This window comes from Ochotona curzoniae, unplaced genomic scaffold, assembly GCF_017591425.1.
Source record: "Ochotona curzoniae isolate NIBS_2020 unplaced genomic scaffold, NIBS_Ocur_1.0 contig_4612, whole genome shotgun sequence".
In the NCBI taxonomy this organism is placed as follows: Eukaryota; Metazoa; Chordata; class Mammalia; order Lagomorpha; family Ochotonidae; genus Ochotona; species Ochotona curzoniae.
This window is the reverse complement of record NW_024466343.1, coordinates 8,557,426-8,629,514: the sequence shown is the minus strand read 5'-3', so window position 1 is coordinate 8,629,514 and position 72,089 is coordinate 8,557,426. Positions and strand designations below refer to the sequence as shown.

The 72,089-nt window shown below is 37.5% G+C and overlaps 1 protein-coding gene across 1 annotated transcript; it reads right to left on the bottom strand.

Moving 5' to 3' along the window:
• Positions 1 to 29,881: 29,881 nt before the first annotated feature.
• PTGFR (prostaglandin F receptor) lies at positions 29,882 to 61,792 on the bottom strand. The gene is made up of 2 exons (XM_040987221.1): positions 60,920 to 61,792; positions 29,882 to 30,233 (listed from the first exon to the last, which is right to left on the bottom strand). The coding sequence occupies exons 1-2, from the start codon at positions 61,715 to 61,717 to the stop codon at positions 29,931 to 29,933; spliced, it is 1,101 nt and encodes a 366-aa protein (XP_040843155.1). The 5' UTR covers positions 61,718 to 61,792; the 3' UTR covers positions 29,882 to 29,930.
• Positions 61,793 to 72,089: the final 10,297 nt, after the last annotated feature.

Below are 72,089 nucleotides of genomic sequence, written 5' to 3'. Positions count from 1 at the left end.
TAAACCCAAGCATATTGAGTCAACTGAATTTTGAAGAAGAAATCATGAGGGTAAAATGTGGAAAGGATAGCCTTTTCAATACGTGAGGCTAGGGAAGATGTGTACCAACATGTAAAAGAATGAAATTAGACTTTTGCATATTAAAAAATCAGCTCATAACATATTTAAGTATGCAAATGTAAGACCTGACACTATAAAACTCTAAGGAAAAAAAAGAAGAAATGCATTGGCAGTAATTTTGACCTGCTTTGCTTTTTGGATATCACACCAAAAACTTGGGACAACAAAAGCCCAAATAAGCAAGTGGAAGTACATCAAGCTAAAAAGCTCAGGCACATCAAAAAAAAAAAAAAAGAATAAAAAGAAACCTATGAATTGAGAAAAAAATACTTTGAACTAGGTGTCTGAATGCCCAATATTGAAAATAATGTTTATACAGCTCAATAGTAGATGAGCATATAGCTGATTTAAAATGAGCAAAGAATCTGAATAGATATCTTACTGGAGATTTCACAAATGACCAGGAGGTATGAGCAAGTTATCTCATTGTAAGTAATCATCAGGTCTATGTGAATCAAAAGCACAGTGAGGTTTCTCCTCATACTCTGCTAGGATGGCACGAACAGAGCTGGAGAGAACATGGGAGCAAGGGAGTCCTGGTACACGGTCAGTGAAAATGGAAACTGTTGTGAACACTATGGAAAACAGTTCCTCAAAAAGTCTATAAAAAATGCCGTATGATCTTGCAATTCTTCCTCTAAGAGCCCAAATAGGAACAAGTATATGCACATGATACATAAAAATATACACATTTTTTTATCCACAGATGGCTAGCTTGTCTGCATATGTTTGCTATGGTGAATAACGCTAAAGTGAGCAAGGAACACAGATATGTCAACAAGGAGTCAATTCCTTTCCTTTGGATAAAGAAAGATGCTTCAAAAAGCTTGTGGAATAAATAGAATTCAAAACGGATTCATTTTGGCCCAAAGAGAAAATCCATTCAATGTCTTTGTAATGCACATCTCTAGGAATTATGAAACATTTTGTAAACATTATGAAATACTAGTCATTCCTTTAAAAAGAGAATTTGAATTCATAATACCATGAATAAGCCAGGAAGACATTAGCTAGATATGTAAATTAGAGATAAAAGAAAAACACTGCATAATCTCATTTGTATGTGGAATCTAAAAACCTGAATATACAAAAACAGATTATAATAAGGAGATGCTCCAAGGAGAAGGGGGAATAAGGAGATGCTTTCCAAAGAGTACAAGGTGCAGTTATGTAGGATGAGTAAAATTAAAAGTACATATAAGTCAGTTTTTCTTTAATTAAGATGCCAGAGAGGAGCTACCTAAAAAGAAATGCTTATTCTGGCTAGCAGTTTTAGAGGTTTACAGTCCATGAATGTGTGAATTCATTGATCTGAAAGTGAGGAGGCAGTAGATGGCAGAAGGCATTCAGAAGAAGGATGGCATGAAATCATGGTGTATGGAGACTCGACAAACATGAAGTCTCTTTATTAAGCCACTATGGTTCATGTACAAAGACTCCAACACAGCACTGTAATAGAATCAAATAGTTTCAGAAAACTTGCATATGGAGGCAGACACTATGGCAGCGCAGGTTAAACTGCTCTTCGGAATCCCTGGTCCAAGTTTCAACTGTTCCATTTCCAGGCCACCTTCCAGCTTGTGCATCTAGGAGACATTTAATGAGGGCACAAGGACCTGTTCCAAGTGGGACCAACAGTCCTGGCTGCTGGCTTCCGCCTGGCTTAGCCCCAGCTATTTGGACATTTGAAGAGTAAACCAGTAGGTGGAGGAGATGGAAGATATCTCTCATCTCTCTGTCTCACTGTCTCTCTCCCTCTCTGTCTTCTCTCTCTCTCTTTCCCCCATTTCTTCTGCCACTGTTATAAAATAAATGGATCTTTATGAGTACATCTTTTTTACAAAATTAACTTCAGATGAAACAATTGGGTGAAATCGTTCATCATCAACATTAATGTTATATTATTTCACTAAAATGAGACAGCAGGGTCTAGACATCTGTATGATTTGGGAAATCAAATCTTATTTAAACCCTAACAAGACACACTGCTCAACTAGGACCACAGTCAGTAATATCATCATACTCTGGGAATTTGCAAACAGCTTACTTTAGGTACTATCATCACACATACAAAAACAAACTGTGACACACTTAACTTTGCTCAACTGTGATAATCATTTTTATATAAATCTATCTATTTGTCTGTGCATCTATGTATATATATATATCTCACACTATACACTTATGTGTATTGAAACATTAAAGCTTAATAACTATGTGACTAAATTAAATCAAATAAATAGGATTATTTTTAATGAAAAATATAGATTTTTCTGATTTATTGAAATTTTTCTTTACAAGGAAAAATTAAAGTAGATAGCTATGATTTTTCACATTCATTGTTTCCCTAAAAACAGAAAATCTTTCAATTATACATGACTGGTGAATATTTTAAGTTGAAACTTAGTACAGCTGAACCATCATTGCTGTAGACTTTTTATTCATTTCAGTTTTATAGTAATGTAGAAACTAAAATTATATAAAATCCTATATGTCTTGATTGTTTCAAAATATTTTGAAATAAATAAATGTTAACTGAATCTATCCATTACAATGTGAGGTGAGATGAAAATTCAGTCACACAGAATTAATCAAGAGCTCTTGTCTTAGACAAGATTGCGTAATGAATCAAGAAACATTAGTCACCATGCAGCAATATTCCTAAAATTACACTTTTCTTGTTTTTATGTAGTTGTTCAAACAACATTCCCATCCATTTCTGCAAAATTATTTTGACATGCAAATTTTTGCTTAATTAATGCTTATATTCATTTTTTGGTATTTCTCTTTAAAAGTTTAAGATTTTAGAGAAATAACACTTCACAAGATATTTGCATTACATGCAAAATTCTTTTTTAAAACATAACTTAATCAAATTGTCAACACAGATTTGTTTGGGGCCCAATGCTATGACTCAGTGGTTAAATCCTCGCCTTAAACACACCACAATCCCACTGGGCACTGATTTGTGTCCCAGCTGCTCCCCTTCCCATACAGCTTCCTGCTTGTGGCCTGGGAAAGCAGTAGAGGACAGCCCAAATACTTGGAACCCTGCACACATGTGGGAGACTTGGAAGACTCTTCTGACTCCTGGCTCTAGTTTGGCTCAGCTCTGACCATTGTGACAACTTGGGGAGTGAACCAATGAACTGAAGATCTTTCTCCCCATCTCTCCTTCTCTCTGTAAATATGACTTTCCAATAAAAATTAAAATCTTTAAAAATATACATTTGTTTCCACTCGTTATTTGTGCCTGCAAGCTCCAAAGAAATTGCAAATTATATTTTGAGTGTTTTAATTAGATTTTTTCATTCTCAGTGGATAAAATAAAATTTCCTTGAAAGAAGATCTACAGAAAACTGTCTATAGAGAAAAGTAGAATTCCTTATTCTAGTTTTTGTTATGTAGGTAGCATATGCAGTATGCCTATTTTTACTATAACAACCATGTTAGGATTTGTTATGCATGTCACTAAAAGAATGCTTTATTTCGTTTCAGTACACTCTTGTGTTGGTAAAGGTAATAGTACAATAAAGCATTGAAGTCTATTAACTCCTCTCATCTTCAGACATAGAATGTCCTAGAAAAAGTCTTTGAAGAAAAGAAACTATTTCATTAGGTACCAATGTAGAGCAGACCTCCTCTTAAGACTTACTAGGCTGCAAACTGGAATGGTGGGTATAGAATCTAATACCATTTACAAGCTGCTCCATGTCGTCTGAAACAAAAACAGTGCACAAGAAAATTACTGTATCATTAATCAATAAAACATACTAGCATTTTTATTTATTCATTCCTTTCTTTTAATCTTTCCTGGATTTTAAGGTTAACAGATATAAAATCTCTCTAATGATCAAATAAGTAGCATAATAAGAAAAACTATGATAATGATATGATAGCCAAATACTAAACAAAGACTCTCCCAATTCATGGAAGCCATGTGTTCTAAGGCCAGGCTTCATTAAAAAAAAAAAAAATCCCTACCAATAGCTAACAATCTGGTCTTAAAAATCTTCTCAGGGATAAATTAAATCACTACACTCAAACTGCCACATTCCATTCACAAATGTTTCACTCCCAAAATATTGTTTCTTCAGCTTCTGAGTTGTGTTCTATGTTTTCTGTCTTATTTCTAAAAATGTTGCCTTAATTTCAGTCTTAGAAGAATGACAAATAACAACAGAAACATTTTAGAAAAAACGTAAAACTAAAATCTATACCACCTGCTGAAAACCTGATGACTTGAAAATGTGTTGTTGCAGATAACTTGTTAATAATATAAAAATGACTAGTATAAGCACTGAAATAATACTTGCGAAATAACTGTCACAAAAGCTTCACAAAATATAATACGACCTTCTGTTAGCACTGTTCTTTTTCTAATATGTTTATTATTTTCCAAAATACAGTTTGTAGGTATCAATGGTCTTCCCTTGCCCTTCCCCTTACTCTCTCCTTGTTTTCCTTTGACTAGTATCACCTGAAATATCACAGTAGTATAGTCCCTAAGTAACAGTTTTAAGATTAATTTTCTGCCATTTATATGATTCATGAGGTGGTAAGTATAGGAAAAGGTACAAATTCTAGTATCACACAGGTATATTTACATGTTTCAAAATGGGCAGTCCTACTTTTATTCAGGAGTAGAGATGCACACTGCAACCTAACTTTACTTTCTAGTATGGTAATCGCCATTATACTATTTATCTCTGAGAATGTATGTGTAAATATCCATTTATTTTATAATTTGCCTAGAGGCTGTCTTATATTAGAGACCATATGATATTTGTCCTTTGGAGATTGGCTTATTTCATTGAGCATAATGGTCTCTGGTTGGGAATATTTTGTGGCAAATGGTAAACTATCACTCCTTTACTGGCTATATAGTATTCCATTGAGTAGATGTATTGCCACATGTATTTATCTGTCCCTCTTTTGTTGGACATCTGAGTTGTTTCCACCTTTTTGTTCAGTGGTCTTCTATCCAGCAAACCCCCCAAACCACTGAGGGATGAGGCAGCAGTATTCCTCTGCAATAAAAACACCAGAGACAAGCTGGTGGTGAGGGTTGTCCATTTATTTGAGGGAAATCACAAGCTTATATAGGGCAGGAAAAGGGGGCAGGCAGAAGGGCAGTCCTGCCAGTACTCCCGTCCATCAACGACATTGTAACTGGCTAGTAGGTATGTCTATCTCTTTGAATCCTCCAATGAAGTTATAAGTAATGAAGTACAGGAGGCTATGTCTCAGAGCAAACTCACTGCCTGATGAAAAGTAGAATGAACGTTACATTTGACTTCCTGGAGTTGTTTACCAAGGAAATCCTAGTTCAGTTTTTTTAAGAGGCAGAGAAAAGAGACTGGGGTGCAGCCCATCGCTCTCGCTGCTTGACCAATGAGCCGGCTATGCTGGGGTCTTGGTTAGCTGAGACTCCTGTCAGAGGTTCTCCTGAAGACATGGTGTGCTGTGTACCGTGTACCTACAGCCTTCCCACTGGACTAAGCAGGCAGAGATCCAGGGGCAATCTCCCACAATTTCCACTACTATGGATTATGCTACTATAAATATAGGGTTGCAGGTCACTTTCTCATATGCAGTTTTCATTCCCTTTGGATATATTTGCAGAAGTGGGAGAGCTGAGTCATATGATAGATCAATTTTCAGTTGTCTTAGCATTCTCCATACTGATTTCCACAGTGACTACACTAGCCTACACTTCTGCCAATAGTGAAATAGAGTACTTTTCCCCCATAAACATAGCATATCCTTGCCTACAGGTATTGTTAATATGATGATAGACTATATTACTAAGAGAAAAGGAATACCTAAATAACGACCGTGTTTATAGGAGTCGGAATTTTCAAGATGTCCAGTTTTCACGTCACCTTGGTTTAACAAAATTACTATTAAATTTCCAGCAGAATTTTAAAAATGAAAAAATTAATGATCTGGGGCCAGAATTTGTGTATATCCTGTACAGCCACCACTGTGAAGATACCATTGTCTCAGATGGTTGCTGATTAGAAGCCTAGCTGCTTCACTTGTGGTTCAGCTCCCATTTAAGTGCCTTGAGAAGCACCTGAAGGTGGACTGAGTCCTTGGGACGTCACAACCTATGGGAGACCCCAGAGAAGCTCCTGGCTTCTGCAGCCATTTGAGGAGTAAGCCAACAACTACAATGGCCCCTTCTCTGTCTTTACAAACCAAAAGCAATCTCAGTTTTACAGTAACTCACAGCTTACCAAGGAATTGGAAAGCAGCTCCCATGTAATCAAATATAAGGCAATATATTTCTATCGCAGTTCAATGTTTTTCCCCAGATCTTACATGGACAGCCTTTCCCAAAAGCAAAATGAAGCAATCATGAAAAAAAAATTAGAGCAAAATACAATTTATGAGGAGGACATTGCTCTTACACAAAGATAAACAGAATAAATTCATTAATTTAAAGCTCAAAGTCGTAAGGCTTTTAGGCAACAAGAAAAACCTTGATATATCTAAAATTATTTTTTATTTATTTATGTTTATTTGAAAGGCAGAGTTAGAGAGAGAAAGAGTTAGAGAAAGCGATCTTCCACTTCCCAAATGGTCTCAATGGGCAGAGTTGGGCCAGTACAAAGCCAGATTCCTCCAGCTCTCCCAAATGAGTGCAGGGGCCCATGGACTTGGGTCCTTCTGTGCTGCTTTCACAGGCCATCAGTGGGAGATTCTGGAGCCATAGGCAGAGGCTTAGCCTGAAATGCCATGGTACAGACCCAATATATCTAAAATTAAAAGAATAAAAAAAGAATTTTTCTTTTATTTCAAAAGCCAAAAAATACCCACCGCATTTTGATAAAACTTAAAGACTGAATTTGACTCAATTTGTTTCTCTATCAAGATGATTACTGGGAGGAAAAAAAAGAGCTATAAAATTACTGTTTGTAGATTAGTATAGACAGTTATTTTTGAAAGGATGTTCATCATCTACAATGCTCAGAATCATGCCTTAGTAGGAAATTAGCCCAACATTTGGCATATTTGGTGTTTTTGGTTTTTTGTAACCATTAAGACTTATAGAAGCAGGTGAGCAGGGAAATCTGCTGGGTCAGTGTTGGGCAAATATGACTTGGCATTCTCCAAATAGTTGTTTGGTACAGTGGTTAGTTAAGCTGCTCCATGGAATGCCCGCATCTTTTAAACAAATGCCTGGTTTTTAGTCCCAGATAGATTTCTGATTCTAACCTCCTATTAATGTGTACGAGCCTTGGAAACAGCAGCAGATGGCTCCAGCAGTTGGATCCTTTTTTTCTTGTGGGAGATCTTCACGATCCAAGCAGGAGGCCCTACTGAACCAAGCTTGCACCATCATTTTTAACCTCTTTTACTGAACCCTCCACTCAAACTTTCTTCATCTATTTCTCCACTTCTCAGTATGTATCTAGTGGCATGCATTTGTTTTTCCTCAAAACTTAAGTTACATACATGTTATCTACTAGTTTTAAGTATGAAGATCTATTGCATCTCTTACAATGGGCAATGGCTCAATGGTTATATTCTTCACCTTGCATTCTCCAGAATTTCATATGGGCACCAGTTATTATCCTTGCTGATCCATTTTCTATCCAGCTTCCTCTTTGTGGATTGGGTGAGCAGCAGAGGATGGTTCAAAGCCTTGGGACCCTGCACCAATGCAGAAGACCTGGCTCTGGCTCTGGCTCCTGGCTTTCAGATCAGATCAGCTCCAGCTGTTTACTATTTAAGGAGGGAACCAGCAAATGGAAGATCTTTCCCTCTGCCTCTCCTTCTCTCCATAAACCTGATCTGCCTTTCCAATATTTTTTTTTATTTCTTTAAAGAAATTTTTGATACATAAAATTGTATGCCTTTATGGGGTACCATGTCATGCTTCCATATGCGTAAGCAATGTTTAATGTTCAAGTCAGGGTAAACGTGCCTTTCTCTTCAAACATTTTTTTAATGGTGAAAACATTCAAAATCTTTCCCTCTAGCTTTCTTTTTTTTGTTTGTTTGTTTTTTGTTTTGTTTTGTTTTGTTTTTTTCTCCCTGGCTTGTTGATTTTTTTTCTAGTTTACTTTAAACTTTATTATTGCCAGTGAAAAGCATATATATTTTTTTTTACAGGAAAGTGGGTAAGACTATTATTTCCATATTGTTTCCTTCATATATCTGAGGTAGAGGGGGATATTGAGGGAGAAGCCCCACCCGGTTTCCCACCCACCCCATGCTCCGAGATACTCGTTGAAGTGGTTTCAATAGGTCACCAGTTTTGAAATTGCTGCCAATCTTGCCTCTCCAAAAACGATGAGGTTGTTGACATTGTCCATCATAGCGTCTCTATTTGCCTGGTATTTTGTTGCCAACCTATAGCTGAGGTGGTTGATTAACTTGTTCCATCTTCTGTCCCTTGAAGCATTTAACACAATCTAACTCTATGCTTGCAATGAAAAAATCTTGACTGAATTTGAACTGTAATGCTGCAAGAAGGTGGAGGAATCCACCATAGGGGATGGGTATGGGAAGGGGTTGGGGGAATCCCAGAGCCTATGAGACAGTGTCACATAATGCAATGTAATCAATAAAAAATCTAACAATATAACGGCTTGTTTTGTTGGCAGTACAAATGACCTCTCTTTCAGATGTTATTAGCAACAGGTCTGATGTGATATGGATATAATACAGATACAGGACATCCCACTATCTAAAACAGAACCGTAATTCCCAGCCCAGTTACGTATTCTGTCTCTGGAGTGCCAAGCAGGCTAGTAAGTTTGACATTCATTAGCTGCAAATTAGAAAGAAGTTTCTCAGATATGTTTCTTAACTCATATCATAAACACCAGCTTGGGGCTGTGTTTACTTGTGCCTGTGATTGCTACAGAAAGAGGGCATTACCTGAGGGCATCCCAACAAGATGCCAGTCACTACTTAAGTATCCTGAAACTAATTTTCCTAAGTGTTTAAAAGCCAACATACTAATTATACTAATTTTCACTGCAATGTGCCTGTTTCAAAATGTGATCAAATTTTCAAGTTCTGAAGGCCAAGATATCCACATATCACCTTCCTGATTCTTATGATTTCCCCTCCATTGCATTGCAGGCCAAAGCATCACACAATTTGGCAGAAACTATTCTTTAGCATTTTCACCTGCAATGAATAGAAATGAAGCACTCTCCTCTGCTTCATGTTCCACTGTTCTTGCCTTCATTAACCAGCCTTGATGTGAGCATTCTGACCGTTGCTGCCAGAGGTCATGTTGGCCTCCCAGAAATAGAAATATCAAAGTGCTTAATCTGGTTAATGTATGGAATTTTCAAGGTTGCTTAATTTGATAGAATTCCATTCAAGTAGCTTCACTTCTAGTTTTATCAATTCAAGATTTTAAATCATAACTTCAGTTAATAAACCTTTCCTTAATCAAAAACCACAAGGTTTTCACATAATCTTGATCTGACTTACAGATAAAAAGGCATGTTTCAGATAGACGTTTTCTCTGGGTACATTTATTGATGCCTTCATTCCCTCTCTAAGGTTTCTTCATTGATTTTCAAGTCACCCGGTCAATGTTCTTCACCTAGTAATTTCTGTAATGCACTTTGTTGATTAATTGATATTGAAGAGGATCACAACCATAGATCGAGTTCATTTTATTTGTGACTATTGTTCTTGAATACCCTGAAAGATAGACCTTTTGGGACTCTGATATTTTTAAACGTGTTTACAACACAGGAATAGTCATCTCCAAAATATTTTTTTAAAAAGTAAATGCAAAGATATACTGCTGAAGCATTCAGGAGCAGAGTAGTTAGTGATAAAAAAATCCTTAGCAAGAGCTCTTGCATAATGGATTTAATTTGTACAGTTATTGAATGCAGAAAAAAAATCTTAAATTTGCCAGAAATGTTTAATGTAAAAAGTTGACTTATAAAGTAGTGAAAAAGCTGAAAGAACAAAGATGGATGTTCATTTGCAAAGAGAGTGTTATGGAGTAGAAAAGTAACATACCTACTTTTAGCCTCATTTTTTTAACAATACAAATTATCTGAAAACTGAACATAGAGCAAATAAAAAGATTTTAGAGTGTTGGCTGTGTGGTGGCATCACCTAAATTGCCACCCGGGGTTTCCAAATCCCACATCAGAATGCAAATGTGTGGAATTCACTATGACATTTAAATTCCCATTTAAGATGACCATTCACATCAAAATATGATAGTTTAAGTTGGAGTCCCAGGTCCTCAATTTCCTATCTAGTTTCTCACTAATGTGCATCTGGAGAGGTGGAAGATGGTGATTCAATTACTTGAAACACTGCAACCATTGTGGCAGATGCAAAAGAAGTTTCAGGTTCCTGGAGGCTGTAGCCTTGTAGCTTTTGTAGGCTTTGGAGGGAGTAAACCCAACAGATGGAAGGTCTCCAAATGTTTCTCTCTGCTATCTTCTTTTAAAAGCACAAATTACTAAACAAATGTATTTTTAAAAACTGATTGGAGATATTTTAGGAAAAATAATGGCAAGGGGAAATAAAAGGAAAACAAAAGAAGAAAGTAGCATTTCTGGTTTGTTAAAAGACTGGATAGAAAAGCTGGAGGAGGATATCCAGAATTGGCAATAAACCAACCAAGGTCACCAAGAAAGGCACAAGATTGGAGCACAAGGCTCAGTCAACCTCACTGTGGCTCTGCGTCATCCCAGTAATCTCCCACTCATACAGTCTTTCTCACATGTCTTTTATGGTTAATTTACTATTTCTTCTTTTCCCCTTATGTCACTGTGGTTTTTCCTAGCATTTTTTCACAAGTATAGGAGTTTTTATTAAATGTATGAATATCTTTGTTATTGTTGAATACATTGTGGAAAATGATACATTTGAATTCTGTAAAAGCATTCCTTTGGTAGATGAGTTTACCAATATCACTTCTTTCTTCTAAATCTATGTTACTGCTTTTGCCTGGAAACCTATCACCTTCAAATATCTCCAGAATTTGTGTTTATTTATCCTTTATAGAATGTCAATATCAGTCATAGGAACAATATGCTAAACCACAACTCTGGTGAGTCATTCTTTCATTTAATGGAGATATATATGATTTTATCAAACACATTTTGTCTCTGCTAATTCTCCTTGTGAATTTCTAAGTCAATACCAGAATTAAAATAACCATTATAGATGTCCTAAACTCTGCTAACCAGATATGCATCTAGTTTGAACTGATATATAAAACTTGTGTTAAATTATGTTTTAAAATTTCTGTACTAAGTTTGAAAGTTTGCTATTCCCACAAAATTCAGCATGACCTTTGTCTCGTAAATCAATATTAGGTAAAATATACAGTAATAAAGAGAAGTGACATTGCCAAGAAACACTGTAATACTTTGGGCTTTCAAACTCCTTAAATCATGTAATAGGCGGAGATTGGCCAATCTACTTGTACAACTAACAGAATAAAATGAGGCATCATAGCTGTAATACTATACTTGTGGTGAAGATCTACATGATTGTAACACTGAAACATCCCCAATGTCTTGTATCCTGAAAGAATTTAACATTCAAACATCCCCAACGTGTTGTATTCTGAAAGAACTCAAAATAAATGAAAACAAAACAAGTATCTTAGAGAAACAGCCAGTCATCCTAAGGGAAATGCATCGTGCACCTACTTTATTCATCACGTTATTTATTTTTTTTTTTCTTCTTTATTGGTAAAACACACCTTTAATACACAGACGCTCTTTCTACTGGCTACCCTTGGTAATTATTAATCCTGAAAACCTAATTTCTTGGTTTTGTAAGCCAATTCTACATATTTTTCTAACAGTCAGTGTTTGAGTCTACTCAATTTTCTACAGAAAAAGAAAAGGCAAATGGAAGAATTATTGTGTAAGATAAAGCCATGATCAGGCCAAATATAGTATTGATGAAAGTTTTCCTACAAAACAGAAGAAAACTTCAATCCGTGGCAGGAAGCAATAGCATGTCCCTTCTCAGTTTTCACTTAAAACCTTCTCATCTAATCATACTTACTCCAGACATTCAAGGATGAAACATATCAAACACATCTTTGGAGTATGAGAGGAAAACATGATAAGAATTTATACTAAAGGACAACAATATTTTTTATTATTATTATTATTATTTTTTATTGGAAAGGCAGATATACAGAGAGGAGATACAGAGAGGAAGATCTTCCGTCCGATGATTCACTCCCCAAGTGAGCGCAACGGGCCGATGCTATGCCGATCCAAAGCCAGGAGCCTCTTCTGGGTCTCCCACGCGTGTGCAGGGTCCCAAAGCTTTGGGCCATCCTCGACTGCTTTCCCAGGCCACAGGCAGGGAGCTGGAAGGGAAGCGGGGCTGCCAGGATTAGAACCGGCGCCCATATGGGATCCCGGGCATGCAAGGCGAGGACTTAACCACTTGCGCCACCGCGCCGGGCCCTAAAGGACAACAATATAAACACTAAGAAATAACCAGCATTTCTGCATCCAGCCCTTTATTTGATCCTTTTTCAAGATGAACCTGGATATGTAGCAATCAATAAATTTTCTTATTCTTTAAGACACGCACAGTAGCACTGTTGGCACTTTGAATTTTTACTACTGAGTTGGTTCCTTCATTAGAAGTTTTCTTACATAATTATCTAAGGTAGTACATGTCAGAAAAGGATCACAAAGTACAATCAGGAATATCAAAACTATGTTCTCCTTAGATGATATTAAAAATGGGCATCAGTCCTGATTATTCAATAATTAAATATATTTAAAGTACAAAATAAAATTGATTTGGCATGTTTATAGATAAACAACAAAAATTAATGAATAGTATTTAGCATATATATACTAAACATGTAATCCTTTAATCACATTGAAATAACTCTATGCTAATGGTACTCAACAATAATTCTAATCCTGCACTGTAAATTAGGGTAGGAAAATGACTTTCTGTCATACTATGTAAATATATGTATGTATGCATAGGCTTACATATATACACCTATATGTATATTAAAATCTATGAACAAACGCATATACAAGCTAAAAAGAGAGAGAGAGAGAAAGAGACAATAGGAGTGTAGCCTGGATGTTAACGGCCTAAAATACAAAAGTCGATAAATGTAATACACCACAGAAACAAATTGAAAAATAAAAACCATATGATAATCTCAATAGATGCAGTGAAGGCATCTGATAAAATTCAATACCACTTCATGCTAAAAATCCTAATCAAGATAGCCATAGAAGGAACATTCTATAATGCAATCAAAGAAATTTATGGAAAGCCCAGTGCCAACATCATACAGGAAGAATGAAAGCATTTCCACTAAGATCTGGAGCTAGACAAGGATGTGTACTTTAACCATTGTTATTCAATATAGTATTTGAAGTCCTTGCTAGAGCTATTAGACAAGAGAAATAAATTAAAGGAATTCAAATTGGAAATGAGAAATTAAAATTATCTGTTTGTAGATGACATGATTCCTACATAGGAGAACCAAAAGATTTAATAAAAGAGACTATAAAAGTCATAAGAGGGTGTCACAACATAGTAGGAGACAAAATTAATGAACATAAATCCATCGTGTTAGTATACACAAATAATTCCATAGTTGAGAAAGAAATTGTAAGTAGTCCCCTGTAAAATAGCAGAGAAGAATCTTAAACACCTTGGAATTAACCTAACCAACGATGTGGAAGACCTCTATTATGAAAACCTCAAAACATTGCAAAAAGAAATAGAAAAAGAGATTTAAAAAAAAAGAAACTTACCATGTTCCTAGATTAGCAGGTTCAACATCATCAAATCGCCCATATTACCGAAAGCAATATACAAATTTAATACAATCCCAATCAAAATCCCAACAGCATTTTTCTCAGAAGAAAAAAAAAATGATACTGAAGTTCAACTGGAAACACAAGAAGCCATGAGTAGCCATTGCTATCTTGAAGAATAAAAATCAAGCTGGAGGAATCACAAGCTCATATCTCAATATATACTATAGGGAAGTGGCCATCAAAACAGTTTACTCCTGGTACAGAAACAGAGCAGATAATTAGAACAGAACAGAAACCCGAGAATGAAGCCCATGCATGTACGGCAGATTAATCTTCAACAAGAGAACTGAAAATAATCCAAGGAGGAAGTCTGGTCTCTTCAACATATGTTGTTGGGACAACTGGATAGCAGCCTACAGAAGCAAGAAGCAAGACAACCACCTTTCGCTTTCTATAAAGATTAGCTCTACATAGATGAAGGACCTAAATCTGCACACAGAAGCTATCAAACTATTAGAGGAAAACATAGCAAATAGTCTGCAATATAAGAAAGACTTCTTGGAAAAGTCATCAAAAGTACAGGCAATCAAACCAAAATAAACAAATGGAACTACATCAAACTAAAAAGCTTCTGTGCAGCAAAGGAAATGATTAACAAAGTGAGGAAGCAACTAACAGAATGCAAGAAAATCTTTATATACTACAAAACCAATAGGTGACTAATATCCAGGATTTACAGAGTTTCAGAAATTCAACAATAGCAAAACAAACAATTCTGTGAAGAAATGGACAAAGGAAATGAACAATCATTTTTCAAAATAACAACTTCAAACAGTTAATAGAAACATGAAAAAATGTTCAGGCTTCCAAGCTATCAGGAAAATATAAATAAAAACCACATTGAGGTTATATGTAACTAAAATGAGATTGGTCTACATTCAGAGCTCTATTGACAACACCTGCTGGCCTGGATGTGGGGCGAAAGGCACTCAAACCCACGGTTAGTGCAAGTGTAGTATGTATAATCACTGTGGAGGTCAGAATGTGAAGTGATAAGAAAATTGAAAATTGATCTGCCATATGACCCGGCTATCCCACTTCTGGGAATACATCCAAAGGAAATGGAATCTGTATATGAGAAAGTGACCTGTAATTCTTTCTTATGTAAGTAACAAAATAGCTTTTCCAAGCTATAATTTTTATCTATTTTAAATAACACAATAATTCAATGATATAACCACAATAAAGGCCAAATTAGATAAAATGGTAAGTTTTTGAATCTAAAATCCCGGGCAATTGAATCTCATTTTCACAAACTTGATGAAACCTAATCATGGTAAAATCCCATTATTATTAGCACAAGCATAGTATTCAAAATGACACGAGATGAAAAATGAGAAATCTGAGAAGATTGAAGGATGTATTGTAGGCTGATCAGATTCTCTAGGAAGAATCCACTGAAGAAAAATAATAAAGCAATTTATTTGTTAGTGTGAGATACTTTGAATCTGATTGTATTAGCAATGAAGAATTAAAGTAATCTGAAAGCAAATAAGTAAAAATATCCATAGCTACTTTTCAGGGGAAAACTCAAAATTCTATGTGAGGAGTCAAACAAATGACACTTTGGGGAATGAAGTGGTAGGCTTCTAAATATCAAGTAAAATGTAATAGCACTTGATCTGCATCAGGCAGTGCAATGAAAAGTGATGATAAAAAGCTTACATTGTTAGGACTCCACAAACATCTAGCATGTTTAACCGTGCTGGCAAAAAATGGTTTGGATCTGTATTTTATTAAATGTCTTTAGCCCAAGAGAGGTCTAATCAAAAGGCTATTTCCCAAATGGTATCAATTTTTAAAAATTAGATGACATTCCTACCTACTTACAAAATTTTCTCATAACAATAACTGAAATGTTTAATTTCAGCATATACTCATGATCTTGAGAATTGTTGGTAATTGTTATGAGAGATTAATGATTTCCAACAATTATGTTGTAATGATAGATATTTCTTCTGATCCTTCAGACAGAAATCCTTCTCCTTTCTTTTTTATAGTCACCCTTTTGGCAAAGTCAGGAATCAGGAAACTTTCTAAACGAATACAAAGATGAATGTTAGCAACACCCGCCTACAGGCTAAGTGGATAAGCTTGGTTAGTTAGTTTAGAATGTATTAAACTATGATAGATTTCTCTCTCTCTCTCTCTCTCTCTCTCTCTCTCTCTCTCTCTTTCTTTCCTTCCTTCCTTCCTTTCTTTCTTTTCTTTCTCTTTCTCTCCCTTACTTCATTCTTTTCTCCTTCCCCTTCCCCTTATTACTCTTACTCTTCTTTTTCAAAGGCAAATTGATACATACTATGCCAACACTTCAGTTGCATATCGGCCACCATAGCCTTATATCAATAAGAATCAACGAATAGAAAAACAGCAATTGCTTTGATAAGTGTCTCACCTTTTGCACACCCAGAAGGCAATGACTACTTGGTTATACTTTTTGTGTATTTTATGGAATTTTAAAAAGTCACAATCCGTTGAAAACTATATCCTATTGCTATTTTTAACTCTTGGTAATTACAGCTTTGAAAATTCATGCGTTTGGCATTGAAGTTTCAGAATGAAATAGTTGAAAAAGTTACTATTCAAAATATGCTTATTTGTGTTTATGTTTCATACATGTTTCATATTCTGTCTCAGAGGAGCAATGATATAATCTTATGAGGAGTGAAAAGGACTTTTCTGGGTTCGGTTGTGTCTGGAAAATGCACAGCCTAGGATTTTGCTTCCATAGCTTGCTTTCTTTCTTCATATTATCCTTCCCGTTTCTTTTCTTCCCTTAGCAACACCAATCTTCTGGAGTGCATATGAAATTCTGAATTTCTGTTTTTATTTCTTAAAAATCCACATTTGCAGAAAGAAGGATAAGCATAGAGAAAGATCTTCCATCCTGTTTCACTCTTTGAATGGCCATAATAACTGGAGCTCAACCATCTGAAACCAGGAGCCACCTCAGGGTCTCCTATGTAGATGCAGGGTTCAAGGCTTTGGGTCATTCTCCTCTGTTTCCCCAAGATACAAACAGGGAGCTGGATGGGAACTGGAGCAACCAGGTCACAAACCAGTCCCCATATATAATCTTGGTGTTTGCAGGTGAGGAATTAGCCTATTGAGCCACTGTGCTGGGCCCAAGATCCTGAATTTCTAATGTCATTATGACAGTATTCTGTGGTCAAGTATTTGTATTTGGTTTTGGTTTATTTATTCCCAACTGTCTATTTTGAGTACAGCCACTTGTAATAATTTTTAGTCCCAGAAAAAAAGTGTTAGTATTGTATTTTATTTGGAAAAATGTACCAATGTTCCCTCTGGAAAGCTAATTGACTAAAGATTCATTTTACTGCAGTAAAAAAAATTATTTTAAAGCTTATTGAACTCAAACAAAAGTGGAAAACAACACAAGAAAGAGTATAAACACTGAGCATGGAAGAAGGAAAACATAACATCATTCCAAATGGCCTAGAGCTTTTTTCTTAAGAAAAAATCAAAAGGTTTGGTCAAATGACAAACTTTAAAAATATTCCCAGCCCTAGTACTGGGAAATTTTGTCTGTCCATTGGGTGACAAGAAAATACTTTGGAAACTGGGTAAGAAATCTGAAACCAACTAAAGAGTGGCTCGCCTGTGGCTACTTTGGTTTTGTGATAAAATTGTCAGTGTCTGTGCTATCCCATGTTCTTATACCCATTTCTGCCTAACTTTTACATTTTTCAGTTCAAATTAACTTGTGGTTGAAGGAAAAGATAGAAAAACAATAAAACTATCTATATTTGAACTGTGATGCAATTTTTGTATTGTCAAAAGTTATATGATTTTTTCTGGGCAGGGTGGGTGTGGAGTAGTTACATCTCATACCATATAGCCAGTTAGGCTAGTTAATTCAGCCAATGGTTCTCAAAGTGTCTGTCTGGGACCTTACTATAAAGGTATATTCTCTACTCTCAGGCTTAGATTTATTGAATCCATCTTTTTTTTTAAATTTATTTTTAACTTGGTGGTTACATTGTCTTATGGGGTAGAGTTCCATAGGTACTGGGATTCCCTCCCACCCCTCCCCCCATGGTGGATTCCTCCACCTTGTTGTGAGACCTCAGTTCAAAATCAGTTGATACCCCTTCACCGCAAGCATATACCAGACTCAGAGTCCAGCATCTGATTATCCAGATAAGTTCATCTGCTTCTTGGGGTGACTTTCCCTGGTCTGAAGGTATGGCCCAAAGAGCAAGATCCCGCTCAATTAAGAGCCCCAGCAGCAACAGTATATTTCGTTATGGAGTTAATTGACATAGTATTGAGTAAACACTATGTTAAAATTACATGTAAGTTCTTGACAACCTCCTGCAACTATTTCAATGACACCTCATCAATTGAGGTGCACAATGAGTTTGGGGGGTGTTGCAGAGAAATCTCTCATATCTTGCTGATGGGTACTTGTTCTTTGTGTTTTATCTAACAGGACATGTGTGAGTCCTTATCTATTCCTATTAGTGTGTGTATATGAGAGTGTGTGTGTGTGTGTGTGTGTGTGTGTGTGTGTGTGTGTGTGTAGTGGGGGAGGAGGTTTAGGAGGAACCTTGTTGGTCATTATAGAGGGTGGAGGCCCAGGGCTGGAACTAGGTAAGGACTGGAGAAGGTTCCTCTCCCATTGTCCCGCAGGAAGTTTATTGATCTTCTGGTTCTGATGACCGATCGTGGTTCCTGGCTGTTGTTCTGATGTCGTTAGATCCTATGTGAATCCATCTTACAAAACTGATAATGTTTTGAGAATTAAATGAACAGACTCAATCCCTCCATTTTAGAGCTATTTTAGAGCTATTTCAAAATCTCCAACTGTACTACTCTCATTACAGCTTCATCTCTCCAAAGTTCTTATATTCAAGTCCTACTCCTCAGTTCCTCAGAATGTGACTGGTTTTAAAGGTGGAACTAAATTAAGGGTAATTAAAGTAAATAAGGTCATCAGAAAGCTCCATAGCCCAACATGAGTGGCATCTCTTTTATGAAGAGGAGGTACAGACTGGCATGGTAACCTCGCAGGTAATGCCCTCACCTTGCACGCACTGGTATCCCATATGGGCATTGACTCTTATCCCAGTTGCTCCACTTGGCATTCCACAGATGCTGGTAGCGTTTGTTTTAAAATGGGACTTTTCAGGGTACCTGAACTTTCTGAGTCAGATATGGGTTGGAGAATTGTCTGAGCATATTCTGCTTCATAAAGTGCAGCACTTGACGGAATAAAGCCACAGAGAGGGTTTCTGTGACAGGGCATGGAAGATTGCCCTGTTATAGGAGGGACAGAGGTAGTAATCAATTGTCAGCAGCATTCTTGGTGAAACACAAGTGGGAGCTCATGAGGGCAGAATGGTAAACTCTAAGGTGGTTTGGCAGATTGAATTTAGTATATCACCCCTGCCTAGCCCCAGTCACAAGTACAAAGCTGTCTTTGCTGCTTGCAAGAGAGTCAGTCATGTTTATCAATCAGTTCCCTGAGAAAGCGATGTCCACAACTGGCCTTTACGAGCATTACTGTTCTACTCATGAAAAGCAATAGAAGTCGTAAGCTGGGAGCTTGTGAAGGTGTCATCTTATCTCATCTTCTAGAATGTTTTAATTTTCAGGAGGGTAACAGACCAGCTACCCTGCCAGGGAAAGCCTTTGTGATACTATATATGGAAATCGTTAAACTATAAAATATCTCAAATTATTATAAAATCCATTTTGTTTAACAGTGCTGTAAAAATCCTTCCCTTCTTAACTCCTGAGGGACGCCCAATGACAAGTCCACTGTACTTACAGCTAAGCAAGGGAACTTACCTAGTGTTTTGGAGGGGAGAGATAGGAAGACGTTCATGGGTCAGAATGATGCTTCAGCCACATGGGAGATCTGAGCTGGACTTGTTAGCATGGATCATTGCTGATCACCACACACCAGCCCATATGAAATCTAAGGCTGGGAACCTGTCTGTGAAGGCTAGATCCCAGCACCTGACAGAGAGTGTCAGAATAGGGGTCAGACAAACAAAATGACTTTATGCAATCAATACTTCACACCATGGAGAGACAATCAGATGATGACAGTATGGATCCTTTCTGGCCAACACTACACTGCTTCATGGTAATTCTGGATCACCTTGGATCCAAGGCCTAGGCTCAACTTATTGATCCTACTGAGGCATTTCAGACCATTAACAACAATGTGAACTACAACAGAGAGATCCAAAACATATGGAACAGTTCTGTAAGGACCAAGTTAGAATCGGAAAAACAAACAAACAAACAAAAAAAAAAACAAACAAAAACACTGGGTACAGGTCACATTAGGCTGGGCCATGACACTAACCAACACTCAAGAGAACCAGGTCCATGGGTAGATTCTGTGGGGGATATGTGGGCTTAACCCTGTGGAATTACAAGTCCTGCTGGTTAACTTAAGAGTTTGGATGATGATGGGCTGAGCTAGGCATGACCATGGAACCCGCTGACACAATACTGGGGTTGGGAACAGGCTCGAAACAGAGTGTAGCACCACATGAACACCCTCCAACAGGGTGTGGGGTGGGCCAGACTACATCATCCATCAGCCCATACAAAGGCTGGGACAGAGGGGACAGGCTATGCTGGGTAAGGGCCTAGCACCTGCTGGCATGCATGAGATTTGGATCTGGGAGTGGACCTATCAGGGGAACTTGAAATCTGTGGCTAGAATCAGGCCTGGTTGGGGAGCAAAGGGGATGCCTTGTTTGGGTTGTGATTTCCACTGGTGAATGCAGAGGCTGGAGTCAGGTCTGAGATCTGGTCTGGACATTATTGCATGTCCCTCAGCATGGGTGCAAGCTGGATCCAGGGTATGCCAGACTGGGCTAGACTAAAGCACCCACCAGGATGGGTGCAGGATGGGCTACGCTAGGTCTCTAGCCCTGCTGAGCCATGTGTGAGCTGTGTCTGGGTGTGGACTAGGCTTGGTTGGGCTATAGCACCCAACAGTAAAAACCAGATTGTGTAAGGGCCACTCAGGAAAAGGCTACTGTTTCTGCTAGGACAGGAGGTGGACTAAGTAAGGTTGGCCCATGGACCCACCGATGGGTGCGCAAGATCTGGCATTGGGAAGGATTCTGATGCAGGAGTTTGGGGAACTCCTCCGTCAGGACACAGCTCCTGCACATGAGTATTAGAACCAAATTTTGGAGCAGCCTAGACCAGGCCAAGTTACCGTACTCACCAGCACACTTTTGACTCAGTTCTGGGGCGAACCAGTATGGGCCAGTTCATATCACCTGCTGGTAAATCCAAGAACCAGAATGGTGTATGGCTAATGCCAGCTCAGCCCGCAATACCAGCCAGTTTGCATTTGGGCCAAAATTGGGGGCTGGCCAAGAACCTCTTCTGCATCTTCTGTGCAGGTGCAGGGTTCAAAGGCTTTGAGTCGTCCTCAACTGCTTACCCAGGTCACAAGCAGGGAGCTAGATTGGAAGCTGGGTTGCCAGGGAAGGTCAAATATTTTAAGTGCCACATTGTTCTAGAAGCCTTCCAACCAGTGAGTGATTTCCAATCCCAGAAGCACTGACTCATTCTCTATCTTCAGGCTTAGGAACAATAGGCTGAGGCATTGCCATTTCTTTGTCAAAGGTCAGAGGCCTGGGATTGGAGTAGAATCAAACACAAAACAGCTGGTCGCTGTAAACAAGATGATAACCTCTGTCTTACAAAAAGAAGCATCCAAAATGGCACAGAGTGGCTACCCTTGGTTGGCACCAAAACCCAGGTTAACTTTATCCCTAAAGGACTCAGTGCTTCCTGGTGCTCACCAATGAAAATCATAACTCAGCCAGGGTATCCCCTTAGCACCCCAGCCAGGCCTATACTCCGCCACAGATCTTGCCCATGCCAGTGTTTGCTCTGACCCAACTTGGCATAGCCCCTCACCTGTCTTGGCCCTTGCATTTGGATGCTATAACCTGGCTTGACCCAGCGGGCCCCCAGTCCCAGCTCTCACTGGCGGTGCTGCAAACTGACCCTGCTCAATCTGCTCTCATCCCTGGCTCATGCAATCCAGTCCTTGTGATTACCTGGCCCAGCATGATGTGCACTCAGTCATGGTTTCTGCACTTGCTGGTGGGACAAGGTTTGCTGCCCTGTATGGTCTGGCCCCTTCCAAAACCAACTCACATACATGCCAAGAGATGGAGTTACCCTACACAGCCTGCCAACACCCAGGCCTGAACCATGTGCTCACCAGAGGGAGCTGTGGCCCACTGGGGGAGTCGGTGTGTCTAAGTGGCAGGACCTTTGGGACCTTGTGCCCATGTGGGAGATCTAGGAGAGGTTCAGAGCTCCTGGCTTCAGAATGGCACAGCTCCGGCCATTACAGCCACTTAGAGAGTGAATCATTGGGTGGAAGATCTTCCTCTCTGTCTCTCCTTCTTTCTGTATATCTACCTATCTTACAAAAATAAATAAAATCTTTAAAAAGAAGAAGAAAAAGAAGAGGAGTTTCAGTCACAGACATCCAAAGAGAAAAGACTATTTAGAGACAAAATCAAGATGGCTATGTATAAATCAAGGAGACAGGTAACAGGAGAAAATAACCCTACCCACACCTTTATCTCAGATACCTGGCCTCCATTTTTGCTTTTCTAAATCATGGTATTCCATGGTATTCCATTTTTACATCAGTAGCAAGCTAATAAACCTCTCACAGATCCACTAAACCCATCTGGAAAAACCTGTGTTATTAGTCACACCTGACATCTGGTAAAAAACAAAAATGAGGTTAAGTAAAACAGTGTTCTTTAAATGGAAAGCTAGTGACAGTTCTTACTGTCATTGCTGAATATCAAGATTAGCACCATTTTTATCATTATTATTATAGTCTAGATGGATGTTTCCTGATGTTAATCAGTGATATCAACCATGGAAGAGAAGTGGTCAATCTCACTCAAGATTCCTGAATTCATTATTGAAGTGCCTGGCCTTGAATCCCGCCTCCATCTCCAATTTCAGTTTCTTACTAACAGGTACACTCTGGACATAACAGCGAGGTCTCAGGTAGTTGGGTTCCTGTCACTCATATTGTAGGCCTGGATTGTTTCACAATCCTGGTTTTGGTCAGACCCCACTCCAGCTGTTTCAGAAGACCCAAATATAAAAAATACTATCTAATCATAGTAAATAACAAGGGGGGATACATGTATCATCTTTGAAGAGGGAAAATCACTCTAAACAAGAAATAAGTCCAAGAATCCACAAGATTAGTCTTCTCATGACAACTTAAAAGTGTCAGACTCTTCCATAGTGAACAACCCCTTCAACTCAGAAGAAAAATTAGGCTTTCAGGAAAGAAAGCAAGTGTGTAAAGCAAGTAGAAACTAAAGGGTCAATATCCTTAACATATACACAGTCCTGCTGCAAGTCAATAAGGATAAAATAAGATTATAATGATTGTAACTCAGGAACAAGACATTCATCTAAAGCCCGAAGGCCAGATCTGTCAGGATCTCCCATGTGCGTGGCACATCTGCTGCCTCCCAGGATGCATGAACAGGAAACTGGACCGGAAGTGGAATTGCTAGGATTAAAGATGCGCATGTCCTAAGCCATTGTGCCACCTTGCCAGCCTCATAACTCCAACCTTTCTGTCAGTCTCATCTGGGACTTGACAGTCTCCTACGGTTGCCTTCATACCCTCTAGAACCTTGTGTTTGGGGAAAGCTTACAGGTCCCAAGCAAAGCCCTGGGCTCTCCCTTTGCCTTTTGTGACAGCCTCATTCTACCCTGTCCTCCATGGTCCCTCCTGAACCACCCTCAGGTTTGTTGTCTGGAAGGTCGTGACTATCCAGAGAAAAGGTAATATTTTTATATCAAGTTACGTTACAATAAATACTGCCAAATAGTTTCCTTTAAACTTTTTTATAAATGTGTGAAAACATGCATTAGCATTGGAAAGTATGCATAGCAGAAACCAGGTTTAAGACTATTTGTTTTTCCAATCAGATCACCAAAACAGAAACCAAACAAATCGTAAATGAAACTCAGAATGGAGTACTTTCTCTCAGGAGAGGGTGGGAGTACACGCTGTGCACTTCAGCAGTATATAATGACATTAAAATGTGACTCTACATACAAAGACAAAAAGATAGGGACATCTATACCAAAGCAGCATTATTTGAAATAGGGAAACAGCCTTTGTAGACAAATCAGGGCATATTTATGTAATATCATCTTGGTGTCCGAATATTCTGTATGTTATGGATGTAGAGTAGCGAAACTGAAAAGTTGTAGAGCAAAGCTCCATGTTTAGTACAATCTCAGTTTTTAACAGTTTATGGGTATTTACAAGGCTTGGTTTGTCTCATTTAACCTGAGAAAGTTGGCACTGCAACAATAGATTGTGCTGTGGGGAGACACGCAGTTGGGTCAGATGGCATGGGTGTGTGATGAGCACCACTCCTCAGTTGCAAGGCTGCAAGGAGTTTCTAGCTGCGAGGCAAGGCCCGGCAGAATGTTTCCAGTCACCTCATTGCTGCCTCACCCCATTGTATGGAACTAACTCAATCACCTCTCTGATGTTCATAGAATTCTTCTGAGGGTGGTGGTGTTGTTTTTCTGCTAATGTGAAGTGATTCCTGTAACTAGTATGACACCTCAAATTGATCAATCATGTTATGATAAAAACACCTTTAGTAACGTAAGGCTATGACACACAGCTAAAAGTATACAATAGTACAATTGGGCCTAGAATGTCTCCAAACATCCTGTTATGTGCCCACTTTTGTTCTGAAATTTGCCCTAGTATAAGTAATGTTTTCCTTAAGAAATGGCTTGATAATATCTTGGAACAGATGCCAATCATGGAGGTACAAAGAGTTTGTTTACCATACACCTCGAACTGTTACAACACATGATATGACGCACTTTAGTTTCTTACCACAAGAAAGCAAAAATATATGGGGCATCTTCTAAAAGGAAACAAAACAAAACCCCCTCAAAATGGCTTAAAATCTCAATCTTATACTGGCACTTATACTTAGGGAAAGAAAACAGTTTATATAGATGAAAGAAAGTTTCTTGTAAAGGCCCTCTGTTTGTAGATTGGCTGAGCTGCCTTGATCCCTTTCACTGCCCTTTAACAAAAGAACAAAAAACAATTGAATCAGCACTAGGTGAAGGTGACCGTAATTAATGCATGATTTGATTATAAGATTTAGCAAATAATCTGTCATATGCTTTTATAAAATCCTTTCATTTGTGATCTTTTAATTCTATACTCTTAATATTTTAATCAATATTAGTTTGTGTCTAGTAAAAATTGATTTTGAGTATAACTAAACCACTTGTCACTGTATAATTGCATGTGCTGTTAACTGTGGAGTTCCTGGCTTCAGCCAGGTGATTGCAGGTTTCAATGAGTAATGGTTTGCTAGAAATGTTTTCTTTGAAATAGAAAAATCTTTTTTAGGATTGTTTCTTGCATTTTCATAACCATGATGTAATGAAAAATGAAACAATTGGATGTCGTGCAAAAGCTTGTGATGATGTGTGTATAAATAAAGAAGGCAACTTTTCTGAGTTGTCCATATGAGCATCATGTCATAGTGGTCCGTGTCTTATCTCTTCCTATCATCTCACCGATCCACGCATCCTTTGCAAGCTCTCAGTCAGCTGGAGCTGGTCTCTGGCATTGTGCTTTGTTAACTTTGTGTTTTGTAAATAAGACACTAAACAAATGATTGACAAATGAAACTCTAGAACTTCTTAAGATTTTTAAAGTGGAGGTTTTAAAAGTACACTGCAGTTGTAAGATACAGTTCCTTTAGATTTCAATAACTCTCTGCTTAACTATAAAGATATAAAATGAAATTTTTATTACTTTTCATAGTGTTAAACTTACCTGTGCTTTTTCCATACCCTCTTACACAGTTAGTAAGGTTATGTGTTTATTTGGTTAGATTTGTTGGCCAATGTGTATTCTTTCCAGGTGGAAGTTCTAACACACTGTGCATGACTTGCCATGCTGGCTTTTCCCCACTAACTTTAGAATAGTAATATATAATGGTAGCTACTTTTTAATGGTAGCTATTTTGTCACCAGAGCAACAAAGAGTAAGCAGAACTCCCCTTCTGAGTTGGTAGGAGTGACAGCTGAGATATAAATCTTTATGTGGCTTATTGTCCAAGAATTTGGGAGTTTGTTGCCATCAGAAGATATACTGAAGCTGTCCTGAATGATACACTCAAACTGCAGGATTTGGGGGACTATTAAATTTCTGTTTAAATTATGATGTGCCTACATAAAGGCAGGCATAGGCAAAAGGAGAATACCTACATCACAGAAGAGTGGCCATGCAGGATGGTGAAGGGTAACACCAGAAAGTGAATAAAAATTCTTCCCACCTAATAGCAGATAAAGATAGGGGTTCAGGTTCAAGACTTCCAAGTTTTAGATGACAATACTACAAATAACCACTCAACGTATTTTGGTCCAAGTTTATTATAAAATTATTTCTTGACACTGCAAGCTAGTCAGAATACTAAAGTTTCATGAGTTGCATATTCATGCAAGCAGCAAAATATACAAATCACTGTTTAACCTATTTACAATCCAAGCACAAAGAGCACAAAATACATTTATTCACATAACAAAAGCAAGTATATTTTGTCTACTATTGACATGTAGGAGAAACAAGGTACCTACGGTTAATATCATATTGGTGTCAGAAAGAATATTCTGCAACTAACACACAGATGAAGAAGTAAGAAAATGAACATTTTCTTGCTTTATATTCTGACCCTGGATAGCTAATGATGGTGCACAGATGAAGCAAATGACAATTTTCACAGAAAGTCCCTCCATTCTACTTGAAAAATACTCCAATAGGTTCTAAACTCAACTTAGGCACAAATTAAATCTAAAAGTGTACAAATAAGACCATTTGCTACATAACGTGACATAACACAAATAAATCTTCACATGCTCATTTATTAACTCAGGTATTTTCCATGTTAGCTATACACAGAAAATTAGAATTAACTTTTCAATCTCTAGAAAATAATTGAAAATGTCCTAAAGACTCATAGGATGTGGGGAGGGTAGTCAGTTATTATTCAACAAACTGTAAGAAACATGTTTGGAATTTGTTCAGAATATGTAATTTTCCAGAAATATATGCCCTGATAGAACATGAAATTGCATGGATACTCACTTGCCAATACAAAAAAAAAAAAACCCTACAATCCTTTAGACTGATTGTAAATTTTAAAAATAACTTTAAAGTACAAATTGCTAAACTTGTTGAGGCCATTTGTACTCTTTCAAGGAATATGAATACATGTACTTTCACTTTAAAAAATTATTTGACAGGCACTCCACTTTATTGTTCATCATACAGTAAGGTGCTAAATTAAGTGCAAAATTTTTCAAAAGTCATATATGCACATCATTGCATTTACTTTCTTTCATTTTCCTTTGAAAGAAAAATCTAAATCTATGCAAATGCATATGACTTTGCTTATTTTTGTCTTCTCTGATGCCTACTCTGATGTCTTCATCTGAAGACCAATTTAGTTGCTTAGACTTTTACTCAAGTAATAAAGACAACCCTCACAGGAAATTCACAGCTGATGCACTCTCCCATCCTTCCCCAATGCCTGCCATGTTCATGCACTCCCAGATTATCACATTGCAGGATCTCCTTGGTGCAGATGCTCATGGCAAGGGTGGCACTATGGCAAAAGAGCAAAAATTGTGCAATTGGAGTAGAGGCCTCAGGGGTGGAGGCCTAGAGCCTCTGAATGATTTTTTTTCCTCTGTGCTTGTCCCCAGTCAAAATTCATGAAAATGTTTAGAGCAGCTTTGTATACAATTTCACAAGGACAGCTGGAGATTGGTCCCTTGTGCCTCACAGGACACAAGCTCTCTTAAGTAGCTGTAGAAAATCAGTTCTCTTCTGAATATAGATGAAGTATCTAAAACTCTTCAGGATTTTAAATGCTCTTTGAACACTTGAGAAAATCTATGCAACGTAACAGCAATCACAAACTGTAATTTTTCCTAGAAAACATACATACATATAAGTATATACATGCATAGCCACATATGCACACATACAAACATATACATAAACCACAATAAGTAATATATGCCAATTTAAATTAAAAGCAAAAAGTTAGCTATTCAATGTTCATTTTGCATTAGGAAATTTGTTTGTAACTTAATTTGATAAGTATCCCACAGTTGCTATTTGATCCATATATAAGAATAACATAAACTTATATCATTAACCACTTACTACACTTAAATGAAGATAATCACGTATCAAAATGTGTTTTCTTATTTGAGCTACCTGAAAATGACTTTTCAATACTTGATGAAGCCACTTAATTCTTAAAATTCACTCATAATGATTTACCAAAATCTACAAATGTTGATAGCTTCCAATGTAAACTATCAATCTAAAGCAGAAATTTATAAACATAGAAATTTTACTAGAGAGAATCTGAAGTCAGTATCCAGGGAAAATTAATTTTAAATGGAACAAGGCAATGAAAGCAAAAAAAGTTTTCATTAATATAAACTTCTCCACAATCAATACACTACCTATCTCATTCTACAGTGGACCTAAAGCATTTTGAAGTAGCTCTGAAATTTTTGAACGGATTATACAAAGAAGTAAAGAAAATATGAACTGTTAATGGAAATTTGTGGAGAAGTTGTCACTTGATTTCCTGGTCATTCTTTATAATGGGTCCCAAATAACTTTCTGATTTCTAATCTTTCTCGCACCATGCTAGGAGGGAGCTAATGATGTTGTCTTACAGATTAAATAAACTCATCAACAGAATTGTCCGATGTTCACAAGCATGAATGTACAAGGATTGTGGGGTATACATGTAGCAGAAATACACTAGCAGAAGACAATCTTGAGTATTGTATTATTGATAGTGTTTCTTTGTTCTCTGACACACTAATAATGGCTCAGGTAAACCAATATGCCAATGTCCTTTTCACCTATCACTAGGGCTGTGTGCTGTTTTAATTATCCACAGTTGAGCCTAGGAACTGCCATAATGTAGGTGGTATGGATGTATGCAGAGATACAGCCCTTGCTTCTCCAAAAATTAGTGTACATCACTGATTTTCAGAAGAAAGGGGGATTAATTGAAAACTGCAGGTCCATTTTTCACCAAAAACATCCCATTCAGTCATTGTTCTTCACCACATTAAATGCAAATGGCCATATTTGTACATGTGGCAAGCATGAGCTCATTCTAAAGTCTTGCAAGATCAGGTTCAGCCAGACCTGGCATATGTGGTCGACATTACATAAACTGCAGTAAATCCCAGATTTGATGATCACAGCTACACAGTAAATGATAAAACAGACCACATCAAATAATGAAAGCATCCCGTTTCCATAAGCCTAGTCTATAAGTAATAGCCACAGGACAGTGAACACAAAATGGCCATTTCATTTCACTGCACAAGTAGCATTAAGAGGTTCTTTGGCCAACAGGCAAGGTATATGCATTAGACTTTAGCATAACAGATCTACTCACTTCAAAAATACAGATAAGCTTAAAACTATTATCTGTTTAACTCCCACAGCCTTAATTTACTCTATCTTCCTCCAGTTGACAAGAACAAGTGAAAATGTTCAATTGTTCAATTAACTGAACAAAATCAGAAAACTGAATCTGACAAAAGTACTTCCACTCTGTGTGCTGAGGCTGGAATTTTCCAATTAGGATATATATAAAAGATTATATATATAAATTTTATATATATATTACTAAGTATATATAAATTATATATATTACTACATATATATAATATATATTACTAAGTATATATAATATATAACTAAGTATATATTATATATACTATATATAATATATATTACTAAATATATATATGTTATATACTTACATATTTAACAGAAATATTGCCAAATCCTTTCTTTTGTTCTAGCCCTACACTGTATTACTGACCTATTAAACTAGGAGTCGGCTGATTCATTTTCTCTACAACTGGCGACTCCGAAATAGCAGCAACCTTTAAGGAATTTTTAATGGAACTAAGCTCCCACATGTGCAAGCTGATGACATGCACTCCACAACAATGCCTGGCAAGCTTATAAAGATTCTTAAGGACAGCCTTCCGTAGGAGAATATACACCCAAGGATCAAAGATTTGATTCCATGTCGCCATTCGAAGAGCAAAGAGTATCGTCTCACAGGTCTCTTGAGAATTATCTCCATTTATTCCTATGTTGGCCATTGTTACCTGGAAAATAGACAGAACAAGGAAATCAATTGAGGTAGACATTTTTCAATCCTTTAGTTTTTTTGTTTGTCTTGTTTTTTTTAACTCAACTACCTATATACATGATATCTATGCCCTTTAAACAAAGTACTGTTATTTTACTGACAGAAACAAATGAATAATAGTGGGAGCATTACTATGATATCAAGTTCACATCAGAACTTCACAAATAATAACATCCATAGTAAGTAAAAGGCGCATGAACAGAACAACCCAAAGCAGAACAAGCATTGAAATGAATCACTGACATTCTCATACTTTGGGAATATTAATTTCAAAGCACATATTTGTGTATTTCAGTAGAAAATAAAGTAGGATGAAGTAAGAAACCATCAGTAAGTTAATTTATAAGTAAATTTAATGCATCTGGTGTTAATTTGCACACAGTATATATCATTGTTCTGGAACATTAGTTTTAGAATTTTCTGCTCAACTACAGTGATATCTATGTCTTCAATTTCATACACCTTCTTTTATCTCTCTCAGAATAGCCTTAACTTGTCAAAAATGTCCCCAATGGCGTGCAATGAAATTCTATAAATGTTTTGAGGATACTTTGTGACTTAATAATACGAACCCATATTTTGATAGCATGTGTTCATTTCCTGACCACTCATGAGTCTAAAGATCATTTTGTATGATTAGTTCCACAAATAGGCCCAGTTAAATGCTAAAAATCACTGAGCCTAGTTCTGACTTGCACAGAAAGTGGTAGTACAGACAAATAAGCGGACTTTTAAGGTATTTTAAATGTAAAAATAAGAAGAATTAACCTTTAGTCTACAGGTTAAGAAAGACACTGTATTCTATATCAGAGTGCCTGAGTTCAATACACATCCCTGGCTTTTAATTCCAGCTTCTTACTAACATAGACACTGGGAGGAAGCACTAATGACTTCCAACCACTTGCAAGACCTGGATTGGGTTTCTGGCTCCTGGCTTCGACCCGACACAGACACAGCTGTTGCAGGAATGAACCAATAGAAACAAGCCACAAGTCCTCCTTTGTGTCCCGGTTCTTTCAGTCTCTCTCTCTCTCTCTGTTATCCTGCCATGAATTTTTAAAAACAAAAGCAAATAACAAATTAACAAAACATGAAACTAAGTACCTAGACCACAGTGTCACCAGAATTTTATTCCTTAAGGCTATTTATAGAGGTACAACATCTAATTATCAGAGAAATATCACGCTGTACACCACCAAAGTCTGTATTTTGAGTCTCAATTCTAAAAGTTTTAATGGAACAATATGTACTAATGAAGGATTCTTTTATTTGTTGAAACTTTAACTAGAAAAAGACTTTTGAAATCCATGCAGATCCCTTGGGAATGAGGTTTTCAAAGGTTCCCTTAAATTTCAATCCCTGGGGAAATAATGCATCAAATACACACCTAAATGTTGTTGACTAAATAAAAACGAAATTAAAAAAAAAACAAACTTTTTTGCACAATAGTACCTCAATCAGATACAGATTCTTGTATTATTGCCTTCTAAATTATACAACATGACTGAAATGAAATGCATCTATGGATTCAGTTCCTTATTGAAGAAAGCTTTTTTTTTTTTTTACTTACCAAATATTTACTGATTAACTGTTTTGTGTCAGACAATGTGCTAACAGTGAATAAAGCAGACAATGTGTATGCCTTGTGGGACTTGGCTGTTTTTTCTCTTTCAAGGACTAATGAATAAGTAGCTCTTTTGCATCACAATTACTAAATATATGTATTTCCTATTATTGGTCATGTTATTTTGAGAAATCCCATGCCAGACAAGACACTAAAAATGCAAATGGCAATGTAGCATGACACAGAACAGCTAGCCCTTGGAGACACACAAATTCAGTGCCTGACTTGGAATAGATATGTGGCACAGCAATTAGGTCCTTATTTGGGATACCCGCCCTCCCTCCCATATGAGTGTCTGCTCTGAGTTCAGCTCCTTTGCTTCACATCCAGCTTCCTACCAATGCACACACTGGGAAGTCAGAAGACAGGACTGAGTGTTTGGTTTCCTGTCACTCATGATGCCAGAGCACCAACTGGCATTCTGGCTCCCCGCTTCAGCCTAGCTCACATTCAATTGCGGGCATTTGAGGAGTGAATCAGCAGATAGAGGAGCTCACTCCCTTTCAAACAAGGAAAATACATACATAAATTTCAAAATGTACAAGTAATGGATTTAATGTTAATGCCATGCACATCTGATTCTCCTCTTGCCCTTGGAAATAGTAGTTTGGTCACCTGCTGTGAAAAGATACTGAGTCCTGAGTTTAGAAGCTTGGAACCAGGTTCTTCTCCAGAACAACAGGCAAGTGCCTTGACAATCATAATTACTCCCTCCATCTTTTAACCAGCACCAGTAGCCTTGAAGAAAAACTGCAGCATGGCCTGGTTTAGAAAAAGCACTGACTATTTAACCACCAGTAAAAAGGTTGGAAATTTCTGTACAAAAATATCACTAGTATATGACTGATCACAAGTACCTTGATAGTATATTATTCATAATGCAGGACAACCTAAGTATTTAATAAAAAATAGATTATGGTAATCCCACATAAAGAAAAAATGTACAGATATCCTTGTTCGTAACTCAGTACTAGCTTTTAAAAAACTGAGTCATTCAGCTGTAATGATTGTGTGGTTAAATTTTTGGAGAGCAGAAAAATGAGAAGGGTCTAATAATGTCTTCACTGGCTAGCTCTAACAGTCTAACAGAGAATTTTGTTGTTGTTTTTTCTTTCTGTCTAACATCACTTTTCTAGAGGGATCATGAATTTATTTTGTAAGGTGTACATTTTCCCCCAAGTATTTGTGGAACTATACTATTTTACTAATAGTTAAAAGTTGTAGGGATTACTTATGCATGCCTACGCGTGTGTCGGTGAGACAGAACTAAAGATGTCAAAAAAAAATTGCCTGGAAAACATGGGCTGTGATAAAACTGGCAGGAGATGTGTGGGAGATGATGTCAGAATGAGGAATGTCTGGGCAGACAAACCCAGTCTGACTCTGACAAACTCACTGCTAGACTCTAGTGACAGACATCACAAGTCTTGAGAGAATTTTGCACTGACCAGCCCACCCAAACTCACATTCAAAACAGCTGTGTGATTCTCATCGCACAGCCTTTCATTTGGGTTCCAAGAAGGACCCAGAAGACAGAACTCAAAGACTATGCACTGTTTTCTAAACTATTTTCCCCACCTTCTTGACATGTTTCAGCGATTCATTTTTATTAATGACCAATAGTCTAAGAAATAGATAAGACTAAATGTTCGATATATCATGGGAAAAACACCAACTAACCTTATGTTTCTAAGACAATCAACATTAAGAGACATACAACTAGATCAAGAAGCGTATTGGAAGGAAAGTTTATGTTCAATGCCAAGTTGCGAAAAGCTGAAGATACAGATTATATTAAAAAAATAACCATTCATTTGGGCCATACCTGTTAAGGTAAACAGAATTACTAATCTGCCAGGCTACTTTACTCAAAAATAACAAATCCACCTTTGTTAAAGTTTTGTTTTGGAAGGTATATTCCATAATCCTGCTCCCATGTCTACATTTCCATTGGCCAGAATCAGGACTGCAAATTCAAAGGCTACTTAAAAGCAAAAGCATTGCTAAAAGTCAAGAATTATGCTTCTGTTCCTCTGAATTTTCACAAGAAAAAAATCAATACAGCAGTGAGTAGTTTTTGTGTATCTACTGTGTCTAAGTATTATATTAGCTGTTAATAATGTGGAGATGAACATTTACAAAAATCATAACATAACAGTTTTCTTATTTACAGGTTTTATTTCTATTTTTAACATTAATGTATAACTTTCTTAAAATTAAATATTTTGATGCTATTGATTCTCCCATATATCAAAACACTTAACACGCAGTAGGGCAATCAACATTTGCTGGAACAAGATGAATGAATGAAGTTCCCATGAGGAGAGACCAAAACAAAGTGAACAGCTACAATATTGTATATTACTGAATCAAGAGCAATTAAAGGCGCTGCAGACACACCAGTTCTCAGGCCCATCATCTCAGCTGCCCTAAGGATGCACAAGTATTCTAAGTTTTGTGGAGCATGGAAAGTTTACTCTTTTACACCTTTTAGATTCATGATGATTCTGCCATACTTTACTTGATTTTTTCCCCATGGTTCTACTGTAATTTACTCAGTTTCTCCCCCTGGTACTACTTTTTCAAAGCAATTTAAGTGAATAATAAATAAAACACTTTACATTGAAGTACCCATCTTTTGTAGTTACCAGGTCACTTTCTAAAACTTCTTTTTAAAGATTTGTTTATTTAACTGAAAAACAGAATTACAGAGACAGGAGTGATACAGAAATCTTCACTCTACTGGTTTACCCTCCAAGTGGCTGCCAAGGCCAGATCTGAGACAGACCAAAACCTGATGATTCATCCAGGTCGTTCACACAGGTAACAGTGTCCAAAGCTCTTAGCTAATGTGCTGCTGCTTTCCCAAGTGCATCAGTAAGGAGATTCCTGTCCTGGCACCCAGGACAGGAAACATCATGTACGTAATACTGGCGTCACAGGGAGTGGCTTTACCTGCTATGCCAAAACAGCTGTCCTCCAATTTCTAGAACTTTACCAATATCTGTTTTCATGTAAACAATTACTTTGAAAATCAAACATGATCTCCATCCAGTCACTGAGTCAGTAATTTTCACACATAATTCCATCCAAAAGTAGAACATTCAATTCTCCTTTCTGTAAACATTGAGGAATACTAGCTCAGCATCAAATTCTTCCAGAAACAAAGTACAGAAACACAAATCGTTGATTTGCAATTTATTTGACCTCTATACCTATATTAAGCTGAGATTATTCTTTAAATTTGGTACTTACATAACCACAGAAACAGAGTTTTAATAATGGTTCTATAATTACAACACAGCTTTATTGTATAATGAAAAGCTTCACCTGAAAGTTTGCCAAGAGGTCTTCATGGTCAGGGAATTTAATCTGTGCATTAAGTTGGATTCTTAGTGAACAAAGAATTTCTTAAATGTCACAGCCATACTGTGTATTATAAAAGATTCACCTGAAAGCTTGCCAAGGAACTATTCCATGAGATCTCCAAGGTTGGAGAGTTTAATCTATCCATTAATTGGATACCTCATGAACATGAATTTTTGAAATGTCACAGCACCTGTAAGCATTTGAAAATAAGGCATTTCCTTTTAACTGAATTTTAATGGTAAATTTAGAAAAAGATTATTACCTAAAACACTAACTGTAACTCAGTTCTTTGTTATTTTTAGTATTAAATATTTTCATGGTGATATCACTCTGCCTTTCTGTTCTTGAGAAGAAAATGTTTTGTCTTTGCAATAGTAACACTACTCTAATTCAAGAATAATATGCTATTCAAAACACATTGGACTATAGATATGTCAAATAATAATAGCACAATAATTTCTCACTTATTGGATATACTTTAACATAAAGGTTATTTCACACAGTGAATGATTCAAAGACAGAAACATCGCAAGCAGACTTAGTGCTATTTCTTACAGTACATCTCTAAAATAGCTGTGAAATATTGCCCATTTGCAAAGTATGGATCTTCAAAAAGTCTATGGAAAACATATGCTATGACGAAATTACACATGAATTTCAAAAATTTTTGCCCAAAGTAAACTTCTTCTCTAGTGACTGTTTTCCATGCTCAGCTCCACTGCCCTCTGCTAGGGCAGCATCAGGAGCAATGGTAATGACCCCAGGACTGGATTCCTGCCACCCACATGGGAGATATGGATATGGCCCAGCTCTCAACTTCATATACCTCATTGTGCTTTTGGGAAGTTGAGACAACAGGCTCTCCAAACTCATACAGGAAAAGTAATTCCTTTTTTCTGTGAACTTTTTGAAGTTCTCATATACATTAGTATCGTAAAATATAATCATATATAAAGATTAATTTTTGTTTTGCTTGATTTGTTGATAGAGGGTTAATGACCCAATTGCTAGCACATTCTTGCTCTGTCAAAGTTTTGGAAAAAATGAGAAATCAGGACACACCATAGAGATAGAACACTCTTTGTAACAAAAGAATATAAATTCACAAAATGTTATATGCATCTCAGTCTCAGCAGCTGAAGAAATCATGTGTAAAATGAGCAGTGGGAAATATTTTACCTAAATGCATCTACAGGGAAGCTGAGAAACAGGAAAAAAATCAAGCTAGCACTTTATACATTTTAACTCATTCATCAACACAAAACTACCAGGAGTAGGTGTTATTTTTTTCTGATATTCTTATAAGAAAACCAAATAGAAGAGATGTTATCCATGTTCACACTCCTGAAAAGTGACGCAAGCAAAACTTAAACTCAAATATAACTGACTTCAAAGTCTCTAAAGTTTTACTATACCATTCCCAGTAATAAGAACAGTGCTGGTGTATTGTATTTACATGGCAGATCACAAGAACACAATAGCCAACATTGTATGAGTATATATTGTGTTCCAGACATTGGTTTAATGCTTTATTTAACCTTGAAAATTCTTAGGGAAGTAATATTATCCCCGTTTTAAGATGCAGAGGCTGAAGCATGGAAAGGTTGACTTTTTTATTTATTTTTTTTTAAGAATTATTTTTATTATTTTTTCATTGGAAAGGCGGATGTACAGAGAGGAGAGACAGAGAGGAAGATCTTCCGTCCGATGATTCACTCCCCAAGTGAGCGCAACGGGCCGATACTATGCCGATCCGAAGCTGATCCGAAGCTGATCCGAAGCCAGGAGCCTCTTCCGGGTCTCCCACGCAGGTGCAGGGTCCCAAAGCTTTGGGCCGTCCTCGACTGCCTTCCCGGGCCACGGGCAGGGAGCTGGAAGGGAAGTGGGGCTGCCGGGATTAGAACCGGAGCCCATATGGGATCCCGGGCGTGCAAGGCGAGGACCTTTAACCACTTGCGCCATGGCGCCGGGCCTGGAAAGGTTGACTTTTACCATGTCAAAATTCAGACAGTGAGAGCTGATAAGTATAGATGCACACATTGGCTTTCTAACAGTAAGAGATCTCATTTTACATGGTGTTTGTGTCTGCACATGTCCAGTTATCTTTCTAGCTTATCCCAGCACTCTTTCCCTCAGTTTTTCTATTAGTACACTGCACTAGCATTTTTTCTTAAAGTCAGCAACATATGTTAATAAATATTTTGGCTCAAATTTCTTGCACAAATCATTATTACAACACATGAAATCATGTGAATCGAGTCCCACATTACAGATGTCCTTAAGAAGAATGGCATCAAAGATCACAGAGTTGGGAAGAGCTAACTGTACTGAAGGGAAAGACAAATTTTAAATGAACTAACAGATTAGAATGATAAAATAAGAAAACATTCAGAAACTCTTTGCTTTTCCATGATGAACAGTATGATTTTCATTCTAGTAGTCTCTTTCCTCTTGGCCAACCTTATGCATTCATCTAAATGTTGTCCATATTTCATCATCTTTGTTCTGGAAATAATGAAATCAAAATTACTAGAAAAAATTTAAGCATCAGAAGCATATAGCATGAGTATACCATGAATACAAAAGTATGTAAGTTTGCATACTCTATCTTATTACAAAAGGAATTTGGGTCATTTTACTTTGATTCACAATTGTAACAATATTGTAAATCCTTGCTGCACTGATCTAAAATAGATCCACAATTATATTATAAAAATATTGGTTTTACTCTTTATAAGTGCAATGATAGATGAATAACACATTTTCACCTTTATCAAGAAATGTTTATCAAAATTTATTTTTGCTGGTATACTACACTCTTGTAATCACATGGGGGGAAACGGGAGAAAGAGAATGAGAAGGAAGGAAGGACAGTTCGAGGGGAGAATCCCTATACCTGCAAAACTGCATCATGAAAAATAACAATAATTAAAAATCACAACTAATTGTTAGCATCTCATGTATGAATTAAAGAAAAAAACAACTACTTGGAAGTTAGTTGCAGCAGTGGAAGTTCCAGGGCCAGCGCCAGCGTAATGGCAAATTAGCTAATCCTGCAAGTACCTGCAGCCCACAAGGGCACCAGTTTGTGTTTCACCTGCTCTATTTTTTGATTCAGCTTCCTGTTTGTGGCCTGGAAAAGCAATGGAAAATGGCCTAAATATTTGGGACCCTGCACCGTCAGGGGAGACTGCATGGCTTCAGGTCAACTCAGCTCCAGCCATTGTGGCCGTTTGGGGAGTGAAGCCAGTGAATCAAAAATCTGTCTCTCTTTCCTCTCTGTAAATCGTCCTTTCCAATAAAATTTTTTAAAAATCTTTTTTTATTTCTAAAAAATTAGATGTGCCTTGTTTCAGGAGCAAAGTGTGAGTGTTAGTTGATTGCTTGTAACACTCTTTTTATAGCAAAAACAGAATATACCAGCAAGGTGATTCTGCAAACCTTTTGTCCTGAAACATATCACAATTTTATTGAGAGAAATTTCCAGCTTTCTGCTTAACTTACAAGTAGTTGGAAAAACTTTATGAAGTTTTCTCTTCAAGATATACAATCAGTCATTTAATGAGAGCTTTTAATGAAATGAATGTCCCTTTAAAACTAGAATATCCATAAAGTTTAGAGAAAATAAGTCTGAAAAAACCAAAACCCAGCCCTGCTGGCCAAAAGCCAAGGCTGTCAGCACTTTGCAGGTGAGTGATAGTACATGTGTAACCCAGTCATTACAGACATTTGAGAAATGAACCAGTAAATGAAAAAGCTCTCTCTCTTGTTTGTCTCTGTCTGCTTCTGTTTGCTAGTCTTCTTTTCAAATAAACAATCACTTAAAAATAGATCGATAAGATAGACAGAGACTGATTTGGCAAGAAAAAAAGCATTTCATACTGGTTATTCAATTAATTTAATTTAAGATTATTTTTTTGCATATGGTACATAATTTTATCTGGTAGGTGGACCACAAAGATAAAACATCTGACATTCTGTGGATTTTGTTTTGTCTTATTTTCTTTTTTTCCTTTTAGCAATTCAACTTGACTTGTGCAGTTTGCAAAGTGAAATTCATGTCGCATAGTCTTAAGTCAACACAAATGCAAACCTACTGGTTCAGCCCCTCTGGACCTGTGTTATGGCATAGCAGCTTGATTGTCTGCCTGCAAAGCTGGCATTCCACATGACAGCCAATAACGTTCAACTACGCCAATTCTGATACTTTACCATTCTTCAAATGCATCTGGGAAAACATCAGAAAAACCTGAATGCTTCAGTCCCTGACACCCCTGTAGGAAACCTGAAAAAGCTCTTGGCTCCTTGTAGGCTTAACTTTGATCATTGTGGCTACCTGGGAGAGTGAAGCAGCAGGGGGAAGGTCTCTTCCTCTGTCTCTCCCCCTCTCTGTAACTCTGCCTTTCAAATAAGTGAACATATTTTGAAAGTTCATTCTGTCCCATACAATTGGTAGTACTTTGAATACACATTCTATTTCATCCCCCCAAAAAAACCAGACATAAGATTGAACTTCAAATTAATTGCTTCCACATGGTTACCCCATCCCACACATACGATTTGTTCTTATGCCTCTTTGTTATATGGCACTTACTTTCCACCACCTCAGAAGTGAATGCTTTGAGACTGGTATGATGGTACAAGTTAAGTCTCTGTGTAAGACACTGGCATCTGCTATTCTAATGCTTCCCATTCAGCCCCTTCCTGATATGCCTGAGGAAACATCCAAAGATGGCCCAAGTGCTTGGGCTGCTACCACACACGTGAGAGACCCGGACTGCAGTCATTAGTCTAGCCCAACCCTGGCTGTGTGGCCACATGGGTAGTGAACCGGCAGAAGGAAAATCTCTCTATTTCACTGTATTCTCTCTCTCTCCCTGCCGCTCCCTTCCTCTTTCTCTCTCTTTATCTATGTCCTCTGTCTTTCAAACATGTAAATCTTATTAAAAAAAACAGGAGGAGGAGAAAAATATTGCATGGTGTCATTTACCAACCCACTGCAACAACAGAAAGACTGCTTTGCTGAAAATTTTATTCTGTATGCCACACTCAGTACTTGGTATATAACTGGCATTCAGTAAACACCAAATTAAGAATAGAGGAATGGATGAGAAGCAATGGTACACAGAAGTCCACAAGCTATAATTATTTTTACACTATTGTGGGCACATAGTAGGTCCCTAACTGTTAGCTAGCTTTTAACATTTTCTGTAATGCCCAAAACTATCCCAGCATGCTTCAATGGCCTCAAACTTACCATAAATAAGTGAATAGGAAATACTCATCAATTTTCTGATAGTGTTATCTTCAACATGCAGTACAAAAATATTTAGTAGATTGCAAGGTCTGGGGGCATCTTTTATTCTCATTTGCACAGGAAGCTTGAATATTAAAGTGTTAAATTTGAGCTTTGCCATTTTCAGCACAAACATGTAGTGCTTCAGCTCTCGCAAGATTCAGGGGATGTAATTACAGTGGCATTTTTACATCTCATTAATCATTATTGTACTGGAACATAGAAAACATGCCATTTACTGATATATTTGCATAACAATACTTAAAGTTAAAATAAATGCTTGTGTTTGTTTAATTTACGGTCATCAATTAAGAAAGGTCATCAATCACTATCTAAAACTCAATTTTACTGAAATATGAAAATGCATTACCTTTATGCCATTCTTCCAGAAGATTATCATAATTTTTAAATCACAAAATTTACAACTTATACTTGAAAACACAAGTTTACAAAACTCTATTCAATTATTAGGCTGATGTTCTGTCTGGAAAGAAGTACTAAGAGACATTTTTATTTAAGAAGGCCTTCATTAAGCCTTTTTACAAGTTCATGGTTGGGTTGTATCTGCTGCCACTGTGGCTAGAGTCTGAACCTCATGGTAAAGTCTGGATAGTCCAAAAGTATTGATACTTGGTCTTCAAGTTATCCTTTCTTCACAACCGCCTCTGCAGCTCAAACTTCCATTAGTGACCAATATGAGTTTTGAATTAAACTATTTCTCCATTTACTCCTGCTGCTCCAAGGTGCAGACTAATTGGAACTCATTCTCCAAGAATAGTTAGATAATATTAAAAAAAACCCTTCTTAAAAATGAATGGATTTCCAAGGCTAATGGGAAGGAAATGTGTAAATTACACATGAGTCAGATTGCTTATGATCTACATCAAAGAATTGTAAAACCTAATATACTTTCAATACTACAATTACTACAAATGTTTGCAATAGATACCATTAAGGTTTTATTTTAATGACAAACAAAAAATAATCCTTTCATGCTGCTAAGTTTGTAGAAATTAGTTATACAGCAGCGGAAAACTAATATGGCACCATGAGGAACTTGAAATTAGGAAAGAGCAAACTTTCTATATCAGAAATCTACAATCATTATGCAAAATGGATAAACTTTTGTAGATATGAAAAATTAAAATCAGACAAATTTCCCATTCTTACTCCACCACTTTATACAGTGCTTTAGTCTTTTTCCAATGCTAAAATGGAAAGTGAATGAGAATCATAACAAGACAAGTTATTTTAGTTACTTAAAAATTAATTAATATCAATAAAATTATTAAAGTCAACAAAATAACAACTTGCTGAATGCATAACCTGTTTAGAAAAATAGAAATCACTATTCCATACTGGCAAGCCAACTTTAGAATACATTGACGTTCAAATACTATACCAATTACAAATTACTCAGAAAGTTACTCAATCAAACAGATAAGACTTTAAAAAGGAACTTAATTTTACTTATATATTTTTGACTTTTTGTAATAAATATATTACTTTCTAATAATAATATATTGTATCAATGGTAATTTTTTAAATAATTGAATGTCACATCAATCAATTAGAATGGCACAGGTAAGAAACAAGAACTTAACAAAAACCTAGCACTTTGCTGTGGCTAAGTGGTTATTATATTGCTTGTTTTGGTATTACTGGAAAGCAGCACAAAACTTAGACTTCCACTTTCTCATGAGGATTTTCTCTCACTGAATTATTTTTTCTATAGTCAGATAAAAGGAATTAGCACACTTAAATTGCAAGTTAATGTATTTAAAATATTTCATGAGTAAAATACAGCTAACATAAAACAGATAAAAAAACTTGTCTATGCAACTGGAGACTGGTGAAAACCTCATTAAAAGCAATCTTGATATATTTCAAATTATACTAATTAAAATAGTATTGCATTGTCATAAAAACACACAAAAAAGCAATGGGGTGGGGGACTGTATTGTGGCGTAGCACAGCAAGTTACCTCCTGCAAACCATAGGAGTACAAGTTAGAGGCCTGTTTCATTTCCAAATCAAAGCAACAGAAATTTACCCAAGGACCTGAGTGCCTGACACTATGTGAAGCACCTGGATGAAGTCCCTCACCTCAACCGGGCCCAGCCTCAGCCACTGCAGCCATTTGGAGCATGAAGCAGTGGATGAGCTCTCTCTCTCCCTACCCCATCCCCTAATCTTCTTTCTCCTCCCTTCACTCTATATGTAACTGGCCTTTCAATAAAATGTAGAGATTCTATACTTTTGCTTCTTTGACAAAGTAGTTGAAAGAATACACTGGACAAACAACATTCTCTTTACTAAGGAAATTGGATGGCTACATGCAGAAGAACTGTACCTCAACACCTATTTCTCATCATATACAAAATCTAACTAAAAATGGATTGAAAGTATCAATAAAAACACAAAACCTCAAGATGAAAACACAGGGGATGTGCTTCAAGACTTCGGAATGAGCAAATCCAAAGAGCAAATTAAGACAAATGGCATTTCCTCAAACAAAAAAATTTCTGCAAAGAAAACTATAAAAAAAAAAACAAAGGTTTTTTTAAAAAAAAACAATAGGAGAAAATATTGGCAAACTATATGTCCTTGAAGGGGTTAGTAGTCAGAAGACATAAGGAACTCAAGGTTCTGGTACCATGGCTCAACAGGCTAATACTTCACCTTCTAGTGTGGGCATCCTGTATGGGCACCAGTTCATGCCCTGACTGTTCCACTTCCTATCCAGCTCTCTGCTTATGAACTTGGAAAGCACTGGAGGAGGTCTCAACTTCATGGTCCCTGCACCCATGTGGGAGACCCTAAGGAAGCACCAGGCTCCTGACCTCAGACTGACTCACCCCACCTATTGTGGCCACTTAGAGACTAGACTTGTAGATGAAAGGCCTCTATGTCATTCCCACTCTTTGCAAGTCTGCCTTTCAAATAAAAATTTAAAATAAAATATTTAAAAATAATTAAGGAACCAAAGCAAGTCAACAGAAAAAATACAATTCAAAATTGGGCAATACATCAGACATCTCATAGAAAGACATAAAAATAGTCTATTGGCACATGGAAAGAAAAAAAATAGTGAACATCTCTAATTATTCAGAAAGTAAAAAGCAAACCACAATGATATTCACCTCACTTCAGTTAGATAGGCCTATTATCAAAAGGACAAAAAAGGGGTTGAGCCGATGTTGTGGTATAATAGGTTAAGCCAACACTTGTAGCCCCTGCATTCCATATGGAAGCACCAAGCCAGTCTAAGCTACTTTACTTTTGATACAGTTCCTGGTTAAGTAAGCTACAAAGCATGGCCCAAGTGTTTGGGCCTGTCACATACATGGAAGACTGGCATGGAGATGTAGGTTCATGATTACAGCCTGCTCCAGTCCTAGCCATTGAAGTCTTTTGGAGGGTGAAACAAAACACAGAATTCTCTTTCTCTCTCTGTCTCTCCTTCTATGTGTAATGCTGCCTTACTCTTTTTAAAGAGACAAGAGATAATTGTTGATATAGAGAAAGGAAACCTTTGCCTACCAGTGCTGGGAATTCACATTTCCACAGCCACTGTGGAAAACAGTATGGAGGTTCCATACAACTACCACTAGTAGTAGTAATGCCACTGCTGGTGTGCTCCCAAAGAAAATGAATTCCATCTGCCAAAGAGTGGTCAGCACTCCATGTTTATTGCCACACTATTCACAACAGCCAAGAAATGAAAACAACCTAGTCCCAATCAACTGATACATAAAAAAGTGTAGTACATATACACATGGGACTATTATTCACCCATAAAGCATTTGAAATCCTATTACTTGCAACAACATGGATGCAGCTGGAGGTCATTATGTGAGAGAACTAAGGCAGACATAGAAGGAAATGTATCACATGATCTCAGCTATAAACAGAATCTAAAACTTCTGACCTTAGGGTTTTAAAGTGCAATAGTGGTTACCACAGACTAGGGAAAGTAGGGCCAAGGAATTGAAGGCCAAAGGTTGATTAGTGAGTACTAAATTGTAGTCAAATAGGAGAAAGGAAATCTGGGTTTTCATTGCACAGTAGGGAGAGCACAGATAACATTAAAATATGTGGATTTTAAAAAATTGGAAGAAAGAACTTTGTTTTCACTGCAAAGAAGTGATAATGTTTGATGAGATAGATATGTTTATCCTGATTCAATTATCATCTAATATATATACATGTGTAGTAAGCCACATCATATTCCATATCCATGTACAACTTTTATGTACCTGTTAAAAATAAAACATAAGAAAGGAAGATACAAAATAAAATATTGAAAGGAGCAAGCACCACAGGTAGCATAGAGGAACGAAAACTTTGCCTGTATAGTTTAAGAATAGAAAATTTTAAAAAGCCATCTTGCATTGCTATCCCACACGTAGAAGACTGACCATCCTGTGTTGCCTGTGGAACAAGCTTAAAGAGAAGTAAGGATAATAAAAACTCTAACAAAGTTTACCTGCATAGTATGTGGGTTTATCATAAAAAAAAAAAAAGCTTATGGATAGGCATTGCAATGTGCAGGTCATTCCAGATGCCTGCATCCCATCTTGGAATGCCTGGGTTTTGAATCCCAGCAAAGTTTCATATGCCAGTAGCCTACTAATGTGAATCCTGAGAGGCAACAAGTAATAACTCTAGCACTTGAGCACCTGCTGCCCACATGGGAGATTCAGACTGAATGCCTGGCCTGGCTTCAACCAGGCCCCAGCCTTGTTGGCCGTTAAGGATATTTGGAGACTGAGACTAAAGTATGATATTGTTCTGTCTCTCTCTCACCTTTTCTTCTTTTAAGTAAATAAAAAGCAAATTAAAAACTTTTTAAAGCAGCCTGAAATGTCAGATGATTTTCACTTCATGAACACTGATCAAGTAGACATTGGAGATACTTTTGTGGTCATAATCAATCTCAAGGAAAATCATCACCAACTGTGACCAGCAAGCCACTCAAACCACTAAAATGAGATTTTAAGTAATCCTAAAACTGTGTCTGAAAATGACCATTGAGGGCTCGGTTGATGTCCTTACTAGTGTGTCAGCAAAGGCTCAGGAAATTTCTTTCTTGCACTGCTATAAAATTAGAGCTCCAAAGCCACTATCCCCTTTCCAGTATATAAATTATCTGTTATTTTTTTCCATCCAACTACCAAGTTTTGTGGTATTTGCAATACTCAAAACCCAAAACCTTCCTCTGTAGTTATATGGAAGATATTGTATCCGTTAGAGGTTTTGCAAATAATACCACAGAAATGGCCTCATTTAGAAGAACATAACTTTTCCCAGAAATAAACAAGAGATGGTGTAATGTAAGTAATCAACAAATAGTAAGGCTTTTCACTCAGGTAAATTTTTAATACAAAGAAGATGGGCTGAACAAACTTTCAGATTTCCCCAGCTGTGTAACCAGTGTGAAATGAACACTCCAAAATCCCTTTAATGCTGAACTTCAATAGCCCCAAATCCTAAAAGGCAATCATGTCTAGTTGGCATCCGAGAGAAGAACTGACCTTATTAAACATGTTTATATTTAAAAAAAAAAAAACACATTGTGGAAAGAAAGGAGGTGGGATAAATCTAAAACGTCACTATAAACTCATGGAGAAGAAACAAGTGTGAGGAAAGGATGTGGTAACTTAAGCAAAGAAAGCAGGAGAAAAAAAATACATGTATAACTCGATAGTTAAATCCAAGTACAGTTGCATTTCTAGAGAGGAATGGCTGCTCCACGAAATTCAAATACTTGCAGAGACCACAATGAACCAGAACACAGGGGTTGTGCTCAAGAGCCCTTGGTTGCTCAGCATAGGCTGAGCAGAGATAGGGTTTCTCAGCAAGGGTGTTCATCTAAAACCCGTGGGCACTTGCTCACAAGTTTTTGTTGTCATTGTTGTTGTTGTTTTGTTGCTGTTGTTTGTAATAGAGCTGGTTTTCTTCATACTTCTCAAATAAACCACAAATGCTTTTCAGGTTTGGATGCAAACTTAGTTATATTTATATACACACGCAGCCCATGTGTCACATTGGTGGTTTATCATAGCTGCTTTTTGAAATTCCTACTGAGTTTTAAGGAGGACAAAATTGTGATCAGAATAATAATAATACTCAAACTATACCTTTCATTGGATGCTTACCAGACAACAGGTGAAAATGTATCACTTGATATCACTTTATTACACATATCTTCCAGAAGTTAAAGCTGGAAGCTCACAGATGTCCTTAATAATTTGCCAAAGACCACATGACTAGCATTTTCAAACTCAAGTTCCAAGAAATTTTTGGATACAGTAGCATATAGGAACCTAATTAGAAACACGGGTTCCAGAACAGAAGGGTTTCAACATGATCAGTGTTGTGAACGGACCACTAATGATGATGTTCATTGACACAGCCAATGGAAATCAAGGTGTCTTTCCATATAGTAGGTGAATGAGAAATAACTGGTAGGTAAATGAACAGTTAGAAAGGAATCCTGTTCACTGGGGAATGGATGCTGGCACTTCCTTGCTCCTTCCAGAATCTTGAGAACAGTGATGGAACTTGACTGAGAAAGCACAGCTACTTCTCAAGTCAACATCTGCTTAGGCTACTTACAGCTCTTCTTTTCTTTTCCCCTGAAAATAATCACTCGAATTTAAAATAGGCCTTACAGAAAAAAAACTACAAAATAAAAAATAGGTCCCGTGCATATTTTACACAGCTCAAACAATAGGAATTATGGTATTAAATAGTTTTAAAAGTGGCTTTTTTATTCCAAAAATGCCTAAACTTCAAATAAATGGTCCATCAGATATGGCATACACACACACAATCATTTAGAATAAAAGAAAAATGAAGCTAGGTAACTACATTGTCTTAATAAATGTCCACTAAAATCTCCTCTGTTAAAGCAGCAGAGAAGTTATCTTGTGATGGGATGCCAGGGTCAACAAGTGGAGATTAGCTTGTTGAGCCACAGCAATGGCCCCAATCCTCCACTTCCAATCCTAAAATAGTCTCACTGAGTTGTCACACCTACAACATCTTGTGTATCTGCTTGTTTTCCTATTATTTATTCCTTCCCCAAATTATCCCAAAGCCTTGTAACTACCTAGAGCAGTATCTTGCACATGGAAAGCACTGACACTAATAAACCTTGATGCTATTGGTGGTAACATTAAGTGCTTTTTTGAAATGAATTCTTACTAAGGTCGTATCCGAGGCTCTGAAGGAAAAAAAAAAAAAAAGAAACAAGAACTGTGGTATCCTCTGGCTGCCAATATGCATGGGCATAATAGCAGCTAGCAATATTCTTGAAACAAAGTCATCAAATTCTGTAAGACATTGAGGATAATAAATAGGTTATTGGGTGAGAGATGAACACATTTGCAAGATTCAGGTTTGCTTTGTTATCCAGCAACTGGCTGCTCATTGAACTCTCTGATCTCCATCAAAGCCTGACTGCCCTCCTCCCTGTTCCACCCCTCACAACCCAACCCAACCCAACCCAACCCAACCCAGCAGGCACTGGCCTCTCTCCTGTGAATGGCATCTTAACCTTTCAAGACAGAAGGGAAACATCACTACTCAGTGGCTAAACAGAGAAATCTCTACAAAATCTAAATTATTTTTCATGCTCAATGCCAATTAATGAAGCTGTTTTATTCTACGTTTTATTTTTTAGATTGAAATGTTTCAATTTACTCAAATGAATTAGGACCTAACTAGGTCAAAGACAAAGTAGGAAGGCAACTATGGGCTTCATCAACGCCCTGGAAAAAAGACAACCAGAATTTATTCTGTGAGAAAAAAAATGTGGCCCTTTTAAATTTATTCAAAGACTACTTTCTTTTTTAAAGATTTATTTTTATTATTTTGTTTATTGGAAAGGCGGATATACAGAGAGGAAGATCTTCCGTCCAATGATTCACTCCCCAAGTGAGCGCAACAGGCCGATGCTATGCCCATCCGAAGCCAGGAGACTCTTCTGGGTCTCCCACGCGGGTGCAGGGTCCCAAAGCTTTGGGCCGTCCCCAACTGCTTTCCCGGGCCACAAGCAGGGAGCTGGAAGGGAAGCAGAGCAGCCGGGATAGAACCGGGGCCCATATGAGATCCCGGGCGTGCAAGGCGAGGACCTTAACCACTTGCGCCACCGCGCCGGGCCCCAAAGACTACTTTCATTTGGGCCTGTATCAGCACAGCAGCAGAATGCAAAAATAATTCTCCTTTCAGTTATACTTCTCTTTTTTCACATATTAGCAAATCTAATATCTCTGTGTTGCCTTCATATCAATCTTTCTCATAACCTCAACCTAGCTCTGAATATATCATCATTTTAAGTGAAATTTCACATGTTAACCACTCGCCTTGGATAAGTGTTCAAGATGCCAAATATAAGGAAGTGCTTTTGTTAGTAACCTTTTTAAAAACCTCCTAAATCTGTGTACACATAAACATTTTCCATGTTTGAGGAAATATACAAGAGAAAATGTAATAACACCAAAAAGCACTACAAACCCAATCTGACATATACTAAGAGCTGCACACAGGCAATTACAGCTTATATTTTGAAACTCTTTGATCCTTTTCTCATAAAGTGATATTTAAAAGATAAAACTCTGTGATAATTATGGGATGCTGTTTTGTTCACGAATTTCACTTCCGATAGAATCTAAAGGAAGAACTTCACTTTCCTTGAAAGTTTTGAAGGAATGTACCAAGCACCACGTGAAATAGAGTCAACACACATGATTTGACAACATCAAAAAGAATTCTCTGGCTAATCGAGATATTAAAACAAATAGCATAAGCCCTGAGTAAAGACAGAATTAGATCTACATTTCATCCATAGTAGGAAGATACTAAAAGAACTAGAATAACCGTAACAGCTTTCTTTGAGAATAATACAAACATAAATAAAGGGAAAACGAAGACTTTCAGAATTTTAATCTCCTATTTAAAAGAGTATCAGATTTGAATCAGTACGTCAGTATACTATACAATAGCAACACAAAATTCTTAAACAATTTCTAGCCACCAATGACACATACATTTGAGCACACTTCACTTAAGCTATGCAATTTTGGAATTTTATTTATAAAACATTGGATTTTCTTTAAGCAATTGTGGAAAGGAAAAAATGTCTAGTAACCGGAATCCATATGTAAGTGTTCTAATTATAACTACAAAAGATGTAGTAAACTGCAGCTCACTGTTCCTGTGAACCTGAAGGCACAGTAATCCCCATGCCCTTCTTCAAGCTGGGTGGCGCAGCCTGTCACCACGCAGGAAACAGGAAACCAAGTGCTTTCCCTCCAGCCACCACAAAGAAGGCTTCTGATTGCTGCTCACACATCTCAGAAGCTTCCAGAAATCAGAAAAACCAGGGATAATTCCAACAGGGAGACCATCATCCTTGATTCTAAAGCATTTCAGGAATGCATTGGCCTACAGGGGGTTAGGTGGTAGCAGACAATTCTCAGTATTTCTGTGGTTTTTTACTTTGTACATTACAATTAATGAATTTAACTGGTTTAGTCAGTGTAATTAACAAGATGCTGGCCTCTTCATGCTGTTCAGCAGGTAAATCGTCTCTGGATGAGTTGTATTGATTGGAATTGGTTTTAGACAACCAAGTAAAACAAACCAAGATGTCTAAGAAAAAAGTTGTGCATCTTAATGGGCATTATGATAATTATTATATTTTAATGTCAATTTTTACTCAGGAAGAACTTGAATATAGATAAACAAGTTATTCATTCATCTTCATAGCCAAACGTAAAATGATTTATTAAATCAACCAGGTGGAAACCCACACAATCTAAAACTAAGCAAGCAGACATCCATATCATGGAGCAACCTGCCAGGAAATTTAGAGGTACTCTTAGAAGACAGATCTCTGCCTGCTACTTCTTTCTGGACTAGCAGCAGAATATCTTTATATTTAGTGTACATGCACATTTATTGTTTATATTAGCAGGAAGGGAAATGGACAAAAGAAGGAGAGGATGAATCCCTATGCCTACAAAACTGTATTATGGAAAGCATCAACAAATTTTCAAAAGAATTTTAAAACGTTGAGTTTTGTTAGTTAAATATATGTTCAACAGAGAGAGAAGGAAAGAGAGAATTAAGAGTTTGCCCTAGCTATCTTAAGAATGCCAATAGAGAAAAGACTAACTACAGTTCTCTAGTAACTTAAAAACTACTAAAGTCTATAAAGACTATCAAAGTGAATAAAAACTGTAGCATTTAACAACTATTTGGTACACAGTACATGAGAAAAACTTTGAAATTATCAGTTACAACATACACATTGCTATAAAAGCACAGAAAGATTAATATGTCAAAAATGAATTATCTGTTCACCACAACAGAATGATCTGACAGTAGACATATTAGTCTATTTTACATTAAAACTTGGAAATAAACATTTATACTAAGAAATGAGAAACAAGAACTCATTCACACAGTTCTTTCTTTCATATTGCAATTCTAGCACAGCTTTTCCCAAACCATGAATTTCTGATTTCTGCAAATCCAGAGGATATGCTGGGTTATAGCAATATTCTTGGAAGATTTTCCTAAGCGATTTGTCTTGAGCAGTCCTAAACAAAACTAGAGTTTATCAGCACAGAAAGTGCAAATGAATCAATAAGCAGAAAACAATAAAACTGTCCAAAGCCCTATGTTGAAATGATGTCAAATCATAAGAGAGCTAACTTGCAGCTTAGTTGAACTATTTAGATGCTTAATAAAAAATTCCCTGCTTTTTATTGTCCAAGATAGGATAGTACAATATAAATTTTTAAACACAAAAATATATTTCAAATAAAATACATGAATAAGAAACACATAAAGATATTTAATATCAACAATATTTTTGAAAAACAAGTCAAGCTATGTGTTACCATTTGATATCTTTTGAAGCAGTTTAAAAAGCTGAAACAAGAATGTCTTGCTGAAAGTGTGAGTAATTAAACTTTGACGAATTTCCTTAGGAATGCAAAATAGTGCAACCACTGTGAAAAAATGTTGACAATTCCTCAAAAAATGTTGAACAACTATGTGACCCATCACTTCCGTTCATGACTACTCTTTTGAAGAGTTAAGAACAGGTACTCAAACAAAAACATGTTCATGAATAACACAAATGACCATACAAATGACTAGTATTCTGCCACAAAAGGCAATGATGTATTAACGTAGGCACTAATGTGGATAAACTTTGGACACATTACATTAAGTGAAATGAGACACAAAAGGTCACATTCTATAACATTATAGCTGTGCAAAACATCCAGAACAACAAAATTCACAGACATCCAATAGTGGTTAATAAGACAGAGTGGAATTTGGAATTACTGTTTAATGACTATGAGCTTTCCTTTTTGAAAAAAAAAACATATTTATATAGTTATTCGTTTATTATTTGCCATGATACACTCCCTCGGTATAGGGGTTCTTCCTTCCTCCTCTTTCCTTTCTCTACATTCTCCCACCCTTTCTATTATTCCGTGAATTACCATAGTAGTATAGTCCATTAGTCACACTTACAAGATTAACTTTCTGATATTTAAATGTATCATAATGCGGAAAGTGTAAGTAAAGGTAGAAAATATAGTATCATACTGTATATTTAGTGTATATTTACATGTTTCAAAATGGGAATTCCACTTTTATTCAGGAGTAGAGACACGTACTGCAATATAACTTTACTTTCCAGTATGCGAGTCTCCATTATATCTGTGAGGATATATGTGCATACTAGATTGTCCGTATCGAGTTTGTAACTTGCGTTAAGACTGTGTTGTATCAAAGACGACACAGGATATTTTTCCTTTTGGGACTGGCTTATTTCACTAAGCACAATGGGTATGAATTTTCATTTTATCTGATGAAATTATTTTGTGCAAACAGGTTATAGTTTCATAGCACTGTGAATGCACTGAATGGTCACTGGATTTTATACTCTAACACTGAAAGTTGCATGATGTGACTTTTCCCATAATAACTGTATCAAGATCATTGTTTTCCTGTATAATTTCAAGAAAAATAAAAGAAAGTAATATTTTACTCATACTAAGAAGAACTTTCAAAATCTTGGAATAAAAGTGGCATAATGTATTATACTGAAACTAAATTTTATCAAAAATATTTTGATTATAGAAAACAAACCATTTTTTCAGAAAGAATTACTCTATAATTAATAAATTACACAAACATATAAGTAAGGTCAAAGGATCTCTAATTACACATAAAACTGGAGATAAATCAATTGGATGGAACAAGGGAACCAGAAAGACTAAAACACACGTAAGAGTTTCTTATACAGTAAAGGCAGGGATTTAAACTGGTGCAGAAATATCATTCAATAAATTATTTTGTAGCAACCAGTTAAGTATTCAAAAGAAAGTTTAGATTAAAAACTTAAACATCAAACCAAAATTAATTATAATAATAAAAATGGAGACACAGAAAATTAAAGGATAAAAGTGGTAGAACAGCAAGAGACAATACTAACATCATTGCAACCTGAAAAAAATACTTCTTAAAAATGAAAAAGTAGTGCCCCCTGACAAAAAAACCCGATTGGTTTACTACCTCTAAAAATTAAGAGGAAAATAATGCATTTGGAGAAACTGTTGCTTTTATAACAATTGATCTTACAATTATTTTATATATCAACATTGTTCTTGTATAAATAAAGCATCTTGAAAATCATTTAGAAAAATGGTAAGTATTTATACAACAAAAAGGAGATAAATGAATAAACGAAAAACATTTTACCTACAATATCATCCAAATAATTAAAATAATATATTTGCCTTTTGAATGAAGAAAAAGTAGTAACTTGAATGCTAAGAGTGACTATGTCTGGATAGAAGAATTTGTAAGTTCTTTAAGTTTTTTGTATTTTTTATAATGAAGTTTTACAGCTAAACAAAACGTTGTGCCTTTTCAAATAACTCATAATATATGAAATTCAATATTCCACAATGAAAAGAAATATTACTGGAAATGAAGTTCATTTTTCCGGTTCCTAAAATATGAGAGTGCCTCTCTCCAATTTACACAGCCAGTATTTGGCAACATTCTTCACTGTGCCCCTTCTCCTGTTCTCCAACTCCTACCTTCTGTGTCTCTAATGATTTTTACTTTTCCTTTTAGCTTCCGTTCTTCTGCTGTTAGCATAAATGCAAGTGGAATAAAGGAGTATATAATGATAAAAGCAACCACCACCACTATTGGCTGCTGGTGTTGCTGCAATAGAAATGTGATTATTTAGATCTTCTTGAAAAACTTTTGGGTTCTGCTTGTGTACCTTCACTATCACTAAGCAATTAACTTCCTGACCTGATCCCAAACATCACAAGGAAAGGAGAGGACAGAAAGCACAATGATTAGTAGGCAGCAATAATACAGTTTTGGAGCATTTTAAGATTTTATTGTATCTTTGGTATTGTCATTTGCTTGGTTGTGATATTTAATAGGTTAAACTAAACTGACAGTACCTCTGAGTAAATACTGTTATCAATTCAAAGGCTGCAAAATTAGCTTAGAGTAATCCAAGTGCACAGTGAAGAGGAAGTGAGATTAACTCATGTCATGTATTCTGAATAACTACATTATTCTCAAGGCAATGCATGACTTGAGACTACAGACAAAATACTAAAATAATTGGTTTGTCGTGATCCAAAATTGTCTCTTTTGCCATCACACCACAGTTACACTCCATCTCATCATTCCACAGTCTGAATTTATTTGGGAATTTAATAGCTAAAGAAGAAAACCACCTCCTTGTCTGTGGAAACCACAACTGTATCCATTCTTCTGTGGCATTCACAGCCTTACACCCAGCTAGGACAGACAGAAGAAAAGGCTTATGCAGGCCTTGAAAGACATGCAAATCTCAAAAAACAAAATGCTCCTATTTAATGAAGACTTCATGGATAGAAATACATGACATTGATATATCAGATCAAACTGAATATTTAGGCATAATAAATGCCTAAAAGATTAGGCCCATAAAGTTTAAACTGGCAACCCAGAGGATTTGGGGCAATAGAAAATTTTAAATTGTTCTTTTAATGGTTATAGAGTAATTAAAATTCCAAAGCATGTTACACCAGAAGATTTTTATATCCGTGAGGGTATAAATTGAATTCACATGTTTTGGGTTCATTTACACTTAAATCATTCCAGTAATGTTTTTAAAGTGTTGTCTTCATGTCTATAATATCTTTGGGCAATTTTATAAGTCTTTTCCCTCAAAAACAGGAAGTTGGGTTTTGCCCAAGAGTCAATGAATTTAAAATAACAAAGACTTTCAGACCACCATGCTCATCCAAAGCAGCAGATTTTTGTGTGAATTCTAAACCCAGGGCCTTTCTTTTACTGATTGACTTTTGCTGGGCCAAAAGTACATCATAAACTTCCATGGAGGGAGTATAAGTCTACCCACACTGCCTATACATGGCTCAATATATTTTCTATGCAGATGAGCTATAAACCAAAAGGCTTCTGGAAGACTGTCCTAAGATAGATACTGCAAAAACAAACTTTAAGGTAATTATCTGCATGTAAGAATTTTTCTGAAGAGTATGACGCAATCAAGGAAGGAGGACTAGGCAGAAGAAAGGGCAGTCCCCAGCAGTTGGCTCAACAAGTTCTGAATGTGAATGACTCTTCCAAGAAGAAGCAAAGCAGTCAAGTGGTCAAGTGCTCAGTAACCTTACATCGACTGGATCTTGTATACAGAATGACCCAAGAGCTGGGGCCATATCACATACAAGGCAGCTGCCTTCAGTTGAAAGAATATCTCAGAGCAAGATTCATCTAAACGGGGATCTACAAGGGGTGTCCTGGTAACCACAAACAAAATGCTTTTTTGGTTTTCTGAAGATAAATCCTCCGTAAATATAAAAACTCAAGGACCTTACATGCTAGCATGAAAACCAATCAACACCAAACCAGACAAATGAAGAAATGCATACTTTATCATCAGATTCTACAAACTGCTATAAGGGAGATAAAGCAAAAGAAAGGAGCAGAAAGGAGAGGAGGAAACATACTTTTGAACATAGTCTAAATAGAGAAGGTGATCTCCAAATAACCCAGAAGGAAAGAAATAAGAATGTCCCAGGATGTTCGGGAAGAATTTGTGTGTGCTCTAGACAACAATGTGCTTTCAAATCTCTCAGTCACTCTCCTCCACCATGTAGTCAGTCACTGACATACCATGAATTACTCTATGTTCACCCAACCTCAGAAAACTACATTTCTAAAGAGCCTATTTTGTTTTTAAGAATACAAACCATTAGTTTACCTGTTTTTAGCTCTTTTATTTATTTTGGAGTCTGGGTGCCACATCACTTGCCCGTCCTGTGCCCCAGCCAAGGTGCCTCATGGGTGGTTTGGGAACAGAGGAGTGCATTGCCTGGAGAAGGGGATCTGGTAGCAGATCAGAATACGAACAACTGAGAGTTTGTTTGATATGTACAGAAATTGCTTCATGGGGCTACTATGGACCAGGTCACTAAAACTGGTGGTAATCAAGAGAGTTGAGATGAGGCAGATCAGAAGGGAGAATCCAGAGGATCTACCTGGGTCAGAACAAGGCATCCACCCAAATGCAAGAGATGCTTATGGAGACAGGCTGGGCTTGAATAGGTCACAACATCCTCCAGGAAAAACTGACACCAGAGACACCTGTCAGCATACATAAGAACTAGGACTGGAGTTGGGCCTGGTAGTCGATCTAAACTGGGCAGAAGCACCTGCTAACAAAAGCTGGGGCCAGGAGTGGGCCGAGTCAGGCTAGGTTGCAGCACCAGAGACATGTACATAAACCAGGCCTGGGGAGTGGGCATGGTGAAGGTTATCTGGAGTTTCCCTAGGTGTGCATGGGAGAACTGCAGCAGGGGATGGAGCAGGTCAAGTTAAGCCACTGCACCTACTGGAAAGCAGGAAAGCCAGGGTTGAGGGCAGGTAAAGTAAGGGTTTTTCAGATAATCTTGACTGGACTGCAGCATCTACTAGCTGCTGGTGCATACAAGAGCCAGGCATGAGGATGTGCTGGGCCGGACTGGGCTGTAGTATCCTCTGTTTCAGATGATAGCTGGAGTTTGGGGTGGGATTAACCAGGCAGCTGCACTCACCTGTATGTGCACTGGCTGGTACAGGAGATAGCTGAACCTTACCCTGCACCAATGGGGTACCCTGTACCAATAGAAGCGAAATTTAATAATATAGTAGTAAGTATTTAGTGGTTGATTTAAAGACTGGATTAAAAATTACCATTTGATTTCATATCTGCTTAGTTCTTACCTAGGAAACTCAGAATCTGCATCTGGTCAATCATTTCCAATCTCTTGACATTATACTACTTAAGTTACAGTCAACCAGTCAACAAGTATTTATTGCTGTACCAATTTGGCAAAATATGCTTAGCAACAATAATAAATTCCTTTAAGGTTACATGTTCTTGAAATGAAGCAATGAGAAGGAAATATTACCCATAAAAAGAGAGAAAAAATATGAAATGAAGGTTACTTCAAAGTTCTGAGAAGCGACCTTTTTTCCCTTCCCAAAAGAAAAATCAAGAGAATGTCATCAATACTTAGTTATGAAGAAAAAGAGGCTCACTCCAGGAGCACAGGAGACCACTCATAAGCAATGATTTGACTTTCAAAGATTTTTGGAATTAACTCATTGGTAAATTGAAGCTATAAGCTCACAAATGCCTGTTGAAGTTTCTTACATTTTTCTCCTGGGACTGTAATGAAATGAGTTTCTATGATTTAGTCACATTCACAACTTTAAAGCCCAGGTATTTATTAAGCTTAAAAGGAAGTCATTAGCAAATTATATTTTAAATAAATATAATGTATGTACTACACATCTAAACCTCAACAATTGGGTGGGTGGCAATGCACGGAGCATATCTTCCTCCTTTGGAAAAATAAAATACATTGTATTCTTTAAGCACCACAACAGAATGTGGGGGCAATGAAATTATTCTTTTCACATTGTAGTGGTGAGTACTTGTCATCACACAGAGACCAAAACCCACAGAACACCCGGCAAACAGAAAGAGCCCTAATGTAAACTGTAGGCTTTAATTAATGACAATGCAAGGTCCTTTGCACATCAGTTGCAACAAATCTGCCACTTCAAGGCAAGATGTAAATCTTAAAGATAACTGAAAGTAAAAGGGTGGATGTGAGCTCCCTGCACTTGCCACCGTTTTTTTTTTTTTCTTTTTTTAAACTTAAAAGATTTTTTATAAACTCTACTAAATAAACAAAAAGGCTTATCATTTTAGTGTTGTACAAGATAGTTCAAAACTCATTCAACATCACCTATAAATTTAAGTAATTCAGAACTGTATACCACTATCGATAGGTGTTGTCCTGCAATGTCAACCAAGCAGAGAGGTCATCAACTGTACCCTATCTACTTCCTCCTGTGGCGTAGGCACCTTTACCTTTGTTCCAGCTTGAGACTTGAAAATGACATTAGATACTGATCTCTATGTGCAGATAGATGATCATTCAAATTGCAGAACAAACAATTCAATCTCATTAATCACCGAAAAGGGCACACAGAATAATGCAGGAATTGATCTAGAATCTTTCCCCATTAGAGATCACCTAACCCATATTCCATGATTTTCAGAGGATTTTTTAAAAATAGGAAAATTTTTTAACAAACAAGATAGGTAGAAGAATCCAGGCTCAGTCATCAACATCTATGTAAATTCTCCTACGTATATAAAGAAAAGAAATATTCCAACTGAGAAGTTAGTGTTGAATGTTACACTGGTGTTCTCAAGCCTAGTGTTTTGTTTTAACTAGCATTCCTTTTAAGCTGTCCCATGATCTCAACTTAATCATTAAGGAAATTGTATCCAAACCACAAAAGTTGTAAATCTTTTGTTCAAAAACTACCACAAAGATTCAAGTCTCCACAAATGAACCCAGGAATACAAAGAATGTTTAAAACAACCCAAACAATTAATGCAGCAAGGAATATCTGTGGCACATCTACTATGTAGCTAATATAGAAAAACTTCTTACATTTAAAAGTATTACAGAAATATTCATTCACTGGTATGAGAGAAAATCAGTAATTTATAAAAGCAAAGTAGATCTCAGAAGATGTTTCATAAAAATAAAGCTATATTTCTGCTGGGAAGTTCAAAATGTAAATTAGATCATAATATCCATTCTAACAGTGCAAGAGACCAAAAGATCAGAAAAGAAAATTAGAGAAAACATAAATTCAAAATATCCAAAGCAATATTCTGATATTCTGCTTCCTTCCATCATCCTACAGTAGGTGGTCCACTAAAGTTAAAATTCAGAACTGAACAAATGTCTCAAACAAAATAAAAATCAAAACGCAAGTGACTATCCCAGGTGTCCAGATTGCTTATTTGGCTTATTACATTATGCTATGTCACTGTTTTAAAGCATCCTGTGAAGATTTGACTTTCATCTTAAAAGTTTCTTTAAATATGTTTAGCCCCTCTTTTTTCTCACTCTTTGTATTCCATTCACAATTACCATACTAATTTCAATTCATTCAGACTCGCTTTTTTATTTTTAAAAGCTATTTTACTTCAAACCAGATTTTAAAAAGCAAAGAAGCATTTCTCTCTGAAAATTCCTTATTTTTTTCAAGTTGGATAAATTAAAATCTTCAAAAATGAACACTGAAGTGCTTCCAACTGTCAGAACCGGTCCTTGGTACCCAGTTCAAATATCCATCCTACAAGCACAGAGCAGTCCTTTGCTTGGGTTTTGACAAGCAAATCTCAAAAAGATAAATTGCTATTGGCAGCATCATTCTCCTCTTGGAGAACAATACAAAATAAGCTTAAACACGAAGCTAAGTCTTAACTATGAAGCAATAACATAAAGCGACATTGGAAAAGTTGATATTCTTTATCAAATCATCTCTAACAGAATCTAATTGCTGCATCAACTTTCATTAACTTTATATGTCTCAAAATCATTCAGATTGCTTTTTAAAACTGAACACACTACAATTTTTAGGGAAAAACGTGATTTTAGGTGGCTAGAAAAAAATATATTAGCAAAACTACCCTCCTTTGGTCATGTAAGCCATAACTCTAACCTTGGTCGGCATGCCTTCTTTTGCCAATTTCTACCTTTGTAACACCTGTATCACCATGTCTGGAGACAAGCCTACTTCCCCATTGTTAAGGAAAAGGCATGAAATCCAAATTTGCTGTCATTTACATTTGATGCAGAAGGATTCTTTTTTCCTCTTTCATAGCATATTGTCACTCTTTCCAGCATCAAGTCAATTGTCTCCATCATAAACTAAAACCCATTGTAACCATCATTTTTGTTTTCTTTTGTTTTCTATTTAGAGGGTAATACGATTTGTATTTGTTGTTATTTCATTAACCTTGGCCTTTGTTTCCAAATAAAGCTATAAATGATGATTTTTTTAAAAAGGAATGAAAAGTTCAGCATTCTAGTGTCAAGATACAGTTAACTGCTAGACTTTACACCATCCTCTTTACCTACAATGTCAGGATGCATTTAATAAGTAGAATGATGGAACTGTGACTTGTTGGGAGGCTAATCTATTGTTACACTATAGCAGCAAACGGTGGCAGGGAAGGGTTGGGAGAGGGCAGAAGAGGAAATCTCTGAGCTTCAGGAACCATACCGTGAAAAGCAAAATATTAAAAAAAAATTATGTTTTTAAAAAAGGAATGAAGACAAAAGGAAAGAATCCCAGAACTCCTTGGAATCATACTTCTCCCTGCATGATTCCTAGATTAGAGAGCTAGTGGTTTTCTCATTTCAACTACCCATACAGTACACTGGAACTATTCAAGTATCTAAATCCGTTGCCAATCTCCAAGTCAAAACTGAATCATTACAAGCTCACAACCCAATAACTAACCTGGCAAGTCTACAGATGAAGTCTGTGTGACTTTCCACCAAAATGTACTCGAATCTATCCTAATGTAGGTCCCCCTCCCTCTCTCATAAACTAATCATATATAGTATTGTGAAGATATATTTCAAATAAAACTTCTCCATAGCAAAGCAAATAACTGTGTTTAAAACTGCTTAGCACCACATGTACTTCAATTTAGGGCTTGTAAGGAAAAAAATCATCATATCTGTCCTATTTAGCTTTCATCCTGAGCTAGAGATGATGGTTGAAAAACACTGAGCAGGAGTAAACTAGATTTTCCAAGACTGATTTACCTGACCGATAATGCCAAAACAGACAACAAATGATACTGAACACTGAGAAACCCAAGGAAGAAGAAACTGTCAAAACTTTAGACTCTTACCAGAAATGGACTCCAGCAAATGCAGGAGACACACATGATAGCCAGGAGTTGGATGACCATTTCTAAATGATGAGACCTGCCTTGTCTGTGCTGCTGACTCTTAAATTTAACCCTTAGAAGTGTTATTCCTGTGATGGCATTGCACAAGAATGAAACACCCAGGGCGAGGAACCCCAGAAAAGAAAAAAGTAGCAGATAAAATCTATCTTCCCAGTCTTCGACATGTTCCGTGTTGTAGAAACACCAGGTTCTTGACGTTTGAATTTTATAGTCTCGATGCCCAAGGATGGGCAGCAAAGCTATAAAGATAGCAAACAAGCACACAGCACTCAACACTATTTTCACATGCTTGGATGTAATTTTCGTGGAATGAAATATTGGTTTGGTGACTCCAATACAGCGTTCAATAGCCATCACACTGCCTAGAAAAAGTGGGCACAGGCCGGAGAATACCATGCAGATGCCAAAAACACTGCAGAGGACATTTGATTGATCAAAGTGAGTCCAGTCCATGTCAGATGCATATACAAACACTGCTATAGTTCCATTGATGAGATGTCCGAAGAAGTCTGTGATTACCAGACCACTGGCCAAAAGCAGAAACGATGCCTTGGATTTCTGTCTAAATCTCTGATAGGCTTTCATGAGAATGGCAATGGCAAGGCTGTTTGATAAGATTCCCACTGACATGAAGATTATTGAAAAAAATACTGAGATCCTGTTTTCCGTCTGGCAGGTTGAGTTTGAGAGGAGCCCAACTGCAGGAGATACTGGCTGTTTGGAATTGTTCATGGACATGGTCGTGGAGATAAAAGCTGGACACTCCAGTCATTTCCCTCTCAAAACTGTGCAGGTTTGCAGTCCAGACATCTGTAGCATAAAGAGAAAGGAATTATAAACACCACACTTCTGCTCATCTGACATTTAAGACTGAAGTGCCCCCAGTATCCTGTGGTGGGGCTGGATGTATCTAGCCTATCACGAGCAAGGTTGCATCATACTGAAGGCAGCATCCATTGCCTGTGGTTCTACATTCATTTGGAGGTTAAAGAATCTGCCACACCCTAAACCCCTTAGTTAACCTTAGTTAACTCTGTAAACAGGTGCCCCGAAACGTCCTTTTGAAACCAGGGACCTCAAAACTTATAAAATTCACAAGTTTGTGAACAAGCTCTCACCTAATAAGAATTTCTGAAGCATATTAAAGCTTTTAAGGAACCAAATGACCTTTCAAAGTTACTGCCATTGCCTCTGTGATGGGCGTGGCCGTGACTGCAGATTATTGCACCTGTTGGTCAGGCAGCGCTAACAATCCTTCAAAACTTTGGGAGCGGAAGGAGGGAGTTCACTGGTGCTAAATGGTGCTTTTATGACTATGCTTCTAAAACCTCAAATAATAGCAAATCCTACATTCACGGACTACGGGGAGACTGAGGGGTGAGTCGCAGCGAGGATGCAGCTAACCACCTCCACTGAAAAGCCACTTAGCGAAATGAAGGTGAAGACAGGTGGCAAACCTTCTGTGCACAGCTGCCCACGTGGAGTGGAGTTTAGCTCACAAATCCCGAGTAGCAACATCCAAGGCAAAGTTCTTAGTTGTCACTGGCTCCTTCCCTAGGGGTTGCAGCCTGAGTCACAGGCGCTGGATACACAACGACCACAGCCACCCCGCCTGAACTAATTTGATTGGCTTTTTCCCTAGCCGCTTTCCGGGATGCTGGGGATTTCGGAGCCAGCCTTTCCTGGGACCGGCCAGACTTAGGGACGCCTGAACTGACCTTAGGGCATCGGCTTCCTTCAGGCCTTACTCACAGGTTGACTTTCACCGGTTACCACCACTACTGCTGCCCCCAGGCATCTGCTTGCAACATCCTCCTTAAACCTATTAACTTGCCCAAACTTTCTACAGTTGCTCAAACGCCAGAGGGTTGTTTTTCTTCCCACCCTGGAGGGCGCCCAAGGTCTATGCCAGCCATACTCTAGAACTTCAAGCATTGCCCCCAGGAGACCTCAGGAAAGGAGATGAGAAGAGCATATAGAATGCCTATTACCCTTCTCTGAGATCCCTTCTCTCCTGTCCTCATTAGTGCAGCTGGGATGACAGTTCAGCCAAGCAGAGCACCTTTCTCCTTCCCTGGGTCTCTCCAGTCTGGGAAACTGGTCCAAACTTGCTGCCAGTGGCCACCGGCTGCAGTTACCGTCCCGGTTCTGGTAGAGTACTCGGAGGCTGACGCGTGGGAATCTAACCCCTGGAAAAGTCACTTACCTTGGCATTCGCCGGCTGGGCACTCCAGTGCACGGAGGAGTTTGGTGCTCGGTTCGCCATGGCGCGCCGCCCTGCACCACCGACTCGGTGGTTTTCCCGGAGCTCAGCCCCGCGCCCCTGGAGGGCTCCCGCTGGCGGCTCTCCGCTCGTCCTGCCGCGCGCTCCCCTAGCGCGGAACCTGGCGGGCGCGCTCCGCAGCTCCTGTCTGTCTGCACCTAACGGAGATTCAGCCGGGGCGGGGTGGAGGGCGTGGGTGCCCTCCGCCCCTTCCTCTTCTCTCTCCTCTCCGCCCCCTTTTCCACTGCCCCAGAGCCAGACCAAGGCACCCCTTCAGCAACCGAGCTGCCAATGGCCGCCGAGACAGCGAGGGAAACTCGGTTTAAAACTCGATTTCAAGTGCAAGAGTCTATCTCTGAATGTACAAGTCAGGAGAGCAGAAGCCTGAGGGGGATGGGAACGTCAGGTGGAAGTTCGCATCTCTGAACTCATTCAATCCAAGTCCTAGTCCAGAAGGATACAAAACCTTAGAAAGAACTGGTCTATCTCAGGGAGGACTTCGTGGTGGACATCTGCAGGGAGTTCAAAACAGGTATTCAAAGCCATGTGCTGGGAATAGAAAGGCCATAGCTCTATGGTTAGCCATCCCTGAGGACAGACCTTTACTGTTTGTCTGTTTGTTTGCTTGTTTGTTTGTTTTGTTTTGTTTTGTTTTGCTTCCGGCTTTCAAAACGTGAGAAGGGGAAGGGTGGAGGGACACAAATGTGAAACCAGCAAAGTATGAAGAAGCTTTAGTGCAAGCTGGTAAAAGGATTGCTAGCGTGTGCATGCCCAGAGGGTTGTCCATGGGAAAGATTGTGTAGAGATCATTTTGTGATAATCTCACTTTTGCATTCGAAATTATTATCCGAAACATGGAGCTTCCGAGCAGTTGCTTTTTGCCAATATTACTTTCACTTGTTTCTAGCCATCATGTGTTCTCCCATTTAAATACACATAAATCTATTACTAGTTTTTTTATTGTAGTAATCTATTGCTATATCTGAGAAAGTGCTACTCAAAAATAAAACCCAATTCTCCATTCTAAAATCAGAAGTGGTCTCTACATTCCTAGAAATTGGAAAAGCACCAAATGCAAAAGTTAGGCAAAATAAGTTGGCCACTGAAGGAAGCAAAGAATGGCTATGCAGTTTTTGCCTGTGGCAGATGGCAAGAGACTTCAAAATGATTAAGGTTACTCAGGTGTGGTCGGGGAATTCACTATTTTGCTTGCCAGACAAATGTTGTTTCTGTATATCATCCCACGCCCCCCCTCCCCCCGCCAAAAAATAAAAACATGCAGTAAGCCACACTGATCATGAACTATACACAGCATTACTCTTTCCTTTAATAATTAATAGCACTTAACCACATTGCATCGCAGTTATCATTTCCTTATGTCTCACCCATGCAATGAATTCTTACAGAGGTCTTGCCGGTCTCTGTTACCCAAGACAATGCCTGCCTCTGGTCTGACTTATTGAATGCTCAGTCAGCATTTCCAGCATGAGAGCTCAGGATCATGAAAACTCTCAGTGGAGCATCTTAACAGCATAAGCTGCTCTAGTTACTGAGCTGAAAGGGGGAACTGGGGACTCTGTTGACACTAATGAAGTGTCAAACCATAACATTCAGTAGTATATTCAAAGCAACACATCCTTTTTCAAATTTTCCACATAAACTCTACTTTAAAAAAATCTACTTTGCATGTATTAGAATTCTTTCAAAATTTATTCTTTAATACTCATTTTATCTAAGTATTAAATAGAATTTTAAAGCACCTACATTTCATCATCTTGACATAAAGAGATGCCACAACTAATAATGCAAGCTAATAAGCTGTAAAGAAGAATACAGAGCTAACTACCTTCAAAAAAACACATGGCTGGGGGTGGGGTGGTTAGCACAGATGGGAGGAGGGCTTTCCCGAGTCTCCAAAGACAGATTCTCAGAGCTTATATAAAGAGGAAAGAGTGGTGAAGAGTAGAAAAAGGAAACTAATAGGTCAAAAAACAGTGGGAAATAGTGGCAGGAAATGCCGATGCATTTCCTTTTCTAATAAGTGGGCACGCCAGTAAATTAATGCAGATTCACTCAGCACCTACTATTTGCAATGCACTGTTTCTGTGAGGCAAAAACATAACCATATAAACGAAACACAAGCCCATGTCTTGGTGTAGGTCCTTGGCTAGAACATCAGGGTGCTTCAAAATATTCTTGAGAGAATAACGTTTTAAAAGAAGTTGATTTGTCACCACTTTTAAATTCTATGCATAGCTTTCCAATAATAACATTTTCTTACTTATACCTTTTTATGGCATGCAGGCCCAAGATTATGAAATAATTTTAGATATTCAGAATATTTAGATATTTAGATATTTAGATATTCAGATATCCCTTTATCTCAATGGAGACACAGCTGATGGCAACCTATTTACAAGGAGACAAAGTTTCATGAGAGGTGTGCGTTTGACAGTGATCCCCAGGATTAGGATTTCTTCATAAAATTCCCACTATATAATAACAGGAAGTACAATAGGGATTCAGTGATACTGATGTTGGGTTACAATGTCATAAAAGCCATAAAATGAAGGTTAATTTTTATAGTTTTAATAGTTTATAGTTTGCTGTTCTTTACATAAAATTATCAAAATATTTTAAAATTTGTGGTCAAGATTAACAGTGGAAACATGTCTGTTGGAATGAAAATAAGAGCTTTTGTATTTTCATTTTCATTACGTATGTAACTATTTGATAAAATTAATACATGAACACATTTGTGATTCATGAATTATGAATACTCATGAATCTATGCCCAGATTTAAGGACTACATTAGTTTCCCTAGGGCTATGGAATGAAGCACCACACACTCCACCGTTTAAGTCATAAACTAACAGTTTGGAGCTTAGGAGTCTGAAATCAAGGTGTCAGAGAACTGGGTTCCTTAATTGTGAGAAAGATGCCTTTGCAGGCCTCTTGCTTGGCTTCTGATGATTTACTGTCAACTCCAGGACTTTGTTGGCTAGTGGATGCAGCACTTCAATTTCTGCCTTCATTTTCACATCCTGTTCTGTCTCATTCTCACCTAGCAATTCTCTTATAAGGACCTCAGTCATAACGGATCAAAGGCTTGATCTAAAAAATTACATCTGCAAAGGCCTTATGTCCGAACAAGAAAGCATCTTGAGATACCAGAGCCAGGGCATTCGGGGTTGGACTACACCAGAACATTATCAATATTACATCTATCTGTATGCTTCTCTCCTGTTCCCATTCCTCTAAATCCTCACATAGATAGCAACTATCCTAGATTGTGTATCATCTTTGTTGTACATTTTGTGTTATCACTCAAATAGCAAGTGAACAATGGTATATATACAACTTACACTGCTGCCATTTGCTTTTTTGAAACATTTTAAAAGTTTATATATATTGAGGTATGCAGTTGTATTCTATTAATAAAATTCTATCATCCCAGTATTTAGATATGTAAATTTTAAAATTCCATTAACTTATATTTTCCCCAGTTATTTGTTCTAGTGAAATATTATACTCTGTACCTCATTATCTGACAAAGGAGTTTCTCAGAGCCAGTATTGTGACTTTGGCAGGTGAAGTTGTTACCTGTGAAGCTAGCACCACATAAGGACACTGTTTAATATCCTAGCTGCTCTGCTTCCTATTAGGGTTCCTGCTTGCGGCCTGGGAAAAGCAGCACAAAATGACCCAAGTTCTTGGTCCTCTGTAACCCTTGTAGGAGACCTGGAAGAAGTTCCTTGATCCTGATTTTAACCTGGCCCAATTCTGACCATTGAAAGTGGGAGTGAAAGGGCCAACCAGTGGATGGAATATCTCTTTCTGTCCATTTCTCCCCATAATTCTAGCTTCAAATAAATGAATGTATTTATTTTTGTTATTATTATTATATTTTGATTATCTTTATATGGCTAAATGAATATATCTTAACATAAAGAAATGTGTGTGTTGACCTAAGCTGAACAGGTCTGTTACTATTTCTTGTTAATACCAACCCAAAGCCAACATAGTTTCGAGCCAACTGCCAGTCTTACCCTCAGAGGATAACATAACAGGAAAGAAAGCAGGAAACAATTGTCTTGCTGAAGGAGATGGCCAACTGGATGCCCAACTTACAAGAACGCTGTTTCATTCTGTCTCTAAAAAGGGTAAGAATCTCCAACAAGAAGTGCCTGGTGTTGAAGTTTTCCAGGACCTCTTAGAGTCTCAATACTACCTGTTGGACAGTGAGGACACCAGAGTGAAATCAAAGGAAAACAAAGTGAGGCAGAAACTCAACACCTGACCAAGTGAGTATAAGAATAGGGGGTTAACCCTTATAGATAACCTTACAGAAAAATTAGCTCTAAATGGATCAAGGACCTAAATCTGCACCCAGAAACCATCAAACAATCAGAGGAAAATACAGGAAGCACTTTCCAAAATCCCAAAATATAGGGATTAGCAAAGACTTCTTGGAAAATTCACCAAAAGCAAAGGCAAAGTAAAAAAAAAAAAAAAAAAGATAAAAGAAAGATAAAAAAAAAAAGGTAAAAAAGGTGAAACTAAGAAGCTTCTGTACAGCAATGGAAACAGAAAACAATGGACAAAGTGAAGAAGCAACCAACAGAATAGGAGAAAATTATGCACTACACAACCAATAAAGGACTAATATCTAGAATTTACTACTTAGCCTTTAAAACAAATGAAATCCTACCATTTGCAACAAAATGTTCCCAGCAGGAAACCATTATGCTCAGTGAAATAAGCCAATCTCAAAAGGATAAATACCAAAGGTTCTCTCTGATATAAGACAACCTTCATGCAAAACAAAAGATCAACAGATATACAGGTAAAGATACATATACATATAGTCATCCAGAGGAACTGTATAACAGAGACTATCATATCAAGATTTGAAGATGGAAATCAGTATGCACCTGTTCTTCCAAATCAAAGACTGACTCCCAATGAGACTGTTAAACATAACTTAGCACTAGAGTGCTGGACTTTGTACTATTCTCTATACCTACAATAACAGGATACAGTTAAATAGCAGAATGATGGACTTATGACTGTTTTTGAAGGACTATATTATTGTAATAACATAGAGGAAATCAGTGGGGGAGGGGATTTAGGAAAGGAGAAATCCTAGAGCTTATGGAATTGTATCATACAATAATAACAAAAAGAATAAAAATATTTTTGAAGGATGAAAATATCTGTTACAGAAATTTCTCAAAGGTATATACCATGTATATGTAGAATGCAATATAATTAGAATATAATTAAAATGTAGTTAGTATAACACAGTGTTAGTGTTCACTTAGAGTGTAACTTGGTATACTTGGAGTGTAATTTGGTCTCAAGCAAAAGTTGTCAAAAGGAAAGTTTTCTTCATATCTGACAAGCCAAAGAAGGGATAATTCCCTGAAGAAACTGCCTCCTCTAAGGCATTTTGCCAGGTTTTTTTTTTTTTAATCAGGGGTTAGAGGAGTGTCCAGGATATAGAAAAGGTGGAGACAGCTCTTCCTGTTCATGCATCAAATATCTTTATAGCTATTTGTCCTACAATCTGACTCAGGTGACTTTCTTACCATTTTCCTTGTTTGTAGTGGCCTGGCCTCCTGGGTACAAGGTGGCAAGATAAGCTTCTCTGGAGCATTTTTTGAAACAGGAACACAACAGAATAAAATGTTCCGGATCCTGTTTCTGCCGCTGTGTCCACCTCTGACTAAATCCTACAGTCTTAGGATCTGACATGAGAATTCCAATTTTGTAAGATTGTGCAAAAATGTTAGTACCAACTGGCATTCCTTTAATCGGGGTGTGTGTGTGTTTCATCCACATTCATGACAATGCTTAGACTTACCTGAATTTTTGCCAACCAGTGGCTGCAAAGTGCTATCACATGGTATGCTTAAATTACATTTCACTTTGTATTCATGTTTCTTTTATGATGTATCTGTTCACCTCTTTTGTTCGTAGTTCCATTGGGTTGTCTGATGTGACTTCTGGCTTGTGGCCCTAAGCTTACTGCGTAGTGTTCCAGAGCCTTGCCCTCGTCTCATGGATTTTTATCACTGGGCAGAAGCTTCCCCTTTAGTGGCTATGGTCATGTTCCACATATCACCTGCTTATTCCAAGATGTTGTTGGCTGCCTTGCTAGGAGATGACCTATTCCTTTGTCTTCACAGGGGTTTCTGTGTAAGTTCTGCAAACTATTGTTTGCCCATGTCTGCCTCAGAATGTCCACTAGCTTAAATATATTTTGTTTTGAAATTGACCAGAGATATTGTGCCATTTGCTTTTCTTTCCACCTTTTAAAGAGATACTTGAGGCCTTCTTTTGGATTAGAGGAGCAGGCTGTCTTTCTTATGTGTAGCTTGGTATATTTTTCATTGTTTCATGAGAGCCAGCAATGGAGTGTACTGTTCTTACAGCATTTGTTCCCCTGGTGGACTGCGTGACTATTGGATGTTCCTTGAGATTTAGGATCTTGTAGATCTGAAGCATTAAAGGAATTTAGGACTCACTTCTGATCTGTGCCAAGTGCTGCAGCCTAATCTGTGTTGCCAGCAGCTATGTCTTCTGCAGATGTGTCTGTCTGGCCACAGGGTTCGTCCAGAACCCCTACAAGGTTGACACCCAGCTCCAGTTCTCCTGAGTTTAGCAGTTGGGTACATTGGCTTGACTGTGTCAGCCCCAGACCCTGCACTTGCTTGACCAGCAGTTCCAGTGGGCTGGCCTAGCCTACTCCTAGTCCTGTCTCATATACACCAACAGGTGCAGAGGCCAGTCAGAGAAACTCCTTAAATCCCTGCTAAGCCCTTCTCCAAACCCATCTCTCAGAAACGCTGGTATTGTCTGCAGCCTGGCCCAGGCAGTGCCCAGACCTGGCACTTACACTTCAGTAGCAGGAAGTACTGCGCCCTGGCCTAACCCAATTCTATACCTGGCTCTTATGTTCACCAGCAGGGGCACTGTCCTAGTTGAAAGAACCTTCCAGAACCACTACCAGTCTAGCCCTCAAACCCCAGCACTCCCACACACTAGCAGGTACAACCACCTAGCCCAGGGAGATCCTCCAGATACCCTTAACTGGCTTGCCCTCAAACCTAATTTCTGTATCTATTGATTGGTATTGTAGACTGACCTTGAGAGACCCTCTGCCCGTCCTTCCAATCCATCTCCCACCTGAGCCCTCTCACTCACAGGCAAGTACAGTGGCCTGTTCTGTAAAAGCCCTTAGCCACCATTCGAATATCTCACATGGCCCTCAATGGTCCCCTCTTCCTGCTTGTCCCTAGTATGGTATGTAGCTTCCACAGTGCAGGGCAGTTGTTCCTGAAGCCTCAAATGGGCTGCATTTTTAGTGTTGCAAGTTTAAAGTTTTTTCAAACTCTATGTTACAAAGATATGCTACGATACAACTCTTGAATATTTGAGCATTTCACCATTCACATTAGTTTTAATACTTCATATATAACTATTTTTTTTAAATGCAGTGTGGGTTAGGAGCCTCCATATTGATTCTGGATATTACGAGTGCCATCATTGTGACACTATAGGTTGGGTTGCTGTCAGAGCCACATTGTTTCACTGCTGATCCAGGTCCCTGAGAAAGCAGCCGAAGATGAGCCAAGTGTTCCAGTCCCTGATACCCATGTGAGAGATGGGTACAGTTTCAGACTCTTGGCCCAGTCCAACCTACTGTAGCCATTTGCAGAGTGAACAGAGGATGGAATCTCTTTCTCACTTGAACTCTGAACTCTGCCTTTTAGATAAATAAAATCACTTGTTAGTGATCCTGCAACATAGATTGGCTTTGTCCTGCAAGATTCATATACTGAAGTACTAATTCCCAGCACCTCAGGATGAAACATTACTGAAGGCAGGTTCTTCCAGGAGTAATCAAGTACAAATAAGATCACTGATATCTTCAACATGACTACAGCCCATTGGAGAGGGGGAATTTGCAAACAGATATTCATAAAGGATGAACTCAGTGTCAACAGGAATGTGGGCAACCACAAGCTGAAAAGAGAAGCCTAGAACACATCCTTCTTTCAAAGCCTTCAGAAGATGGCAAGATGTCAACACCTTAATTTCAAAACTCTGTCTGAAGATCATGAGACAACAAATTATAGCTGTTCAGTTCAACTAATTGTGATATTGTGTATGGCCAATTCTGGAAATTACATGCGCTTCTCTCTTCACCAATCTGGAACATACTTCTTTCATAAATCAATTTCCACAAGGGAAAACCATCACTTGTTGACTGTCTACCCTATTGCAAAAATTGTACTTAGAATTTTAATCATGTTTAGTTAATCCTCTAAGCAAATGAATGAAATCTAAGTGAATCTAATCTAATTCTCACCTGAATTACAGCAGTAACTTCTTCCTCACTGTTCCCTGTCTTATTGGACTCCAATCCATTCTTCAAAACAGTCAGATTAACCAGTTAACTATAGATGCCCTTACAGGAAGGGTTAGTAGATATTAAGAAACTTTACAAACTTATCTGATCTCTTTGTGTCTTGGTTTCCTCATTCCAATAATTTTCAAAATAATACTATCTATATCACAGATTTGTTATGGGAATTAGCTTAGTGCTTTGAGGAATGCCTGAAGTTCTTTATGAGGTAGATACTATTGTATGTTTATGAAAACACAAGTATAGTTTTGGTGCCCCCCAGTTCACAACACTGAAATAGCTTTGCATTTCTTATCACTTTTTTCAAGCAGATTTTCTGGAGTCTCAGTTCATAAGAGGATAGCATATATATTTGTAACATAAGTTATTAAGTTCAGAAAGCTATTAAGTTAAAAATTATTATCGAAAGTTA

What these genes read in the sequence shown, in the direction of transcription:
- PTGFR (XM_040987221.1), bottom strand. Translation starts at nt 61,717, where the DNA reads ATGTCCATGAACAATTCCAAACAGCCAGTATCTCCTGCAGTTGGGCTC. An exon ending in TTTGCTGGAGTCCATTTCTG is followed by an intron (nt 30,234 to 60,919) that starts GTAAGAGTCTAA and finishes TCTATTTTCCAG; the next exon opens with GTAACAATGGCCAACATAGG.